Below are 59,894 nucleotides of genomic sequence, written 5' to 3'. Positions count from 1 at the left end.
CTGCTGATCTAACAGCTTCAGAGCTGGGCAGTCCAAACACCAAGGTGGATATAGATCTTCTGGCTCAGGCAATCCAGCAGTACGTGTATGGAGCCAGGAGGCAGAAAGCCAGCCTGGGAGGTCTTTCTTCCTCACAACCCAGTAGCAAAGGAGTCTAGGGTCTGACTGTCTAACAGTCCTCCAGGCAAGATGAGAACGGGGCAGGTTTCCAACAAAATTTTGTCTTAATTGACACATGTCTTCAGAACATTTGATTCACTTTGATTAAGGTTTTCCTCATTTTCCCAGAAAAATTTCAGCAACTCCAATAACAGCAAATTTATCTTACTGCACACTAAGAGAAAATCATTATAAACTTGTCAGCCCAAGTTGTATTTGTCTTAATTTGAAGTTAATAATTGCAGCGGATCTGACTCTTGGTGCTAAGGCTGGTAGCTGTAGCTAAATTCAGTGGGACAATAGAAACAGTACATTCCTTTAATAAGTTAGTATGAGACTGAAAAACATTTTGGGTTGGGATTGGGACCAAGAAAGAAACACCGCTTTGTTGTACACATTAACCAAAGCTTCTAACAGAGGCTGATGACAATTTACACTCTATAGTAAATGAGAATGAAAAGATACTTTTAGCATACAAATATGTAGACTGAAGCTGTAAATTTATCCTCTGTCAGAAGGAGGCAAATAGCTGCAGAAATCATCCTTTGTGAAGACATGTGTTAACTATGGTCTTGAGTACAGATTCAGAAATACAGTGGAAGCAGTCAAGAAAGCTTAAATTCTGAGAATGAAGCTGGGTAAAAGCCTAAATACAAGACTGGCAAGGACAAAATCTTCATTTGTTTCTTAGTCTCACATTCTTCTCTAAATCTTAGGACATATCTTTAAATAATCTTTAAAGAATCAGGAAATTGTTTATATCTGTAAGTTCATCCATCTGTGTATAAACATGGAGTCACGCGTCTATACCCCTGATCATTAGACCAGTGGGATAAATCTCTCTGTCATCTCTCCTCTCTTCTGCATCAATGACAATATTCAGCAGCCTCACAGACTTGTAGCGAAGAGGAAACAATGAGTGCAGATCATCCTGTGCATCCTATCAAGGCTGTCAGCTGCTCTGGATTCTGCTTCTGCTTCAGGAAAGTGAATTTTAATGCAAGCTGTAGCTGTGGCTGCTCTGCAAAACTGAAATTAAAAGGAAGAAAGGAAAAAGTGCCTTTGTAACCATGGGCAAGGCAAACACCGGCCTTCTGTCACTGCTCTGCTTTTTGTCAACAGCATCCCATTTTAGCACGAGCACAGCTCTCCTGCTATGCCCGGGCAGTCTCCAGGTCACAGATTTTGCAGTTCGGCTTCCCAGTGGAGGAGCAATCAGTCAGCACTGGTTCAAGACGGAACAGTCTGTTTCAAATGGATAGTTATGATGAAACCAGTTTGAAATTTCCTTGTCTTTACCCACCAGCTTATTACATAGGAGGGGGAGGACGAATGGCACATGCACCACTGTCATTAGTAAAGACCAGGTGATCCCCGTTTCACTTCTGCAAAAAAGACCCCAGTTGCCAACATGCAGGGGAGCAGTCTGGGCTGCAGAGCCCAGAGCCTGCGGAGTCCAAATCATCTCCTCACTTCCTTTCCCTGCTGATGTCAACACGGGTCCCAAGATCCCCACTCCAAGGCTCTGCTTGTAGAGATTTATATCATGCTACTCAGTGCTAAAGCATCTCCTTTCCATTTTGGCTCTGCACTGAACCACATCCACCAAAACTGCTTTCCTGTGAACCACCTCTGACTTATTCACTGGAGAGTGACTGACTATTTGCATTAGTTCATCTAGAAAAACTGCAATCTTTAAAGCAAGTCTTCTCACCTGCTGGGAGGCAGGTCTTTCAAACAGAAGCCCACTACTTTTTCGGTGTAACTGACTGGCATTTTCTTACTTATAAAATGAGGAAAGAAAATCACTATTTAATCAGAAAAGCTCAAAAGTTATCATATCTATAACGTGACATTTATAATGAGGCATATATGATGATGACGTGTGCTCAGAAAGATAAGGGCAGAGCATGAGATACAAAATTAACCTCAAATGAATCATCGAGGGAGTAATATTGAGAATAAAAGTGGGCTAATACAATTATTTGCCCAAATGCCAGACTGTAAATCACCTTATCTCACAGCTTCAAGGCTTCTGTCACAATATGGAAGAAAAATAACTAATAATAAAAATATGCATTTCATTCACACCCTCTGCAAAAAAACTCACAGAACTCAATAGAAGCAATCAAAGCAGTTGCTACAGAACAAAAAAAAAAAAAAAAAAAACCTTCAAAACATCTATTTAAAGACCTATAAGGAATGATGAACCATTTGCTGCTTTCTTTGCCACTATTACAACTAGCTGCTTTTGTTATGGGCCCCACTGGTGCACAAGTTCTCAAAAGGATGATCCAGTGGGAATCAGAAAGGAAACAGAAGAGCATCAGCAATTAGTGAAATGTTAAAAGAGTAAAAACTGCAGAATCAGCTGATGACAGCATGAGGCCATCAAGGTACCAGCAGTACTGAAGTTTGGTCTACATGCCAATGGCATAAATTGTGTATGACATGAATATTTATAAGGTAGGAAGGAAGCCCTTTGAAGCACCAGGGTTTCATCAGAAAGCACACAAAAAGGTCAGTGGACACCTCTACCTAAATATTTCCAAAGTTGTCAACAGTTTGACAGGTGGGAAAGCTATATTGTCAGTACTTTCTACACGTCCCCAGACATTTTCCACATCAGCAGCATAATGAAATTCTGTGTAGCAAATTCTTTGCATTGGTGGTCTGCTCATACATTTGTCAGATCTGCTGCCGTGTACATTTGAAGTTTTCAAATATTCTGAGATATGCACTTTCTCCCCCACTATAGCAAGTCTTATTTGTCTTAATTTTCTAGTTATCTAGAATTAGGATTTAGTGGAAGGGGGTAAAATAGTGTTTTAGTCAGCAAGCTATTTCAAGCCATAACCTTCTTTTTTCTTGCTGTTCAAGTCCAGCTGTTCCAGTTCAGCTCACCAACAGCACATCCTCAAGAAAAGGCACATGAGGAACCTGCTCCATCCCCGCTTTCTGCCTGCCCACATCGCACTCTGCCCACAGGCAACCTGTGACAGTGTGTGAGCAGTTTGTTCATACAGTATTGTCAGGGGTGCTAGTTATTGCAGGACTGGACTTGTTGATATCAGAAGAAAAGCCGCCTGTGTCAATTTGCTGCTTGCTTTGTCCCTCTATTTCTGTGTGCAGTGGTTCCTTTCTCTACCTCAGGAGTCATGAGATACAGCACAAATATACTGAGTTTTAAAAATAAAATATATGAGCTCCCTGCAAAGGCAAGTCTCCTTCTGTCACCTTTATGCAGGAAAGGGAGAAATCTCCAATGCCATTAAAGAGAAGGAATATTACATTGATATAATTCAAAGTAAATAGATCTCAAGTGCAATACTGATTAGTGACTTCCAATTGCATGCATAGCATCCTTGTGAATTATGTGGGCAGCACTCATGTCTCTGTTCTAACAATCCATATTTGAAACAATAAGATAACCCAAAGTTGCTGAGAACTGTTCATGTCCTCAGTAGTGGAATCCTATATTAAAGAGTCAGGATTTCCCAGTTCCTATCAGTGGGCACACTCTGCCAAAAGAGCTCAGCTCTAAAGTCAAATGAAATAAAATGCAGTTCAGTGTCCTGGTGTGTATCATTTGATTATGTAAAATACTCACTCAGTGACTGTAATTGCCTTTCTCTCTAATGGATGGTTTTAATTAGGGACCAGCTCATTAGTATGTCATAGGTGCAGTTCTTCCTTAAATACTCTGGTAGAAAATTAGGATATTGATATTTCAGGTGATTCAAAAGAAAAGGGGGAAATATTCATGATCAAAACCTCAGATTTTACTACTTATTGCAGAAAGACTTTCTCAACCTCTACTGTAATGCCATGGTCCTTTAATGTGCATATTACGGCAAATTTCTGAAAGACTGATGAGATGTAAGAGTCAGGACATTTGGAATTCACCGATGAAAGAAGTGATAAGGGAGAAAAATTAGTTTGAAAGTTCAACAGAGATTTGTTCGACTTAATAATGAAAACAATCTGCTGCTGCTTTAGCTGAATTACCAAATGTTTAATCAGTACAACTGACAATTGTCAGCTACTGCTCATATGAATGTGAGTGCTGTTCTGACATCTGCAAATACAATTCTCTACTGGTGTTGGGATGTTCATTTTGAATCACGAGTGGTTAACTAAGATCGGCACACGCCTTTAGTTGAACACTTTGTGTTACTTCTCACCACTCAACTCATGTGTAAGTGATTTCACAGCACAGAAAACAGTGTTGTCAAAAAAGAGAAGCTTACTCAGGAAAATTATCCCAAGCCGGTACAAACAGGCAATTAAGATGAGTACTTGGCAAAATGACAGCATATACATCGTGTTTCACATAATTTAGAGAGAGTATCTGAAAGTTTTACAAAATGTAAAACTTTTGGGTGAGGAGTGTGAGTCCATGTCTGTGAAAGAAAAAAACCGTCAGTTCACCTGCAGACCACTAACTAAAAGAACAAATATTTCAAGTGACCTAAACCACCCTTTTTATACACAAACGCCTGATCTCTTCAGCCCCCGCAAAGGCAAAAATAGGTATTTTGCATACTTTTGGAATGGAGAAGATCAAGATAAATTAATTAGCTGAACTTTCCTGTGGTAGAAATTATTGCAAGATCCCATTTTCACATTTAGGAAGGAATAATTAACGGTGCCATATTCACTCCTTACTCTCTTTTTATCTCTCTCAGAATAAACCTGCTTGAAACTGCTCAAAGAACTTAATTTTTGGAATAAAATTTATTAAAAAAACTTTCAAGGTTCATTTTATTCATTAATCAACAGCATTTTTCTCCACTAAACCCACAGGGGATACAGTAGGGTTTGGGCAGTAGGGAATACTGTCAATATTGATAAACCAGAGACACTAATGTGCTCCTGAGCCATGATATTTGAATAAAAATATTATGATTTTAAAAAATAAACAAACATTTTCAAGTTTTGCTTTTTCTTCTGTTTTTTTTAAACATTCAGTTCATATATTTGAGCTCTTTGCACATACATGATAGTCACACACCAAGTGACATGCTTCAGATGTGAGTTGGTTTTCAACAGTTCTTCAGCTCCAGGAACTTTAAAAAAATAATTTAAACAACACATAGAAAAAATAAATACTATATTTCAGATTTTCTCAAATACTTCCACAGGTTTATGTTTTCCTTGTTCCACAGTATTTCATTTTCTCTCCTATGAACACTCTGATCATTTGGAATTGCTTCTGAAAGATTCATGCTGCTCAACTATTTATTCCCCTTGGTGAAAAAAATGTTTTGTCCAAAACACACTTTAGCCAATAAATGTCTCTGGGCACTATGGTTTTACTTAAAGAGCATCAGAAATGTTCCTGAACTATATTTTATTGAAGTGGTTGCTGAATTTATGGTTGCAGTTTTTGCAGTCAAGATGTCAGATCGGCTAGCCAGTGATTCCTGAAACTCAGGTTCCACTAAACATGGAAAATGTATGAAGTACTGCATATTCTGAGACTTATCTGAACATCTAAACCCTTAATTTGGAGGAAATATACACATGAATCAAAGAAAGGATATACTCCAGATTTTCATACTTAATTTCAGAGTAGCAAGGTTACAGTTGCACTATTATTTCTAAACTTTTCTACTTGACTATGTACTTAATGGAATGAAAGAGAATTATAGCAGGAGGTAGAATGTGATTCAAACCCAACTATTGAATTATGGATGGCTGTGTTATCATTGGCGTGAAGAGAAAGACAAAGTAGCAGCAAATAATCTGCAACAGAATCAAAGTACACAAGAATGTGAAGTTAGTTTACAAGCTTTTCAATTTTTATGGAAGACTGGAAAACAAAACCTAGCAAGCAAGATTACTTTAATTTATATGTTAGAAGAGTACTTCAAAGAGAAAAACAACACATGAAAATACATAAAGGGAGAGCAATGAGGGAGAACATCTCAGCACGGAATTCTTCAGTTATTTGTCAAAACTAGTCAGATAGTGCCACACAAAGCAAGTCAACTACTTCCTAACAATTGGAAGACATTCCCAGACAAAGAATGAAGCACAAGGAGAATGTTTTGGGGGGAACAATACCACAAGCTTGTTGAACCAGCCATTTTCTATCTGTTTAAATGAACTTCAAATATCTCAGTTTATAAATAAGACACAAAACAGCTTGAGAAGCCTCTGTCAGACACAGAGCACATTTGAGCTGATCTTCAGCAAACTGCTTACATCCCACATCTCAAGCAGTGAGGCTGGGGCTCTCACAGTGCAAGTACACACTAATATTTCCTCCTCAACTCAGAAAAATTGCTTCTGTTCTCTTCTTTACTGCTTTTAGACATGCTCAATATACCAAAATTCTTACAGATTCTCTTGAAGAGGACAGATGAAGAAGATTCTCCTCTTGAAAAATTTGTCCTCTTAGAAGGCTGCCTAGTGCTTAGAAGAGGAAGATGACATTTATGAGACTTTTGAGGTTTACTCAAGGCCTGCTCTGAACCTTTTGATGTTTTAAGTAGGTCCAGAACAACCTGGTCAACATGGAGCCACAGATGGAGAATTTTAAACAGGATTTTTTTTCCTGAAAATGGGAGTAAAAGAGAAAAGCTCAAAAATCCCTATGTCTAAAAACAAAGAAACAACAACAACAAAAAAAAAACAACCCAAACCACCCCCACCCCCACAAAACCAAACATAATCTAAAGAAAAAAAAAAACAAAACACAAAAGAAAACAACCCAAAAAAGCCCCACCAGGCCCTGTCTGCTTGTGGTATTATTCTGCTATTTGACCTTCCTATGAGAGCTGACATACAAAGGACAAGATACAAGGTTCTGGTCCATTGAGTACAAGGAGCACTTGAAAACGCAGGCATCTGTGTACAGCTTGTGGCCAGCAGCTGTTTTACATTAATGGTTAAGAGAGCAGGTGCTGACTCTTCCTGGAGAAGAGAAATAAGCTCACACTACAGTACCACGCTGAAAGGCCTCTTCTGTACTGGTGACTTATACAGTCATAAACTTCATCCACATTCCAGCCATGCACAAATGACTTTCCATCAATCCCCCTGGCATGCAGGATCATCCTGCTAGATCCTCCATGCTGAGACATTCTTCTGAATCTAGTCAATACTTTTTAAATGTGACCCTGGGACTGTAACATCACTGATGCCCCATGCTTGAAGCACAATTCAAGCCATACTCATCTAGACTTGAGATAATATTTAGTAGAAATTAAAAACCTTTTCTTACAAGTTCCTCAAACTAATAAGGAAGCCATTAAATTCTATAAGAGTCATCTCCGCACACGTGGATGCAAAAGAGCCCAGAGGACCAACAGGACAAGGGAGAACCAAACTGTTCCTTCACCTGGCTGCTTCCAGAACTGTATCACAGGAAATAACACATCAACCTCATGGTTGGGCATAGTTCCCATCACGATGAGTCAATGGGAGATGCTCTCCAGCTGACTTTTCAGACTAAACGGGGGAGCTAATGCCCAGAGGATGCAGTGAAGGGGAGCAAGATAAGCAACTTGTGAGCTGGCTATTGAAGGGGCCATAAGTCTCTGCTGGACATGCACATCTCTCTAAGTGAGATAAAAAGAGGATGTGGCTGCTGGAGGGACCAGGAGTTCCCAGACAACTGCCAGAGAGACTGTGGGATCTGTGGAATAACCGAGAGCGGTGTTTGCATACATGTGTGTCCTTGCACTCAAGGCAGCTGGAGACAAGAGGGCCCAGCTACTACGTTGTCTAAGGGCACTTCCTGGAGGGATCCACAGTGTGCGTGTGCGTGTACATGCACTGCTGTGTGCAAGGGTGGGGGTCAGTATCAGTAACCAGAATGGGGCTGTGGCCTCGGGTTCAGGTGTCCAGGTGCCAGCAGAGGTGAAATAGGGATGCAGGGGCAATTACTAGATAGACTATTCAAGTCTAAGTCCAGCTTTGAAAGGGATCCACACTGTGTATGTATACATATGGGTATTTCCCAGTAATAGACCTTCATCCTGGATAAGGCCATTGGTGGTGTTTGTGAGTGCTGGGTCTTCTGTCTGTGTCAATCTTTGAGGCTGGCCACATATATATGTACATGTTGTAGAGTGAGTTTGTGTGTGTGCCTGCTGGGAATACGTGTTCAGCCTTACTACTGGTGAGACCTGGGGGCGTGGAGCTCTATTGGACTACCAGATCTGGCAACCCATAACAGAAACAGTGATATTTCACCTTCACAGCAGAGAAACTACACCAGGGACAGTGTGATCTTGTGACAGCCTTATTTTAAAATTATGTAATGAAGTTCTAAAACCCTTTCCATTTTACAGATCTGTGTTTTCCAAAATGAATAGCAAAATATGGATAAAAAAAGACAACTTGTCATTTAACTGTTACTTTCCAGACTTTAGTACATATTAATATGCTTACAGGTGTTCTGCTAACAGGGATGGTGTCGTGTGAGTAACCCATTTTATTCATTTTGTCCTTTGGATTTCAGTAAATAATTTGTGAATATGTTTTGCCCTTGTTCATTGCATTTTTTCACTGTTGATTGGATGAATTGTTACATTTTCAGAGTAATTGGTGAACACTGCTAGTGATCACTAAAGAGGATTCTTCTTTAGCACACCAGTAGATGCTGGAACAAAAGATCCAACTCTGAGACCAGGTTCTGACACCCTTCTTGCTCAGTGTGCACATGGCCTCCATAAGGAGGGAGCAGAATTTGTGCCCAAGCACACCTTGCAGGAGGGAGAGCTCTCCTTTGGGGCTAAGGTTGCTCCTTTCTCCTCCATTCCCTGCTTCCAGCAAATCTACTTCTGATAGTATTTAGCTGGTAAAGATGTGCTCTCATGAGAGTTACCTTTAATCAAAGGCATTCAGAATAAAAACCATAAAAGCTTGTGCAAAGTTGATTTAGAGGATTAGACCCCACAAAACTCTTTTGCTCAGACTCAGAAAAGAAGAGAACCTGGTCCAACAGGCATGTAAAACACACTACAACTAGAAATAAAAAATACTGGTTTCTTTCATCATGAATACCTTACTAGGTTGCATCTCAGGAAAGCCTGTAACAGACCTCATCACTGAGTCAATGAACTGAACTTGAGGAAGTGGGACTGCATTAATCAACAGATGGCTGCAGTGATTTTGCTTCCCCTTGTCTTTTTTCGTTGTTTTTAAATACCTCCTCTCTCCTCTTTGCTCTTTTGTCACTCTCATGGAAAATCTCTGAGGCTAAATTAACTGCTAAGGAGGACCAATGAGAAACTATAAACAAGACAGCCACAAACAGATACCGAGATAGAATTTCATATAATCCTAGTTATAAACTTGTTATAAGAAAGAAATTCATTTTGTGAAAACAAAGAAACATTGTCACCACCAGATGAAAACTGGCAGCTTATATAGTTGGAACTGGTGTGAGCAATATTCACATTGTATTAATACAAAAGTGAAATACTGGGTGGTGATCTTACAAATGCATTGACAACACTCTGGATTCTTGGGGCAGATCAAGGACAACGAGGGATGGAAATTGAGCTGTCAACTTGAGATATCAAATACTTGATGGGGTATTTGAAAACTTGGTTTTATTTCTGCATCAGAAGATGTGATACAACTGGCAAAACATTGCTCTTCTCTTGGCCTCCAGGTGAAGAGACTCTTTTGTTTTACCTGTTTGATGCACAGACCGTGCTTTATTATATGGGTGAGCTGTACATAAGATCTCAGCTTGGTTTGTAGCTAGGTGGGGTCATTAGTAGGGCGTAGATAAAAAACAGTTTTCTGTTCATGACCAGACTTGCCATTTGCACATTTTATTTCAATCTTAATCACGTAAAACCATATACTTACTCAACTTCTCCCAAGTCAGAAGTTGTGCTGAAACCAGCCATTGTGATTTCCCTGAACGGATGGTCAGCACCTCCAGGAAGCCCCAGCCCTGAGTCTCCAACAGGAGAAAAGCCAACACCAGTTCAACCAGCTGCCTCTCCAATGATAGATTCACTGGCCCTTACCCTGAGGGCTTCCATTTCTCTGAAAAGACCCAAAGACACAGACCTGACACAACCAGAGCTAGCAGCAATTTACCAGAAAGTCCTAAGTTCATAATGTACCAGTGAGGAAAATCCAGGGCTTCCTGAATGAAAAGCCTAGATGACCTGAAACTTCCTTATTAGCAGAAGGTATGTCCTGCATCTACAGCCAGCTCTGACCTTATCTTGTACCCACAACTGCTCAAGGAACAGACAAAGTCGCTACTTTGCTATTGCTGGTCCCGTCTGTAACATACATGCATATCAAACAAGGCAGAGTCAGTAGTGATTGCTTTCTATTGCTGTGCTGTGATCTGCATTTAAAGCAGGATTGAAATTCTACTTTTTCACATTTAGAGGCCAGATTCAATCAGGAGAACACAACACAATAACTCTTTGTGGTACTCCTGCATGCTGCATAATGTTTGTGAGCATATTTTTTTAATTTTGTGGGCAAGACATTAAGGCATTTCCATTTGTCTTCAAGACAAGATGTTTCCCTCCATCCTAAAGCCCCCAGTCAAGAAAAATGGTCAGGCTTCCTATACAAACCCATTCTCACCATGTCTTGGGGATTAAATCTCAGAATTCAATTAATTCTGACCGTGAGCAATCACTTTTCAGATTCATTGTAATTTAAAGAGCTGTGCAAGAAGAAAACAGACCATCCTAGATGGCCAGCTGCTTACTTTCTCCAACAGTGTTACCATAGTTCATTATGTACGCCCTATTTTCTTTTTGGACTATGCATATATCTCAGATTTTTACTGTACAACACAATTCAGAAGAATTTTATTCAGGTTTTCATATATTGAGCCTAATAATCAGTACTTAACTATAAAAACTAGTTTGCAGGCATTTTTAAAAAATTAGGCTCACATATTAGACAGTATTAATGAAAGAATGCAGAAAGTTGTCCAGTGTGTACAAAAAAGCTTAAGATAATTAAAATGGAAGCTCTTGCAAGAAGTTTCTTTAAAGAACCCCTCTCTTAGAATTCAGAATTGAGTGGTATTGAATCTCTGCTACAGGATGTGAAAACTGAGCACAATGGAGTTCTTCTGCCCTGAAAATGTTCATACCATTTTTGACAAAAATCAGACTTATTACATATAACAAAAACCTAATTAAGATAAAGCAAAAAAGACCAAACCAATGTTTATTCTTGCATTCTTGTTGGCATAAAGAAACAAAATGAGATAATTTTTAATACATTATTCTGTATTGACCTGAGATTTGTAGATTTCAAGACCTCAGAAAAAACCTCATGCTCAATATGGAATGAAATCATAGTTTATATTATGTGATACTTTGAGATCAACATATGTTTTATAAAGAGAAGATAACAAGCAAAGATCATTTCAGCCAAAGTGGTCTTTCCTGAAGTTGAGCACGTGCAGCAAACAACATCAATAGAGGGTTATTCTGACTGAAGTTAAATTTTCTCTCCAAATCCACAACTGAAAATGATTTTCATCATGAAAATTTAGAACAATATGATGAAAGCTGAGTTTTGAAATCAGATATCCTAAATCTATAACTGATCAACTAACAAGCAACATCCAGACACCCACTGACTTTCACTGCAGTAAAAAGTGCATGCATCAGACTGCATCGCATCAATGTAACTATACAGTTTTCATATGCCAAAGGACCAAGTTGAGACTGTATTATCAGTCCCTCAACTTCTGAAGCCTGAACAGACATTGATGGAGTTATCTGCAAGGTTTCACTTTTCTCTTCCTCCTGCTGCTCCAAAGGACACAAATTTTGAGAAAATAAAAATTAATTTGACAAAACTGAAATGACAGTAACAGTAGGAGTTAGTAACACTGCCCAACTAGTTTTTAAACCCAACATCAGGGTAAAATCTGTCAACTCTTACCAAAGTAGCTGTTAAGCAAAGGAAATATCAGTGGTAGACAACGATATCTTTCAAATCACAAATGGCTCCCAAGGGAGACTGGTGGTCTGTGGGGCACATATGTCCCAATGAAAATATGACATTCTCGCTCTTTCTTAGAAAAGCTTAACTGTGACACCCTTGCACCCTGCAAAGAAATAACACAGTTCCAGACAAATATTGCCTGAGGAGAGATGTCACAAAATACTAATTAAGAGGCTGCTTAGTTACGACTCTTTCCATTGAAAGCCAAATACACACACATTTTTCACAGAAGCCTTGACAGCAAATATTACATTTAGGAGACTAATAAACATCCACTTCAACAAGACATTCCATGATTAAACAATCATCTCCATTTCTGATTTGTTTTATAAGAAAACACATCTGAAGTGAATAAAACCATTTAATTTATTAATTATATGGGTCATTAGCTTTTCATTTCTATAAAGCAAACCTGTCACAGTATTTAGCTAGAATTATAATTAAAATACATATAAAAAGACTTTCACTCCCCTGTCCTTTATTTTTGTATTTGAATGACTAGCAAAGGAACAAGCTCCTAGCAGAGGCTGTGATTAAATTACCCTTTGAGTTTGCTTCAGGACCATGTCTTGCATCAGAACCGTCTTGGACACAAGCTGGGGATTTATTTTTTTTTTTTGGACGAAACCAAATTTTAAAATGAATGGTGCCAGGATACAATTTGAATAATAGAAGAAATAAGCATGGTCTGAGGAAAAACTGAGCAGTTAAAAAATGGGCTTTGTGTCAAATATATAATCTTAAGATGTTAAAGTCTGTTCTTATTTGAGAATTTGAAGATAAAGTTGCCATCTCTAAACTCTGTGAAATGCTTTGAGAAGCAATGAATCATTTTGACTGGTAGTACAACACTTTAAAATTGTTGAAGTTCTTCATAACCTGTATATATTATAAAATAGCAATAATCCGATGAAACATCTGCATTTCATTTTAATTATTTCTCATGGATTTTTTTTCTTTACAAGTACAATGAAGTATATCTAACTTCAAGGAATATACTTAAGTTTTCCAGCAAAAGATTGAAGAAAATGACAAAATTCTGACTTTGTCCAGTAAAAAGAACTTATATTTTTATAAAAAATGGCAACCATGAACATTATTAACGCACTACATTCTTTTCCACCACATTTTGTCATTCATATCATACCCTATACTTTTTTTTCACGGTGAAGTACCAGGGGAGTGGGTGTTGGAGAATATTTTGCATTGTACTGTTGTGTTATGGGATTTTTTGGATGAAGGCTTAACTAATAGTTTCTAACGACAGTTAATCCCCTTTTCAAGATCCAAAATTACAGGCAAAATAAATTCATATCAGTATTTTTTTTTCATGGAGAGACGCAAGTACTGTTCTTTTACCATTACTAAAAAAAAAAAAAAAAAAAAAAAAAAAGAAAGAAAAAAAAAAAGATCTGTTTCACTAGAAAAAGGACATTTTATTTATGTTTTCTTAAAGTTAAAAGATGTCTGCAGAATAGTGACCCTTTCCTGAGAGGAAACAGAAAATGAGCTAACCTGAAGAATGACTGCCTCTCTAAGATCAAGGAACCACACACCATGTGACCAATACTTGACGACTGAATACCAAAGAGATTCCAGCTCACAGACAAATCACATAACCATAATACCATGAATGCAACCAACTCCATCCCAAAAATTCTCTTGAACAGTTACTCCAGAACATTAATTTGGAAAGGATTAACACATTTGACTGTTGTGACTTTGACAGTGCTATGGATATCCATCTGCAGCACAAAACCTTTCAGGGCAGACTTTACTAGAACAGCACTAGCAATTACGACAAAAGCTTTCCTGTGGGATTCCTGAAACAAGCACCATACTCAGGTGGTGTAACGAAAACGGTATAGCCCCGTTCCTCTTATTATTGTCCTTATATAGGGTCATTCAGAAATTAGCCTCATCCAGTTCTACCCAAGTATTTATTCTTATAGTATACATTAAATAAATTTTCAATATAGAAACATCTTCTTCATTGAATATATAATATTTCAGAATACTATATATGCTGTTATATAGAATTGTATTATGTAGAATTGTATGATATATAATACTATATATTGTATTATTATATATGCTATTGTAGAATACTAAGAAAATTGATAACAATTTTTAAAGTGATATTGTTTCCCAACTTCTGATGGAGTTCAGGGGACCTACATAAATAATTACTAAATAAACACTAGATTTACTGAAAAGTACAAAATAACCCAAAACAGCAGCATAACAAAGAAGTCTTCAAAATCAGGGATTTAAGCATAAGAGAAAAAATTACAGTGTTCCAAAACAGGCATGGAAAATGAAGAGTAACAGAAAGAGGAAACAGAAATTTAATGTCACAGGAGAGCACCATTGACACTTTGGATACAACTCAGTACTATTAGGCTGTTTTAATTCAGCACTGTGTTCTCTGTGAAGCGTGAAAGTAAAAAAAAGAATGACATCTCTATGTGCAAAATTCAAATTAACTTTGACCTAACACTTTATTATTGGAAGGTTTGTCAATGAATTCTTCTCATAAAATGATTAGCTAAACCTTCACTACCAGATAGTCACTGATCTGAAGATTTTAGAGGACATCCCACTGTAGAATGAAACATACATACTGACAAAGATGTATCTGTTTTAGCATCCAAGTCTGTGTAGTGTCTGCTAGAGGCAAAACATTTAGACATCTGGACAACTTGCATGCATTTATCATTATCTGTGTTACAGACAGCATAACCCAAAGGGCCAAATTTTGTTCCTAGAAACATTTGTACAACCTTAAAGCCTTCGTGCATATAGTGTAATGTGAGTAAATTTCAAACCTGAGAAAATTCATTTGGTCAGTTTATTGGTTATTTTACTCAACCAGGTCTTTCAGATGTTGTTTTCTATTTAAATAGCAAAGAATCCTTATATTTTTCTCTTACAGGCCACAATTCCTCTCACATTCATGACAGGATAAACTGTTTCCCCTCCTGTTTATAGCTATTATGATAGATACTTAAGTGTTGTTTTCCATCTGTTATGATAGATACATTTAAGTGTTCCTGAGGCAGTCACAGCACTGACCTACATGAAAAAAAACTTCTGAAACTTTTAGCCTTAATAAAGCCTGACCTTTGCTTTAGTCCTGATTGTTTCTATGGATAAGGGCTCTGAAGCTGTAAATCATGGACAAATGGACAATCAAATGGACAAAAACTCTACAGAGACATGTAGCTGTCAGAGACTATGTGTTGACTACAAGGCAAGGACAGCCAGAAGCAATGGTCCACACATGTGCACAATACCTTGGAGTCAACCGTAAGAACATTAGGTTGAAACAACTAGTAGGACAGAAGAATAGTGATGGATCCTTAAAAATACATATAACTATGTCTCAGATATTTAAGTGACTTTCCTTGTACCTACATTCAATAGATTCTTTGCTAGTGATAGAACTGATTATTGACCACATACAACATTTTTAGTCAGATAGCCATATTCAGGAAACATGCACTACAAGTTGATACGTGGGTAGCAAGACATTTGCTGCATTGGGAAAGGGAGGTCATATTTCCAGTATTCTAGAAAATATTTCATTAATAATTATGAATAGATGCAAGAATGGAGTGTATTATAGGTGCTGCTTTCATTTACAATGAGAGGCCGGTTGACCAGATGATATCAACGTGTAGAAAAAAATGTTTTCCTAAAGAGGAAGAGTAATATGAGCAAACAGCTGAAAGAGAAAAAATAAAGATCAGGAAAGAAATGCAGAGGAAGGAGTAGGCAGGGAGAGGACAGAAAAGGGATGATATAAAGTAAGGCAGAAAGCTGTCAGTCTGAGAGCATAAACTAGTTACATTTGGATGACCTGAGGCTCCTCTGAAGACTGCTCCAGGTAATGGCATACAAGAGAGAGCTTTGTACTTTTCATGACTTTCAACTTTATAAATTCCTAGCCAAAACCAGAGAAGGACTGGGTGGTGACAGCTACCAATGTCATTCTGAGACAAACTTTAGCCTCCGCAGCAAGAGGTTTTAATTGCTCTGTAATCAACACCCAGGAGACCAAAAGTAAAAGGAGGAAAAAAACAAGTATAAGGAAAGAGCAGGCTTTTAAACACATAGAAAACCTGTCTCAGAGAGAAGTTATACTTTCAGATTTTGATCTTAAGGAAAGAGAGATTAGAAAGATTATTCTGAGCTAAGAGCAAAATTAGAGTAGCCTTATTAACTCAGGAAATTACGCTGATATAAATCTGGTGACACAACTCAGACAATGAAAAACTTCTCATCCATACAACTAGAACACAAAACAAAACCCAAAATATATAGTAGTTATGTCTGGTACTTCCCTGCCTTTAACCTGTTATAATCCTTTCCTTCAGTGCAAAGAAGGCATGAACATTGCTAATTGCTAAGCATTGTCATAACTGAATGAAAACATTTCACGCCAGTTCTCTGTGGAAATTTATATAGAACTTAAAGCAGCAGAGACTTCAGCCAAAAAAAGTCTGTCATATTTAAATTCTGTGCTGCTCACAACTTGAAGTGCAAGTCAAAAATTACAGTTGCTAAACTGCTAGTAGTAAATCCACTGGATCTCAAGAAACTCCCCCTGAAGTGGAAGAAATTTTCATCTTCATTGCATATATATGTAACTTTTGGTGTTGTGGAAACTGAAGCTAAATAACCCTTAGGGTATGTTTTCCTTCCAATACTCTTCAGAAGGTTGGAGGAAGATATGATGTTCCCTGCAAAGAGCATACACCTAGAGGAAGAGCAAATGCCACTTATGCACTGACAATGGATGTGAGAGCACTCGCCTATGGACTCCAGAAACTCAAGAAATTCAAGGGTAGGGGAAAGTATACATGAAGGGTAAGTAATAATTCTCTCTACAGCCAGCTTCTGATCTTTTATCTACACCAGGGATAAATAATTTTGGCATTACATATATATCCCTCTCTTTTCTTATACGGTTAAGAACTTCAGCTGAAATGAAAGTATAGCCACCTTCATCCAACAGACACATGCTTCAATGAAGGAAGGACAGGTATCTGTTCCTTCTGCAGCTGGCTATTTATTTCTCTGAAAGATAAAAATTGTTGTGATAACCTGGCTGCTTCCTGTTTAAGCAGAAACAGACCTGGCTGCTGAAAGAGCCACACAGATGCATCTTTCATTTCCTCTCTTTCAGCTGCTGTTTATGACTCACCATTACCAATTTTAATTATAAAAGCTTCCAGTGATGATTTTTGTATTCCACCGTTATTACTTATTACTAAGTACCTAACTCTAATTGCTATGAGGTAATTACTGTTGTTGAATGATGACAGTCCTCTATCTTTGATTTAAACTATTAGAATCAATGGTTCTGCCTCTAAAGAAGCCACCACCATAAAATATTGATCAAATAATTTTACCCACAGTAGGTGGAAGCAGCATAATGCAGATATTTAAGACTAGCAATTAGCAGGAGACTTTCTGAACACAATGGCATTTAAATCAGTAGTAGATGTCTGAAAGGACAAAGATACAGCTATCTACGGTATGAACTGTAGGGTGCTTACCACTTACTGAGGGTTAGAGCTTTTCACTGCTCTGAACCAGGTCCTTAAAGACCGATTCCAAAATAATATTTGTTGCATGGTGTCCTAGGTGCTTTAACTACTGTAGTACTGAGGAAGGACCTTTCATTTCCAGTTATGCTGCCCACCCTTCAGTTGTAACCTTTCACTTGCAGACCCCGAAAACACTGTGGCAGTGCATTCACCCCAGGGGAAAGTATCCCAAGTGTCTTTGAGTTCATTGAGCTGCATTGCCAGATTCTTCAGCATTGTGTCTGTGGGTTTGCCTGACAGCTTTTTGTCTGTAAGACCATACTTTTCACATTCCCCCTGCAGCTTCTCGTTTGCAACTTCACAGCCACATAGATAACGTAGTACATAACCATTTACATACCCCAAAATAATAACAATAAGGATGCACAGAGCTTAGCAGCCAGTCGGCATACAACACATGCCTGAACAAGTGTGCTCCAATGGGTGCTCATGTCATCACAAGTAAGAACAACTGACCAGGAGTTGAAGGGAGTCCTGATGCAACCTATAAAACTCCCGCAGAATAGTGTTGGGAAACCTCTGCACCGGTAAAGGTGCTCATTTGGGGCTCTACCACTTCTCCCAGCTGGCCACTACTGAGTTTTTTACCCTATTTTTATCTTTCCTCTCATTTTCCTTCCCACTCTCCCACCCCCCCATGACCCACTCTCTCCAATAACTTTAAGCATGACATCAGTTACGGACACTGTTAGTAAAGCTTTGTATTTACAAGTCTGTATCAACTTTTTGTACAACATACTGGTCTTCCTTTGGACACCAGAGCATTCTCTGGAAGAGCTTTGCTATACCCATTTGTTATGATAGGCTCTTGATTTCAGGGCCTAAGGAAGGTGTTACAGTTGCACTTTTGAACACCCCCTAAGTGGCATAAGCCTGAAGCTTAATACTTAGATTTACAACTACTGACATTCAGGAAATATCACAAAATGTGTCTAAATTATCTCTTTGGTTTAGACAAGGAGCATACTTTTGAAGTTATTTTCCCCACAGCCCCAGTCACTGTGGTTAGACACAATTTCCAGAGCAGTCTTGGAGTTGATTCATTTTGGAAGGAACTGGAAGATGCACTTTAGAGATGTACCTAGTGCACACCACCAGGGACTAAGTCCACTGGCCCAAACTGGATTTAGGCTGAAGCAAAGCACCCTGAAACGAACATAGCATGGATCTTAGAACCTCAGCAACAATTGCTAATATAGACGCAGTTTTGGAAACTTAATAAAATGCAGTCAGATGTTTTAGTTACCTCTCTGCTATTGACTTCGTTTCAAAAATTTTACCTCTTTCTCCATAAAGGACTGGCATTCACTTCTGCATTATGGATAAATTCATTTACCTCTTTATGATCACCTTAAATTTCTGTAATAAAGTCCAATACATTCCAGTTTGGGTCATTTCAGTTCATTCTCCATCAAAATTGATCTGAACTAATGAACCTTTGGGTTCTGAAAGTTCTGGAAGACTAACTGAGCTGTACTAAACCAAAACATTGAATCCTTGGTCTCTGTACTAAAAATATGGCATTCCAGCAGTTTCATATATTGAAACTTTATTTCCCCTCACATTTTTCTAGGGAAGAGATAGCTAGCTTCAGTTAAATTCTCAGTTCAAAAAAAGCTCATCTGCAAAACAACCCACTGCAACTCAGATGAGAGGGGAACTTCAAACTCAGAAGAGAAGAAAGAATGCTAGCTAGCTAAGTTTTCTCAATATCATGAAGGAAAGTTTATGATTACTTCAGTACAGAAGGATATTTGCATTGCCAGTCTGGATAGAAAACTTTGTCTTCCACAGTGAAGAATTTAGCACATGTATTAGCCTAAGATTTCAGAAGAGTAGAGTTATCCTTACAGTATCTTCTGCCTTGCTATACTTAAAAAAAAACCAAACAAACAAACCCAAAACAAACAACAAAAACACAGCAACACCCTCCTCCCCCCAAAAAAACCCCCACACACCAAACTAAATCCTTGTCCTACCCAAAAAAATACCTAAGGTTGGAGTCCTCCTTGTATTTTACCCAAACTGAAGCCTAGCCCAGTTGTCTAAGGTGGTTTTTCCTGTGAGTTAGTGAGGTGCTTAGATAGGTAGGTCTCATGTGGGAAATATGAGTTGGAAGGGTACCTAAAAGCCCCTTAAAAAAAAAAAAAAAAAAAAAAAAAAAAAAAAAAGACAAAAAGGACTACTTCAGCCTGTAGCCGTTTTTTGGCACAGAATCCTTAGATTTCCAACAAGAGTTAGACTTCAGCTGCGCTCTGCTCCCTCCATCATACAATTTTTTTCCCCCACCAAAGTCAAGAAGTTTTCTTCCAGTAGAGATCTTCTCTCAGCCCTCCGACCTGCCTGCCCACTGCAGAGGCAGCTGAAGGGGAGATTAGAGAAACCCTCCTTGCCAGAAGTCTCTGCAATGTTTAGGAGCTATTGAAGTTACAGGCATGGGTACGCTTCACATAGCATTTTATGCTGTCCTATTTTCTCTCTTTTTTTTGGAAAACAAGAAGGGAGTCAAGACAAAATAGTCTTTCAGAGATATTTATGCTAGTTTATGTCAGAGGCCAAAACAGCATTACTGCAGGGGAAGGTACCACTTAGTGGAATTGTGATTCTTCCTATTCTCAAGCTAGCATAAAACTTTGTCTGTTTCAGGAGTGAAGGGCTTCTTCTACAGAATACTTAGGTATCTGCTGCTTCACAGCTATTTGAGCAGACTTCTTTCCTTCCATACCATATTTACTCTTCATAGTAAATATGTTCCTGCCTTATATACAAGGCACTCCCATTTCCCTGAGCCCCTGTAACACTGGTCTCTGCTATACCTTGTCTGAATTGAAAGTTGCTAGAATTGTGTTTACTTCTTTACAAAAGCTTCTGCCCCACTCCAAACTTTTTTCTCCCCTCTCCAATTTTTGGAAGATTAGTGGTTGGACTAGAGGGGCTTGTGCTCTCTGTGGTAGTTTCATAGATGCACCAACTTCCCATCCTTTAGATCCTCGATGCATACTCACTGTCAGATCAGCCTCTTGGATCCAGCAGAACAGGTTTCCAGATACTCTTTCTGCATCCCTTTACAGGCAAAAAGTTAATCCATATTTCATCTCCAAGACTTATTTATTTCCAGAAAGCCCCATTACAATTCCCACTGTCATTATCTCTGCTTTCAGTTTGTCTTGTACTCAGATTATGTCAACAGTACATAGAGGGAGAGGCAGAATTACTCTAAAATAAACTGAGGCAAAGGGGAAGGTTTTGAGTATCCCCACAAATAATGAACCAGTCTCTAACACTCTCCTGTAATTCCTTCTCTTTGAATTCAGGCTGTCACCACTGTAATCAGACTCCTATTCAACCCAACCATTTTTGTAATGACCTAATTCTCTGCTACATCCTGTATCAGGAGGCTCAGTTTGGGCTTTCATTCATGATTCTTTTCACTCTCATCATATCTTTACACATCAAACGCACTTTCAGAGTTTTGTTTTTCATATAGCTACCTCATCCATCCATCCAACCTGAGGCTTTACATGTGCCTTGTTTTCTTCAGCAGGCAATGCTTTGCTTTCCTAAAATATTAACAGAAGTATTAGGTTTGCCAACGCAAACCTTTCTTGTACAAAGTGGACCTTTAAATTGTCAAAGGCAGAATTTAAATAAATCAATTTTTGCCTGGTATTTTCCCTTAAAGGCAGGTAATAACAGCAACCACTTACTACAGTCCACTGTTACTTATTCAAATGGAAGTTTATAATGTGCAACCCAATTAAACCTTTCAGCAAGACCATTTGTCTCAAGAGTCTGGACTTGAGCTTGTCTTCTCTTCCATTGCAGTTGTTTCTAGTGTTTGGTTTCCTTAAAAACCCCTAAGGAGCAAAATCATTCTTCCTTCTGCCACTCAAACCTCCTCCAGAGTATACATCCTTGTGATGTTTAGTGATTTTGGTTTTTAAGCCCTACAGAGTCTTCTACCATTTACAATGTAATCTCTTCTGTATGCAGAAAGAGGTATAAGGTACAAAGTCCCAACATGCTGAATAGTTGAACTGAGCACTTCCATCCAGTTTTTCAGAAAAAACGACAACTGCCCTGAAGATGTCTGACCGCAACTTTTGTGTTTTGAACGTTCTGCTGCTTCAGTTCTCTTAGAAAAAACAGCAAATTCTCTGGCTTGTGCCAATGAGACACAGATGCAACACCTCATGTTTAATTACTTTTGGAGCTATTTTAGGACATATGGTCACAGACTCTGATGCTCCAGAAAGGCAGCTGAAAATAGGAAGAGATATTCTGGATGTCTATTTCAACAAAATATGTCACTGCTCTCCATCACACAAAACAGAAATAGCATTTCAAAGTGGGAGACACTGTTCAAAGTCAACTGATCATTTTGGAGATGGCTGCCATTTTTTGTAGACATAAATAAGATCCGTTTGGTGGCGAGAGAGTATTCAAGCCAAATTTTTCCTCTGCTAGCATTTAGGAAAACTTACAATGACTTCGTATATCTCCTCTTTACTGTTCTACTTGGGGAAGCCTACACCTATCTTAAATATATGTGCTACAGGCTAGCATTAATGATTAAGAACAGTAATAAAAATCACATGTTTAAAGAAGATTTTTCCTAAAAACTTCTTACAGCAAGAAACAAGATTTCTCTAAATAAATTTATGTAAATGTATGTAAATGAGATAGGTGGATGTGCCTAAACTCCTCTCATCTTTTTCTCTTGAATGAAACAGGGAGCATCAGACCACAATTTGCAGGAGAATTGGAGCCAACATTAAGGAATCAACGTATTTCTGGATATTCTGACTTTTTCTAGTAGATTTAAGATATTTAGAAGACAGAAAAAAAATAGATTTTAGTCAATACTCCATTCTCTGTTAAATTTTTGGTTAAAACTGCTTTCAGCCATCTTTATATACAACTTTCATATAAATATGTAGTTAGGCTATAGCATAACAGCTCCCACCCTGCTTTTATTAGTATTATTACTGCATTAGTTAGGATAAAAGCCCTTATTGGATTTTAACAGACTACTCTGTAAGTAGCGGAGCCAGAACTGCAGATCAGCATCCCACAATAGTTTATATTTTTACAGAAGACTGCCATAAATGAAGAGTAGTAATATAGCGTGTGACCAAACACTCAGACAATCTAATTATTTAAATGTACACCACATTTTTAAAGCTAGTGACCAGAATGCAAATTGTCTGGTTTAACTACTGGCTTTGACTGATTTGTCTCTCTTTGCTGTCATGGAAACCTACATTACATTAAAGCCAAAGAAACAATGGAACCTAATTAACGTCCCGTGCATCTTCTGTACAGCAGAAGTATTGGGCAGTTATTTGTAACATTATGGCAGCAACTGCCACATGTTTTTCAAATACATAGCTAAAAGACTGCATTTCCAAAAAAAAAAAAAATTATTCATATGAAAATATAAATACACATAAAGAGAAAGAAGAAGTCAGAAGCATAAGACGGATAGAAGAGACACCCTCTCTCCTCCCTTCCCCCCAGGTCAGGTATTTTGAGGGGTAGATTTAAAGGAGAAAAGGCCATTTTGAACCACCCTTTTATTTAGTCCCTGCAACCTGGCAGTTTCTCCATAAGAGCAAGAACCAACCTAAGTTAAAAACAACAGCCTGTCAGGATACCTTGAGAGGAGACATCAGGGTGTGGGCACTGATAGAGGGGAAAAACATCAAGATGGTGATTAGAGAAGGTTCAAGAAATAGAAAAAAGGATCCCTCCTCGTCTTTGTCACCTGCCTTCCTTCATTCATCTGTACTGTGATATCTCTGTACTGTACAGATCCCACTTCTTCTCAAAGACTGAGTGTTCGAAGAGGTAGGAACCACCACATCTTACTTTTCTAGACTGGTCCTTTGAAGAAGGCTCTGCAGGTGCAGTGGTACACATGATGCTTTTTTGCTCTTGCTGCAGCTTCAGGTTAAAAATTCAGTGTTCCTGCAGAATGTGGAAGAGGATAGAGGATAGCATGGGTGAAAGTCCTGCAAGCTTAATTTGGACTTTTATTTTTATTTTTTAATCAAGCTCTCCAAGTAAGAAAGACAGGAGATCAAAAGTAACACTTTTTTCCCTGTGTTAATCAATGGATAGTTACAGAATTTTGTCTTTACCACTGATTCTAGACTGAGACAAAAACCATGTCTCAGTGATGGAGATGCTTGTTGGACACTATCATTTAATTTCACTATAACTGTAAATGCTCCGCTTCTGGGAGTTACGAATTAGTAAAACAAAGTGTCTTCCTAAAGGTTAAACTGAAACGCTTCACACATGACTGATTAAACAGGGGAAAAAAGCTGTTTAAGCAGGGAGTGTAGAGATTTCTGCTGACGCACCACAGAACTGGCTGGCCACCGCAGCGCCGGGACCCCGGTGCCAGCTGCCCTGCCCTGTCAGCCCGGTCGGGAGCCTCGGCGGTGACTCCTGCCCTTTCTGTGCACAGAACTGGAAAACACTCTGCACAGCCCTGCTCCCCAACCCGATTGCATTTGACAGCTCCATTATTCTGAACTAATGACAGCACCTTTAGTTTCTTGTGTCCTGTAGCTCAAAAGCACGTTGTGCCTGTGAGCTTGCAGAACATGTTGTTCAGCCAGGGTTCTTCGCCTGAGCAGAGGCTGGACAACAATTTGAAGGGCCCCATTTGTCTCTTGTCACTGGGAAAGAACACAGACAGAGAGCACAAAAACTTTGGTTTGCTTTCAGTTGTCTCCTGAGTAAGAGAGATAAAAGCAAACAAAAATTACTTCCTAGAGTGTGAAATGAAACTGTTCATTAGAACAGTTACAGAATAGTGAATATAGGATGTCATTAAAGCAGGCTATACTTGTCAAAGGTTGTGATAACACTAATTAAAGATATTTTTTCATCTGAATTGCAGTATCAGCCACTGCCACTAATTATGCAGTTAATGTGCATGTGGCATCAGTTGTACTAAGTAGGAAAAAAAAAAAAAGAAGGAACCATAGGCTACTCAATATTTATTGATTTGACATCCTGAAGCTGGCGATCAAAACACTATTAAAAAGGTCATAAGATACTCTTGAATTATTTGCAGAAAGGAAAAAAGAAAATAAAAAAGAAAGAGAGAGACATTAAAAAATACATAGTTTATCCAGCCATGTTTCAGGAAATAAAATAATCCATGTTAAAGTGTTCACCAGACATCAACAGCCTTCACTCAACAAAACGGACTGCTGGCCAGACTATTCCAGAGAAGAGGGGACTGAGAGGAATGAGAGAGGAAACCCAGGAGACTGCAGCTGAGCAAGCATGTATCTGTGTGTCACAAGCGAGAGACAGAGCTTGGTGAGCAGAAAAAGGCCTAACATGATCGATTAGGAACAGATACAGGTGCAGTAGGGAGTTGTTTTAGGGCTCAAAGGAAAATGAAATACAAGATCACCGCCAGAGCAGTGCCAACAGAAAAGTTCAATTTCTTCTTCGGCATTGAACAGGGTTAAAGAATCATAAGAGTAGTATTTATTCCCTGTTAGTCTGAGTGAATCATGTTGTGCTGTTCAGCTGTCCCAGGCTGCTGAGGTGGCTGCTGGGCACAGAGCTTCTCTGGCAAATTGCTCATCTTAGAACCTTTTATTGGGATGTGGAGGAGGAGCTGTTCATTTCTCAATAGCACATGTGCACGAGGCAGCCACCTCACAGGTAGTCCCAAAGGCACGCTCCTCTCTGTTACTCTAGATGCTCACAATGTCATTTTCAATGTTTTACTCCTTTTTAAAAGCCTGCCTTATCAATGTTTTGATATCTTTATATCCTAATGACTAGTGCCAGTTTTTCAGTAAAGATAAAATTCTTGTTGCCACTTGAACAAATGCTAGAAAACCCTATGCTTCATTGGTATAATTCTATAATTTAGTGATCCCAAGTATCAATCAAAATTAGGCTTTTGTCATTATTTCACAGAAGACTTGTTAGACACCAGATGCCACAAGGCTTTTAGAATAGTGGTAGTACAACCGTACGTAGTTTGTCTAAGCCCATACTTCACTAGAGAATATTTAAAAGCAGGCAGCTAGACCATGGCTGAAGACAAATAAAAGATGTTAAACCAGGCTTCCCAAATCTGGTAAAAATATGCAGGTGTTCATATAGAAACACTGGATCATCCAGTAAAGCTGTTTCAAGAAGTGAAAATTTTACTACCTGTTGCTTATATAGGGCTGGTTGTACTAACTGGAAAGAAGCAATGCTTACCCTTCTCTAAGGAATGAAGTACTGTCCTATCAAAGCTACAGATGTCACCATTTACTAAGTGATGAACAATAATAATAATGATAATGCTTGAGACCAGCATAACTTACTTTATCCCTCTCAGGTGTTAATAACTTAACTTGTAAATTACATCTCTACATTTTTCTACTGCCTTACAAGTTTAAGTACTAAAATTCCTTTTAAATGTATATAGCTTAGAGTATGCTGTTCCATTCTTATCACATAATTTGATCATTTATCATTTACCAAATTATTTTCTCTATGAAGGAATATTTTGGTTTTGAGTATTATCTTCAAATAAAGGATATTTTCCTCAAGGGAGTATTTCAAGTGTTCTAGTTCAAGGTGAGCAAAATATTTTGGTTATTTTTTTTTTAATTGTTGCAGAGTTTTCAGCTTCCACAGAAAGAACAGCATGCGCAGAGGTCCATAGCTCTCCTCTTTGGAGAGACCTGAGAAATAAAACCTGACTTCCTCTTCCGCTTTCTTTATTTTCAAGTATCAGTAAAAGAAGTTCAGACCTTGAAGAATCTGATTTATGCACCAGTATTGGGTACATTTTCTGATTAGGTTAGATTTTGTACCCATTGAAGGTGAAAAATGCCTTCTCTTTCCATCCCACAGTTCACATCTCTCACCAGGCTCATTATCACTTCTGTTTATATTCTTGTTTTCTCCCACCCTTCTCCCAGCCCACCTGCTGGTGAGCCTAGGAAAGCTATGGTCAAGAAGAAGAGTTGTTTACGTTAGTTCCACTTTTCTTATTGGTTTGCCATCAAGGCTCAATTCCATCACCCAGGCTTTTTGCAAGAAAGAATTTGCCCCCTATAACCTGGGTAAATTCTACTTTAGACAGTTAGAATTTGACAGGCAGAAGTCATTTTCCTCCTGGCCACAAGTGTTTTGCAGAGGAATTTAGTCATCTTCGTAGACCATGACCTTACCTTGGTCAGGACATAGTTTGTAAAAAGTACATCAGTAGAAAAAGAACCTTAAATCCTCCTTTATGTGGCATGTATTTATGAAACACGAGAGATAGTCTCTTCTAATGAGAACTACACTGCAAAAATGTCATTAATTTAGAAACAAGATAGAATTAATCATTTTCTAAAATCTTATTTTCAGCTTCTCACTGCACTTTACAAGTCTGATAAAATGGAATTATGTGCAGATTTATGCTGTAAAAATCCATAGTCAAGTTTTAAAATAATAAAAGCTTTGATAAATTTTAATGAACCAAGGCAAAAGGTCCCTTAAGCAGGCAATATTAAAACAATAATGCATTACAGACCTTCCTGCTTTGGCTCAATCACACTGTTTGCCATTTTAAATCCACTCTATTTGATACAGTTCTTACAATACAAAATTTAAATTACCTTACACTCAAGATTTTTATTCTTAGTTATTTATTTATACCTCTTATATCTATATAGTTAGATTTTTTTTTTCTTCTGTTATGTCTTTTGGGTCAAAACTGTCCCTAACTTCTAATGTTTGGCAACATTAAAAACAGTCTTGGCATTCCAGCAGAAGTAAAAAGGAAAGATCCGACTTGAAGAGTTAACACATTACCTGAAGCACACAGACATTACTTCAGTTATCACTATTCTGATATACCTTGCTTGTTCCATGGTGAATTTTTTATTTGTTTTGTTTTTAATACTGGTGCTCTGACTTTTACATCAACCTGTTATAAATAAAAAGGAATTCACCTATGTGTTTCATCTCTGTTTTGAAATAGAAATATCATGGCTAAACCTCAAATATATTCTAAAGTAAACCATTAGGAAAAATTTCCAAACCATATTACACCACCAATAGTCTGCAACAATAACATTAACATTTTTTGGACTAGGGATAGATTATAGGATCTGTTCAGTATCAAAGTTTTGTAGTGAAAGTGTTAAGCACTTATTTTTATTCTATAAGCATCACCTACTTTGCATTCACTCTCTGGATGTCTGTGGATGATTTTACAAATACATCCAAGACAGTTCTGCAGTCTGATGGCTGTCCCACAGTTGCACAGCTTTGTTATTGCAGTGCTGAGCTGCATTGTATATAGTCTACCTTTAGCAGAGCTTTTAGTACGGGCTAATTGCAGTCCCAGTTTCCCTAGCACAGGTAAGAATCATTCATGCCTGCCTGAAAACAGTAGATTTGCATGATGAACTCATTGCCCTGGCACTGATTATGAGAACCACTTTACCTACAGGACCTTGGTTATGAGTTTACACAATTTAGCTATCATGTTTGGTATTCATAACCTTTAAAGCAGAGAATAAATAAAAAAATTTAAAAAAGGGGGGGGGAGAAAAAGCACTGCTAGCCTAAATTGGCAACTGAGGAGTCTGAAGAAATGTCTGAGCACTTTCCTTCTTTCTTTCCCATGTCACTAGGCTGAGAGCACTAAAACCCTGCTCCCTTGCAAGCTCTTGAGAGTACCCCTGTCACAGCACTGGGGCTCTGCTTCTGGACAAAAAGGAACAATACTCCTCTCTGCCACAAATGTACAGCCAATTATTGTGACTACACCACAGACCTGAGACATGGCCAAAGCTAACCTCAAGCTCATGACAGTCTGCTTTGGACAGCGGCTATCCCCCTGTGAAGGCAGAATGAGGCAATAATCACAAATCCATAAGAGGAACCTGACTGAAACTGAACATTCTTAAAACAAAAGAGGTTCTTTTTCCCAGCAGTTTGGTGTTTATTGGTGTTTATAAAAAAATTCCTCTTACAGTAAAAGCTTTGTGGGAGAAAAGTTTATTATGGGTCAGCAAATATAGTCTCTGTCTTAGTAAGAATGATGTAGAAGAGAGGTTCCTAAGAAAGATCTCAATATGCAAAGAGACATAAATGAGATGAAATATCTATTAGAGCAGTTTTTAATGCAAAAAAAGATCAAAACTAAAACTATTCCAAAGGGCAATTCCTGCTTTTATGAGGAACATATTAAAGTTAAGTACAAAAATATATATTTCAAGGTGACAGCGATTTCTCACAGGAAACAATTAGTCACCAGAACAAAATTCAGTATAGGTAGACTCAAGACAGTGTTTCAGTACTGGCAAATAGTATCTTAGGGTATCAAAATCAGCACAAAAATAACTGTTGGATAATTCGTTCATCAGTCAGTGAAGATGTTACAGCTAACACCCATTTAGGACAAGTATCCAGAGGTTACCAACTGGCAGTCTTGAGTCCAATGTAATTTCCAGAGCCAGAAATAGTATGCTGAATATTTACAACTCAAGACAAATCTTTCTTATATTCTCTTCTTCCAATTATCTTACCCTTCCTGCTGCCTCATCACCTTTTCCTGCCCTTTTTCCTCCATCATTATCTCTTCTAAGGCTCTGGAGAACAGACTTTTTTTCAATCTTAGACATAAAACTTCTATATCTTTACCTATTCCAGATTTACATTAATGCAGTGGTGAATTGATCTAGCTATTTGAGGAAAGTACTCACCCTTTACTCCCTCTATAGAAAAGAGTTCATCCATCTAAGCTCTGTACAAGACACTAAATATATCTTTCTCCCTTGATTTACAAACTCTTCTTGTCTGGAAAGGAATCTCAGAGCCCATCAGATATCTTGAATGGCCCAAGATTACATGGCCTTAGGTTCATGACCTCAGCTAAATTCACAAAAGTAAGAAACGTATATTGTATCAATAAACATGTCAGTGGCTGTTCTCCAGCACCAAGATCAAATGGCACGGAAAAGTCTGTGCCTGGACTATTAAACTGTCAGCCTCAAAAAAACAGGGTGATGGCATGCAAGCTGCCTACTGGGAGCAATCTGGCTGTGCCTGGGGATTCTCTGGGATAGTGCTCATGCCCCAGCCCACACCTAAGCTAGGAATAAGTCTAAAATATTTAGCAGCATGAAAGATTGAGTTCAAGAGTCCAGGAAAAATACCCAGATTTAAATTACTAGCATAGATGTATCCAAAGAGGGCAACATCATAGCCTTTCTTGCCATTAACCAGGCTTAGAGCAGCTGGTAGAAGCAAAGGGATCTAAGAGCATTGAGCACCTTTGTTACTCTCCAGGAACACAGATTGTTTGTCAGGATCTGTTGCTTTGTGACCTTTTGGGCATCCACCACATACTATTAAGATGGACATCATTACAGCTTTTTTAGGACTCCTTACTGCTGAAGAGCAGCCAGGCTAGTTGCAAACACCCAACCTGTGTCCCAGCAAGAAACACCACAAGTCCCCTGCTCCCTTACAAAAACATAATGTAATTCTTCTGTTAGATCATAGACTTTACTCACAGCCTTTAGTATGGAGTCTCATGAAGATGGTCATACTAGATATCAGAAAATAAATTTTCCATCCCTTAGAAAACATTTTCACTCTAAATTAGGTCTACTATATGAAGGCAAATTACACAACACTGCAGCCACTAAGCAAACTCACCTAAGGCCAACCTGAACCACCTCTTCTTGGTGGTTGGGGTCTCTGATAAGTAATTGATGCTCCTTGATTGGTTCTTTTCAGCTCCACTCAGTAGTAAAACACTTGGCCAGGTGTTCTTTCTTCCCTGAGTTTGTAGGTTTATGCACATTTCTGATACCAATCTGAGGAGCAGAACCATGCTATGGGACAGTCCAAGGTGACATTTCTCCAAGCCTATTCTAGAAATGGCATCTTCACAGAGAAGTGACAATTTCCAGCTATGCGTGTGTGCATGTGTGTGAATTAAGCAAACCATCCAACACTTGAGACTGAACAAATAATTAATTCTCTCCAGCATTCATTTTTTTCTCTTTTTTACCTCCCCTTTTTTTTGAAGACAGATTGGGGAATTGGGTGAATTCAGAAACGTGTGAACATTTTTGCTACAATGTGTGTTCTTCACTTGTTCCACTTTAAACTGAATTTAAAGCTTAGTCTTACTCTAGCTGGTAGCGGTAATGTACTTTTGTAGATCTGTCTTATGAAATACATACAGTTTCCAGAGACTGATGAGTAGAAAGAAAAATACATCAAAATACAGAGCCTTTCTGAGAATGCAGCTAACACTTCTTTATGGGTTGTTAAATATATCAAACATATTGTTCTGTCTATAGGAAAATGACCTATAAGCTGACAAAAGTAAATCTTCACCCTTCTCCCTCTGCTGCCTTTGAAATTGTTCTGACAATTTTAAAAGTATATAAGAGCTTTAAGCAAAGCTATTAAAAATAAGATCACTTCAATGCTCCAAAAGTTTTTAGGAATGGTCCAAACCTTTTTTCAAATTTTTCTGTTCCACATCAGCAGAGAAACTATTTTGATACATTATTTTTTTTGCAAATAACTTCTGTCTTTTGTGGCAAGCTGTATTATTTTCAGAGCAGTCAGTGGATGTACTCATGTTTGAAGATAAGTCATTTAATGTCAAGTCTAACTGTATTGGTACATAGGGAGCAACCTGGCTCTTGGCTCAGCCCTAATGCATGTTGTGAGAAAGATATTTAAAATACAGATTCTTTCAGGAATGCTATTCATCTTGCCCAGGGGACACCCAGATATTTGGGGAAGGATAAACATGGATGAAATGCTGGATCTTAGAAGGGTACATTGTAGTCTCAAGGTGGGACCATGCTAGGAGCTGACATTTCTGCAGCTCATTCATCTATGCTTGAAATACATGACATACAAAAGGCCTGATAAAAAAACAGGACTGGTTTTCATTTTAAGAAGGAATCTCCATTATCAGAAATGCCTCTAACGGTGATAAAACTGGCTACAAGGCTCACATATCTTTAAGCATTTATTCAATTTCATTTTTAAAATGAAGGTTATAAATCAACCCCAAGCCCTTCTTGAAAAATGCTATTATGACCGTTTACAGAAGAATGATTCTTTTCTGTGTCAGATGTTATGAAAGACAGTTCATACTTCAAATAATATGATTTATAAGTTGAGATTGTGAAGTCAAACTTAATAAAGCTCTGAGAAGATGCATGAGCCTCAAAAAGCTTTTTAATATAGATCTTTTGGAGTTGAGATGCTACCCTTGTTTTGTATTAGCTGTTCTTTATTCTTGTGTATTCTGGGGTTACTGATGGATGCCAGCAGAGTTACCCACTACAGAAGGTTTACCTTCTTTCCTCTTCTCTTTCTCTACACAAGAATTTAACTGATGACAGATTGCTTACACATATCTCATTACTTCTTTGTGCAGTTATCATGCACAACTAAAGGGCTTTCCAGTATTCATGTTTGTTTCTTGAGTTGCCAACTTTTCTTTTTGATGATGTAATTCCTCAAAAAAAGATTAATGTGCTTGGTTAGTATTCCTTTTGGTTCAAGGAATTGTCGGGAGATTTACCACTATATTAACTTTATTTTTAAAGTCTTGATGATTAACTCTTGAAAATCAGCTGTTCCGGTCAGGGACAGCCCCACAAACTCATGAAAAGGTTGTCATGAGCAGAATATCCTCCAAATACGCTTTTCAATCTGTCTTTGTGATTTGACATTTTGAATTAAGAGAAATAAGACTTCATTTCAATTCAAAAGCAAAAAAAAAAAAATTATGACAGTGAAGTTATTCTTACAGAAAATGATACTTTGGGGGAAAAAAAAAAAAAAAAAAAAAAGCAAGTATTTTACTTCCAGACAAAAGAGCAGATCAGATCTAGACTACCTACCTAAGCTTAAATTTTGCTTCATATACCTGTGGATTAGGGGAGACATATATATATATATACACAGACATATATATGATTAGGTCCTTTTTGAACAAATTTTATGATCAAACCCTTTGCTGGTATAAGTGAGTGCAATTATCATAAAGGTGTGTTCACTCAAGCAACAACATAATTTGGCTTTTAATTCATTAAATGTGTTAAGCTAGCAACAAGAAATTTTTCACCTGTACAGGTCAAGAGTGAGCTAAAGGGCAAAAGATCGTAGGTTAGGCATTGACGTTTAGCAAGACAGATAAAATTCACAAAACAAAAGGTCTGTTTGCACTGTGACCATCTGCAGCCAATCAAGCTATTCACAAACTGAAAAATGTTGATATCATAATGGTTTATGTTCCCCTTTTTTTGAACGATATAGGTCATTTTTAGATGAGAGGAAAAGTCTGCAACCCATTACCACTATCACTACATGAAAGCCAGCAAATAAGTCAAGCTGGTGCTGTAGTTGAAGCTAGTCATTACCTGACCAACATTTTCTCACACTCATATGTGACGACCAAGGCATGCAGTGGCAGAGAAGAGAAGAGAAGAGAAATTCCGTGTGACAGAAAGATGATTTTCTGTTGTTCCATGTCAGTCATTCTTTATGAGTAATTGAATTTTGAATTTTCTCTGAATCAACTAAAAAATATTTAACTGAATTGTTGGGAGCCTTATAACAGATGTTTAGTCCAGGTATCGTCAAAATGAAATCATGAAGCTGGACAGAACACTTTTCCACACTCTGCTGTAACAATATGGAGAGAAACCAAACCAGAAATGAAAAGGTGAATGTGATGTTTAAATATTCCAAAACAAAGGGTCACCTTTAAACTGTTCATGAAAAATAAAACCCTCTGCAAAATATAAATACTTTAAAAAAAGAGGTCACCAAACACTTTTCAGCTTTCCAGCCTTCCATGGCCTGAACTGATTCAGCAATAAGTAGAAAACAAGAGATCCTTGATAGATTTTTAAAGGTTTGCTTACCACAGATTGACTAGGAAGGGATGCTCCAGGCCTTGCATTATCTGTAGCTCCCGAAAAACATTTCTAACTTCATCTCTCTCAATGCACTTCTGTTTATTCATATATTTCATGGCATACATTTTCTTGGTGTCTCTCTTCTGTACAATGCACACCTAAATGACAGCAAAGTAAAAGACAAAGTTTGACACCTCCAGAAAGGAAACAGTTGTGACTTTGAAAAAAAGGAGCCTTTTTAAGATATTTCAGTAGTCCAGATCTGAATAGTACAACCTAGGAACACCTTCAAAAAGCCCATATTACATCTATGCAAGATTCTTTGTGATAGATTGTAATTAATACATTAACAAAAGAACCCCCCATCCCTGTATAGGAAGAAACAGGGACTAAGAGAAGTAGCATAACTTTCAGAAGTTACACGGTAAAGCTGGGAGGAATACACTCCAACTGCTCAAACTGTAGGATAATTCATTAATCACAGAAATTACTGCCTCCTGCTTAGGAAAATGCACAATCATTGTCCTCATTCCCACAAGTGAATACACACATCTTGATTACTGCATCATAAATGTAGCCTACTTTCACCAGGCTCAATATTTCATCTAAATATCAGAATTATGCTCCCTTAATTATTGTTGAAAAGAAAATGAATTTTTGTACAGAGATTCATCATAATGTTTTTGAAGTCACAAGAGACCATTGCAATCATTTAGTCTCTGGAAGTAAATTTCTTTGCTTTAACTTTATTTTCTTTTTTTGACAAAAGTCAAATAATTTTGTAAATGCAGGAAGAAAATCTTAGTCAAAAGAACTCCCATGTAAAGGTTCGATTGTTTTTCATCATGGTAGTTTGCCTTATGAATGAAGCTGGCAAGTGTCATCAGTACCACAACTGAGAGATATAATTTTAAATATAATTTATGGCAATACAGAAATATAAGATTGTTTTGGATCACATCCCCAAAGCTGGTGTAAATCTCATCTTCATAACAGCCCTACCTACACACATAGAGCAAAATCATATCTCCAGCAGACTTCTGTTCTGAAGGGTTTTTCCTGCTAATTGAGCAGGACTTTTTAAAGTGACAATTTTAGTGTCTTCACAGCCAAGAGAATATCAGCTGAAAATATTTTGGTGCAACATTTTTATTGCTGATACAGCCATAGACTCCAATCAGAATTTTTAATCATCGGGATGTATACAGACCATGTACTGGAAACATCTGGTTTAGATATCACAACTCTGTAGTGCCTAAATTCAAAGATATTCTGTAGGATTCACTTGGTGTGGACACTATCACTGTATATGCACAGTCATGTACACACACACATACACACATGAGCGTGCACACACACACTCCCACATTATAAGAGACATATATAAAACTGGTGCTCAGACATCTGATTACAACATGGGGCCAAGCAAAAAGAAATCCTTTGTTTTTGAATTGGATTTTAAGGAACTTGCATGCTTTAAATGCTGTAATGGTCTGGAGAAACTAAGACAACTTCCCACAGAGGAAACTTTTGATTTTATAAAGGTCTCATCTGGATTCTGGACCTGGTGACGAATGACCTGCACCAGGGTGAGGATCCTAGAGAGACCTACTGTATGGTAACTTATTTCTCAAACACAGAGGAAAGGCTCCAGGAGCATAATACCAGCATATTTTACTTCCCCTGCCTTTTTCCAGTCCCTCCAAGAGGAACTGAGCCAGTGAAACCAAACCACATTCATTTCTCTGCAACCCTGTTTTCATGAAGTGTGTCCTGGAGCTCAAATCTACTTCAAAGGTAGGAGTTAATAGAGTACTTTTAACCTATAATGACAAGGTGTAATTAAGCAGAGTTTCTAATTACCTTTCCTACTGTCAGGAGATGTTCTGTTAATTAAGTAAAATATGGATAGCGATGTTCTGTCTTGAGCCCATCAATGTTGAACAATGGTGAGTACAGAAGTTTTACTTCATTTTCCTCCTTGTGTTGTTATGGAAAATCTGAATGTTGGTGATGTCCTTAAGATAACTAAATGTTCAAATTTTTATGGAATGAACCCAGGCTATGGAACAATGGGGAACTGGAGTTGGCCTTTTGCGGGAAGAGGAGGTAGCAAGTGGGGCTGAACTGAAATGGAGCGATGGAAGTGAATCGTTCAAGCTTCCACAAGTTCTTCAAAAGTATAAGCAGAGTTTGCAGGGGCAATTCCTGACATCCTGTCTGAGATTATGTGGACACTCCAATTTAGTGAATCACATTATAAAGTACAATGTTTATGGATTTTGGCTCAGAACCTAAGTCCAGAAGTTCATTCACTTACATGAATTTGCAGCATGACTGTCATATGAAACTTGGCCAAGCCTGAGGTGTTTGCAGAAGTTTCCTATTCCATTACACAAAAAGCCTTCCTGTTGAACCGTTGACTAGTGAGACTGCTGAGAAAATCTCGTTTTACTCAGCTGAGAGTTACAGGTTTGACCAATGGGTCAAACTAGAATCATATACACCACTTAACTATGTAATGTAAACAGGTTATCAAACACTGTTGTGTCTCCAGAAGGCACTCAGTTCTCCAACCCGCCAGGTGGAGGTAAAAACAAAGCTGTTCAGCACAGCTGAAACAGACCTTCTGTTGCTAGTGAAAGCTTGCCTAGCGTACACCTTTAAAACAGAATGAGAGAAAATATTTTCTAGCAATGTGTACCTGTGCATGTCTTTTAATATGGTTTCAAAATCAACAGGATTTTAATTAATATACTAAAGCTACTTCCTACTAAAAATCAGGAAATCCAAGCTGCATTCACATTGATGTTATTGTGAATAACACCTGGCATTTCTATGACAGTGCTGGATAGTAGTGGAGATCCTCCCTGGTATTTTTACCTGCTGGCTCTAAGCACTTCTTCAGAGCAAGACACCCATAGGCTGAAGCTTTTGTGCTAGTGCAGGGAAGAAAGGAAAAGCCCTTGAACTCTCCTCACATGTGAAGTCTTAACGGGAAATATTTAAATTGGGTTTTTTTTGTTTATGGTTTAAATTCTTTCCAAATTAGTCTTTTTAAAGTAGGGACAAACAGGTGCTCTGGAACCTCAACAAACAAATTGTGTGATGACTCATTATTGTGGAAGTCTGTGCAGAATTGTCTTGTTTACACATATCAGTATGGAAGCCTGTCATGCTCACATTACTAACAAAACTTTTCTGTGAATACAGTTTACCAAAGCCTAGACAGTGCCCTGCTCAAACTGATATCATTGCTTCAGCAGTCTCATAGGTAATGCTTCAAACCAAATATATAAATGTCATGAACTCAACAGCTATCCAGCTTCATAGTCAGCTGATAGAGACAGGCACATCCATCTCCACCTAAGATATGGGCCTAAATAGGTCCAGAAGGCCATCTCTAGAGGGATGGTTTCTCTTCTAAAGTCCCTCTAAAGAGACTGTAGATGTCTAGCTTGAATGGAGGCATCTGTGTTGTACATGTTTAAAGGTAGACAGCATGAATCCCCATTCATTTTATTTGGAGTTATATGGTGCTTATTTTTAAAAGTCTCTTGTGAAAATATTTACCTTCTAACGAGGGTTTTTCTACATGTCTTACTGTTATCACAGGGTTGGATCTTTTTTCATATCTGGGAGAAGGTAACAAAGAATTGCCTTCAAAACTATCAGGTAAAAAGAAATTTACCAAAGTGTGACTTGGAGCCACTTTCCCTCAGATCCAGGGGGAAAAAAACTAATAATGACTGCAGGGCTAAACATTTTTCAGGAGCAACACAGGCTATGGTCCACTTCTAAGCTACCTTCTCAAATTTCTTCTGACTTCACATGTGAAAAATAGAGCACCTACAGATCGAGTTTGATCTGCAGATTAATAGGTCACACAGCCACCAAGACTGCTCTGGGTGACAAAGTGCCCTATGGTCTATTGGAGAGCTAAGTTAAGTGCGAGAGTCATGCTGAGTAAAATTGGGGCAGAATTTGATAATGGTTTGCTGCAGAAAGCTGCATAATGTTGTGTTGGCTGAGCAGCCACAGGTAGCTTCAGAGAAGCTCTTCCCAGACCAAAAAGATGGAGCTGGTTTAAAAATTTTACTTGCTGCAAAACACAGATTTCTCCTGTTTCCTGCTAACTTTAAAAGACTTCTAGCTGTCATATGCTCGGTCCAGAGAGAACAGCAGGGAGTGGGAGCACTTAATCTCAATAAAGCCATTTTGGTCTGAGTTTGGTACACGAGTACTTAGACTACTCAACTACCTCACAATACGGTTTCATGACAGGTCGTAAAAAATGAGAGATGCAAAACTGAAATCAGAGAAAGCTCCTCTGTGCAAGATCCCTGATAGTAGAGAGCTGGCAGCTGGAGTGCACACCTCAGCCTTGCTCCTGTGTCATAATCTTCTACATCAAGTATGTCAGGTCAGTAGATCAGATGGGGCACTTATAGCTACCATGAGTGATCACAGCCCAGCAGAGGGGCAGTGGCACCGCATGGGCAGAAGACACTCACCTAGACATAGGGAACAACATGACAGAAATCAAGTACATTTCACACGCAGTATGGGAATTGACAAATCTGCTATGAAGAGTGTGCCTGAAATACTGCTACCTTGTCTGTTCTCACCCACATAACCTGAAAAATTAATGCTTATAGTCTCAGCCTACAAGCAGACTTGGAAAGATTTACACAAAGAGGCTGGAGACTGGATATCATAAGTTTGCCTTTACGCTGCCAGGGAATTTCCTTGATATAGGGGTATTCGTTCCCAGACTCCCATTGGAAAACCATAACAGCTGGAGCTGCGACCAAGCATCTGCTTAGTCTCCTTTCATATTTACTCAAGCTAAAAAAAAAAATCTGTGGTTATCCTGTCAAACAGTGTTAGTATTCTGCAGTTGTGTGTTATGTTGCTTTTAGGGTAGCAGCATATTTTTTCTGAAATGCATATTATTTAGTAAAGTACCCTTGATCAGTGCAGATGTGATTCTGGGCTCCCATCTGTTTTACACCAGGGTAATTTCAATTACTTCAGCAAAGGAAGTCACTGTTTCATACATCCAAATTAATCAGAACTAAGTCCTGTGTTTCAGCATCTTAGACAAATAGGAGAAAGAGTTTGCACATTGAAATAATAATTTGAATTTCATTTAAGGAGGTCAGATTGTTCAATGTACCTGCTTCCATGAACAGAGAACTTGAAGAAAATTGGTACTATAATATCCCTGAAAAGTAGTTGTTGCACCTGAATACAAATTATTTTGCGGCAGTAAGCCTGCAATTGTATGGTTACTGTTGCAGTAAAGAACAATGACAATTCTTGTATTTCACTCTTAGTTGGCTTTGTACTTATTGGATGATCTTAAAATCCACAATTTTTTGCAGTATTCTGTTTTATAAGAATGATGGCTTTATATATAACAAAATGGAAAAATTCAGACAGATTAAACATGAGAGAGCACTTTTAAGGTATCACGTGGCATAAAGAAATAGCTACTTAAACCAGTGTTCAGCATTTTTAGGTTGAATATTTTTAGTTGTCTATTTCTGAATTGACTTAAAAGAGAAATATTTAATATATTAAGAAAACCTCTTTGGACAAATCTTCTGATGTGGCCCACTTCAAATGTATTTGGAAATACTAACAATGGGAACATGCCAAGCATATCTAGCTTAAAGGTCTTAAAAAAAAATAAAAATCAATGTTTCCTGTTACATACGAGGACACCAATGCATAAGAAAAGAGCTACCTTCATCCACCTAGCAAAACCAGGTCACTGAAGCCAGCAAGGCTCCTTTCAGAGGAATGCCACATACCTCACTTGGGCACCATTTGGGCACACCTTGCAGCAGCTCACAGGTCTGTGCCAGTGTCTGTATGTACCGATGGACACATACATACGCTGCATGTGTATACATGTGCCCATGGGGGAGGGGGGACAAATATTCAGTGAGTGGTCACACATAGCTTGCATGTCACTTGGCTTGAACAGAAGAACTGCTGACTTACACAGGAGCTGTGGCTGTAATGGTTCTATGCAGGTTCAGAGCTCAACTTCTTCATCTGTCCCTTACCAGGGTGCAACCCGAGCTCTGGAAGGACACCTGTCTACGCTGAGAGAAGCGATCTTGGTTGGTTCTGGAAACAAGAGCATACTTCCTGTTTCTCTTCTCTCCATACCCATTTCCTACACTTCTCACAACTGCTGTGATGTATCTTCTCTTTTTCTGGGGAAGATGCTACAGTGCATACAAGACTGCATCTGCTCTTAACATGTCCCTAAGAAACAGCGTGTACCGAGGCAGCGGCTTTAAACAGGCGGCCACTTCTCAGAAAAGACAAGCTCTTGAGATACAAAGCATTTGATACCAAACGGCCTAGGAATTATTGTAGCAGCAAATGTTGCTACTGTGAATGGAAAATGCCAAAGGAAAAGGCAGGGAGCTGCTTTCTAAAGCCAGCTGGGAGGGACAGAGCGTTGCTGCTGAAGCAGCCAGCCCCCATGGAGGAAGCGGGGTGCTGAGGATCCCCCTGAGCTCTGTGCACAAGAGCGAGCTGAGCTGCACGGAGTCCCTGCCGTATCAGATACCTCCAGCAGCAGTACCCTGCAGAGGCCTCAGGTTGCTGTAGCAACCACAGTAATTTAAGAAATATTGAGAGAGAGAGTGATTGCACCAACAGCAATAAAATAAAAAAGTAGAGCATGTCTTAAAACATCCTACTGCTCTCAAAAACCAGAAGTGGCCACAGAGCAGCCATAAAGGAAGAAGGCAGTTTAGGGAAGGCGTGATACCGAACACGGCGTTACATGTTGCAGGATGTGAGAGCACAATAGACCCCAAACAGTAAACAGCAAGTCAATAGACCTTAGAGATCTTGCATCATTTGTTGACATTTTCTGCTGCCAGAAGGACAGTAATAGGAAAAGTTGCCAGCAATGAGGCTTTTAAATGGACGATAAAGGCACAACTGACTCACAGAGGAAGACACTTGAAACAGTGATTTACCATGTTGTGCTTTTGGCTATGGTATAATAGGTCATTTTAAAATGGGCTTCTTTCTTTCCCTGTCCTTGGAAGGAAAAACAAGGTGATTGGTCAGAAGCTTGGATTCATTTGGGAAAAGTAAGCCTGTTATGCCAAGGACTATTCTGTCCCATTTGACAGCTGCAAAATAAGGATTCAAGTTTAGAGAGGACTTGAGCAGGAGTTCTTTCTTGCATTAAACATGTTGTCTCAGGGATGTGTCACTCTATTCTCACACATACATGTCCCCAGAGTAGGTTCACAAGACCACTGAAGCCATATAAACCTGAGAAAATTAGATATTTCTAGAAATATAGAAACTTTCACCAGTTTCCTAAATGCCATGGAGAAGAGTGGATTAAGCATCAACAACAAGCCTTCAAAAAGCACATAGGCTTGTTTTGGTTTCCTATGTGATGTGGAAGAGTGAGGGCCCCTTTGAAAGGGCAGAGACAGTAGAGGTGTGAATGGGGAAGCTTTGAAGAAAGAGGGGTGTAGGTCATCTTTGTGATGGCCAGCATGAGTTGGACATATATTTAACTGCTTATCCTGGATCTAACTCACACTCCTGTACCTCTGTTTAGTTTGACATGATATTCCATCAGTGTATTGTGATAACAAACAATCATAGATCTCCAGCTGCCCTGATTTTTAGGCGATTCTTGAATAGCATTTTGCACTAGCAGCATATTCTCCTATTGACCTCAAAGAGGGTTTTTATTGGAATGTACTGATCCGAATAAGAACCATGCCTTGAAGGACCATGCTGTTCTGCGAGAAGTATTTCAGGCCTCTGTAAAATGACAGTAATTTTTTCTGCATGGAAAGCCAAGAGCCAACAAAATCCTGTGTATGTGCTTAATGCATAACTACAGAAGTAGCTCCCTGGCACTCAGCTGGCGTACACTCAAAAATAATTTAAATCAAGATCTAGGTAGCTATTGCTTGATCAGTTACTGAAGTTATATTTCACCTTCAAATGTATTCCTGTGAGTAACAGTTTCTAATATTTTTATAATATGATTTTCTTTGACTGCATAGCCTTGTATTTACCCATATTAAAATTTAAAACCTTGTTATAGTCTTTATTATAGGAAAGAAAGGTCATCTACTCATGTGTAAACAAACCATTAATCTTCTGTGTTTCAGCAAAAGCCTTTTGAATTGAACAAACATTTACTCAATGATCATAATTACAGTGTATGTCAGTTTATATAATCCCAAGTGTATTGAATCTATGTAAAGTGCCTTTAAAATACTGCAATTATTTTAAAGACACAAATAAGTCCAGAGAGTCTAGAGCAAGATCGCTCTAGCAGACTGTGTGAAAAAGCAGTCTGCTCATGTTTCTTTTTGTTTTGGGGACTGATTTCTAAATTCTGCTAATCCCCAATGAGGAAACTTAATTATTATGATTATTTTTACTCAATTAACGTCAGTGAATGTATTGTAATAGAAATAATTTAACAAATAGTCAGAATCAGTTCATGCCGATGATCAGATATCTTTAAGAAGTAAAAAGCTACAAAGCCTTTACTCTTTTACCCTAGTCTAATCAGGTTGGACCACAAATGCACAAATGAATTCTCTATTAGATTTTTAACTGCTAGAAATAAATTGATTCTTACCTTTCCAAAACTCCCTTTCCCAATAGCCCGCAATATTTGAAAGTGGTCAAAGTTAACTGCAAAATAAAGGAGAGAAGAAAAGGAAAATACTTTGTAGAGTGCTAAGTCAGAATCAGAAATCAGATAAGAAAAGAAATGACAGTGTTTCCAAGTAATGTCATTTTATGATGCGGTATTTCCTTTTTCTCTTAAACCACAAAACATATTTAATACCTAGCAAAGCAGAAGTTTGCTTTAAAATATGGTCCTTTAATTTTATTCATCAGCCCATCTTAATCCAATGCCTCCAGTGCCCAGTATCTCCAAAAAGAAACATATCTCTGCCCTAACCAAGTAAGAAGACAATAAGTTAACATAATGCAGACATTACCAAAAGCTGCTGAGCATTTTCCATAAAGATTAAAATCTATTAAAAGGGTACTGAATAATTCAGGTAAGTTATAATGTCTGCTTGCAGATACATAGTAATATAAGGATAGTATTATTACAGTAATCACTCTGCAGGATAGTTCCCATATTCTGTTACAGTGAAAGCTTGACCCATGACGTGCTAGCAGAATCAGCCCCTCTAAACTTTGCCACCTTATTATAACACATAATGCTCACATTGTAAGACTATTTCACAGATGTAGCACAAGTTTGTTTGGGGAAATTTCATTCCAGCTTGGCAGTAGAATAGATTTACTCCTACTTCATGAAAATCTGACAAAACAGTCTTCCCTAGACACTGAAGTGGTTTGTTGTGAAGGCGACTGAGAGATTTCATTTCTCAGAAATGTCATTATTGTTGGTGTTGCATGAGACTGAACACAGCATGACCTTCAAATCTCTGGTTCATTGGTAGGTCTGGCGGTTTAAAAAAAATCCAACAACCTCCTGAACAAAATTGATACGGAGCCACTAAATCACAAACATGACAATGTGTGATGCAGTTTTTACAGTCACTTGTCAGAAAAGACTCATACTTAAAGCTAAGTTCAGTGAACCAGAGTTGACAAAGTTCAGTGCAACTTAACAGGATTTTTTTTTAAATTAAAACTTGGTTATGTTCCTGGCTTTGGTCACATACCTTCATCTATGCTTTTAGGAATCAGCACAATTATGTAGACAGACTGTCACTGGAAAAATGTGATAACATGAACAAATACAACAAAAAATGTGACTCACATCATGATGAGGAAGAAAATCCTATAAAACTAATAATACTTTAAATATCTGTCCAAAAAAATGTTGTATGAGCTCAAGCTAAGCACTGAGTAAGAAGTTGCAAGTTGAATATATATCAAGCCACTGAAAAGGACTAAAATCTTATATTCCTTGTTCCAGTAATATCTCATTTACACTGTTAATACCACTTACAATACGTTTAAGCATTTGTTTATTTATGTTTGCTTACATTGTCTTCAAGGCAACATGGTTGCTCCTTTCATTAGTGCAGCTATAGCAACCACCTTCCTGTTAATTGCTGGAGATCAAATCAAATCCAGAGCTGACAGAACTGAAAGCAGCAGACTCTAGTCTTTAACAAAGATGGTAGTTCTGAATATAGCAGCTTTAGGATTCGGATACTAAAATGAAAACGCATAAACTTGCAAAAGATTAATAAACTGCTTGGAATTAGAAAACAAATTTTGTGCTGAATCATGTAAAAGTTAGGGTTACTCAGATGTTTGAGAAGCAAGATTGCCTGTCAACGACCTGCAGCTGGGGGCTCTGCCCAAGGATTTTACCAGTGGGGCATTGTCTTGTAGCTCCTGCTGGTCAATACTGGTGTGGTAGACAAGATGGTCAGTTTTAGCAAAACCACCTTCCACACAGACTTAAGTCAACTTAAATCTTGTTCCCACAGGTTTTGGCTCCCAAGCACATGCCCCTGAACAGAGGACATGAGAGGTTAATGACTGGGATCTTTTAGCTAGTCCTTAAGTTCAAGTAGCAATTTAATAATGCATTGAAAAAGTTCAAAAATATGTGTTAAATTAATTCATTTCTTTGGTAGGGAAAATTTAGCTATTTTTTCGTTCCAGCATGCTGGTGTTGTCTGTGTCACTCCCCTGCTTTCAAACTTTCTGATGTTTCTGGTTTATTTTACTAACTTTCATAGAATCATAGAACCACAGAATCATAGAATGATTTGGGTTGGAAAGGACCTTAAAGATCATCAAGTTCCAACCCCCCTGCCATGGGCAGGAACACCTTCCACTAGACCAGGTTGCTCAAAGCCTCATCCAGCCTGGCCTTGAACACCTCCAGGGATGGGACACCCACAGCTTCTCTGGGCAACCTGTTCCAGTGCCTCACCACCCTCACAGTGAAAAATTTCTTCCTAATGTCTAGTCTAAATCTACCCCCTCTCAGCTTATAACCATTACCCCTTGTCCTATCACTACACTCCCTGACGAAGAGTGCCTCCCCATCTCTCCTGTAGGCCCCCTTCAGGTACTGGTAGGTTGCTATTAGAAATTTTAGTTTGTGTTTGTTCTTTACCTTGCAGTCATTCAGCTGAGGCCAGTTCCCAAAAACGACTGGGAAACTGTTGAAACCATCTGTAATTATCTAAGTTTAGGTCTAGCCACATTTAGAATCATAGAATCATAGAATACCAGGTTGGAAGCAACCTCAAGAATCATCTGGTCCAATCTTTCTTGGCACAAGCAGTCTAGAAAAGATGGTCCATCACCCTATCTAGCCAAATCTTAAAATTGTCAAATGTTGGGAAATCCACCACCTCCCTGAGATTATTCCGTTGGTTGACTATTCTCATTGTGAAACATTTCAGTAGGACTTGACTACATTATTGTCCTGAAGTCTGTCTGGTTTTCAAATGCATCAGTTTGAAGAATTATTTTGGTGTTTTAAAACTAAGATTAAGCATTCATTTTAGCTATGAGAAGGACATTTTTTATTGTCCATATAATTTCTATTCTACTTCTCTGTACTCCCTTCTTCAGCGGTGTTTATTGTCCTGAATGACTAGAACAACTTTTTTTTTTTAAATGGGATTTAATTGCAATTTGGACTTTCGTAAGAAAGAAATTATTAAATGAGGCATTAGACAATGGAATTCAAGATGGATTAATAGCAAATCCAACAAGTGGTTAAAAAACAGAGCCACAACAATTGATCAAATTTTCTCAATTTTTTTGTTTAACATGGAGAGAAAGTGGGATGTTACACTTTAATATCTTCATTAAGAAAAAAGGGTATGTTCTTTCTATAGTTCACTGTCCCATAAGCCTTATCTTGAATCAAGGTACAATGATTGCAACATGTTTTGTGCAAGAGAAAATAAAGATAATTTTAAGTCACTATGGAATTATGTGAGCACACCTGAGCCTGCATTTGAAATGAGCTAGGCTTGCAGCCACTATGGTTTTCTGGAAAGGGTTAGTTCACTAAGCTGAGACAACTTGGTCTCTTTTGATCATTCAAACATATTCACAACGTTGTGGATTAAAAATTGGGGAAGTTTCTCCCTTGGGATGTTAGGAAAGGATAATAAAAGGGATACCTCTGCAGCTGAAAACAATACCAAATTCAGCTGAGTAAAACATGTCTTAAGCAAGAGTCCTGTCAACAACAGACCAGCTATGCAGAAGTCACATTAGCATCACAGCTGTGACAAACAGTGAACAGTCAAGCTAAATTCATTGACACTTTGTTACTACACTAGTCATTCTCCTCAGGTGTTTTTAATCTCACACTCAGACTTTTTGTCTTTGTTCATCACACTTTTTTTCTCAGGTTTTGTATATGCTTTTTCTCCCTTTTGGTGATCATTCAACAGCCCAGGGTCACCACCTATTCTGAGAATTACAGCTCATCATGACCTCTGGCATTTCCAGTGTTTAAAACATCATCAAGGTTAGACACTGCCATTTCCTCTGTGCAACAAGGATATCACAAGTATTGTATTCTTGTCCTCTACAACATTACATGTCTAACTTGTAGAGCCTGGTGTTGTAGCTAATGACATTTTTCTAGCACAAAGCCCTGCTGAGATAATGGTGTGGCTGGCAGAAGGACACCTTCTTCAGTAACAGTAATATGACTATTACTCTTTTGAAAATAGTTTTCTTGGCATCCTTTACTCAAGATGAAAAAAAGTATTTTCCAACTTTTTGAGCATTTCTTTCATTTTACTGCCACACCATGTTTTGGAGATGGTAGACATGAGCTCTGAATTTGAGTCTTAGAATATGGATATTTTTCATAAAACAAAATTAGTTTATATTGTCTTCAGATAAATTTTCATACAGGCAAATCCACAGAATGAAACTGTGAGCATTAAAAACAGTATGATGGAGTTTCCTTTCAGCTCCATTGAGTTTCATCAATTAGGAAAAATCAAGAAATATTATAATTTCCCATCTCTCACCTTCATCCCTAAAAAAGTCTCCATTAATTCCAAACTAGAAGGATTACAGAGTAAAACAGATATCTGGCTAACCAAAGGAGAAAATAAATCAGCATTTATGGCATCTGTTGCATGATATGGTATTAGAGTGATGGATGCCTGTTAATTTCGGCAATGAGCTATATACACAAATAAATTATTTTGTTTCTTTCCATTTAGTTATGCTCAAACCTTAAATGGATTCCATTGTGCAGCTTCAACTCTCTATTAATAACTTTAAGTGCAAGAATGCCTTACTTCAATTATTTTCATAGTTTTGAAGTAGCCCCATGTAGAGCATTTTCCAGTAGTTTGATCTTGACCTAATAAAAGCTTGGATGGTGGTAATGGGATTCACAAGCTGAATCAAAGTTTGCACACTGCTTGACAGGAAAAGTAAAAAACCATAGTCCTAGACATTGCAGATACTTGATCAAATATATTAGCATACTCAAAAACTAACAGGAATATCTAGAAGGAAAGTCCAGTGGTTTGTGACAACCTTGCACACAGGAGTCCCTCTACCGCCCCAGCCTTCTCATGTGACCTTAGGCAAGTGCTTCAATATATTCTGCCTCTGTCTGTAGACACATGAATCATTACAGCTCTATGCAGCTGTAAAATTAGGCACAGGAAGCAGTTTAGGGCTCAGATACCAAGTAATCAGGAGAGTAGCATGAGCCAGTTGAGGTAATAGGGCCTTATAAAGCACTATAAAGGTTGAAAGGCATTTTCAAAGTGTGAAACATGTACACCACTGTGGAAGTGGAGGTACAGAAATCAGCAGGTGTTTGACTCAAACCCCACACATCAAGTTGCCGCAGAGCTGACAACAGAACCTGGCTCCCACTTCAGACAACAGCATTTCTCAGGCATATCTTTCCAAATGCAAGAGCACTGATGGAGCAGATATTTGATACAGAACTTCCTAGGTAAAGACAAAATAAATATTTGTTGCTCCACTGCTCTCCAAGGATAAAGTATACTTTGGGGAAAATATTCACGTCACAGACTATTAGGTTTTTAAAACTGTACTGTAAAAACACTTGATAGTTCTAGTGGAAATGTATGGATAGGTGTAGTGGAAATGCTTATTATTATTTTTTTTAATCAGCTTTATATACATAATTATATAAGTTACAACAATGGAGTATTTTGTATACATTCACCTCTTCTGCATTATTCATGAGTAGTAGAGTGATTTGAACAAAAAAAATCCAACTTGTTACATCAATGCATATCAATATGTGTTTGATTATGACACCACACAAGAACACAAAATTCTACCCTTTTTTTTGTAGTTTTGTTAATCTAAAATATTCTAATTTTACCCATCATTTGTTCAAGTGTAAATTACATTTAGCTCAAGAGGCAGTATGTATATCGGGTGCATTCTACACAGAGCTGACATCTGTTGTTCTTATTGCAGATGAGGAATATTTATAGCATGTAGATGTGATTAGTCCAAATACATTCAATAACCGTTACCTGAAAGAACTTTGTATCTCCAAGAACAAATATCCAATCCAACGTGGTCAAAGCACAGGCATGCTTTGCATCATAGAAATGAAATTAGGGGCCTTTCAATTCAAGAAAAATTGGAAGAACTTGATAAGCATCCAGAGCTAAATCCAGACATTCTCCTTCTCCAGATGAGTCCCACTGATTTGTTCAGACTGTCTGGCAGTAGCCAAATCCAGAACATGACTACTGAAGCACTAGGAGGTGTACAGCAAAGCCACATTTGGAACACAATGAGCATTTCAGGACATCTACCTTCATTCTCACTGATCTCAACAGGAAACAGAAACAGGAAAATGTGATGTGGCCACCAGCCAAGAAAATAGATTTTTATTTAAGTCTGAGCACTGTCTTAGATGTCGCAGGTTTGTTTCAGGTTGTTTTAGTGCTTCCTGCTTCTTTGTGAATCAGAAAAACAGAGTAATTACTAAATCAGATTTTCCTTCTAGATTTGGCCTGTATGGTTTGACCTGAGGCCCACCAGACAGCACTGCTACTAGGATTTCAAACTAGTTCTGCAGTCTTCTTTATATATCTGTCTGCTTTTCAGATTCTGCAACCTTTCTAGAGAGAGACACAAGGCTGTGCTGGCAGAACCTCAGTAGGTCTCAGCAGCCATCAAAGCTTCTCAAAATTGCTACTGTACTTCCACACAAAAACACATAAGATAAGAATAACCAAGTAGACACGGTCATTATATTCAGTACTCATGATGGAGTCACCAGCTCAAACGGATATGACAGGACAAACATGAACAGTGCTTAAAAATTAGATTAAGGGGCATAAAATGGTTAGGGTAGTCATAAGGAGTCTCACTCCATCATGTTCTAGTTATGCCAAGTGCACTAGTGAAGAAAGATACTGTTTAAATTAAGTATGAAATGAATTTTCATTGACAGAATTATAAAGCCAGACATATCTTTGAGGTGAGCAAAAAATACAAAATCTGTATAGCTTCATTGGTTTTCTGAGTGGAATGGGCCATTCCAATAGATTAATTGACTGGGGAATCTACTAATTAGAAAGAGTTAAATAACTGAAGGACAAGGAAAGAGCAGTTGCAGAGCTGGTTTTACGTCATTAATGATGGAGTGTGGTGTTTTCTGTCATTGTGTTTAGGAGCTTTTTATTTAAATTGCATGTTAATGTCTCAATTCTTCAGGCTTAATGAATGTTTTAGTCTCAATATAAACTATTTCTAACTATTATGTTATTTTTTTATAAATATCCAGAGTTTATTTGCAATTAGAAAGAATTGAAGATCTTTGTCTGTCAAACAAATTTTATTCAAAATTCAGCAAATTTTGCTTTTTAACTTTGAAATGCATTTCAGTCTGATCATGTTTGCAAACAATGTATCAAAAATGTAATTCCTCTCTCTTGGGAAGTTCTGATACTTGAACATTAGTTTGCAGTAAAAAAAAAAATATACGGTTCTTAATGGAGCAAAATAATTATGACTAATTATCTGAAAATGCAATTTTCCTAAGTATTTCATTTTGAATGGATACCGGTGTTTACCATTTTAAAACCTCACAAGCAGATTACAAGAATAAGCAGCTTCAGCCCTGCTACAACTCCAGAAGACGTTCAGAATAATGTCCGTAATACAGAAAGAAATATATACTTGAGTTTCCTCAAAGTGAAACATTTCTCTATTATCAAAAGATTTCATTTCAGACTTCTTGATTGATCCAAAGTGGTTTCTTTCACTGTAGTTCAGTACTATGCTGTGCTTTCTTGTGATGATGACTACAACCGTCTACAAGATGAAGTCCTTGGCTGGACCATATCTCCCGATATGTAGGTATACCTGTAGTATTTGCATGTTGCACATTTTTTTAACTCAGAGCTTGTGGTGTGTTGAACTATGGGAGATGTAAGCAGGTACAAGATTTGGATCTACAGAAGAGAATGGGAGTATCAAATTCCAACACCTTTGAAGAAGTGTCATATCACAGAAATGTAGCCTAGCTTTGAATTGACCCACAATTAAATCAGTTTGAAAAGGTAAACTTGAATTCCATTCAGACTTTCAAAACCAGTTTAGTTTTCCCAGAATAAGGCTTAATTTTTGTAAAGGAGAATAATGATATTTTGATTTTGCAAAAAGTTTAATCATCCATTAAAAAGTTATTCAGAGGAAAAATCAGTTCCAAAAATCAACCAAATTTAACTGAAAATAACACTTTTCTGAAAAAAAAAAAAAAAAAAAAAAAAAAAAGAGCCCAACAGATTGTCAAAGTTCCTTGTTATCTCTCATCTATGTTGCCTTTCAGACATGATGAAGGGGAAGTAACCTCTTCTCTAGATGGCCAGAAATGGGGAGAAAACCTCAGTACTCTGGTGTTGAAAAAGTATCATTTTATACCACTCTTATTTCTATATTCTAGCAATAAATAACTGACACCATAGATAAAAGAGTGGGCTAAATAACATTTGCCATGATGCATTACAGGAATTCTTATTTCCTTATGTTAATCCTCCTACGAGGTGGTACTTCACATGCAATTTAGCAACACGTCAGATTCGCAGAATGTTCAGATGACGCACAGTTTGCTCATCAAAGGCAGTACGAACATTTCGGGATTCTACACTGTATTCAGTGAAATCCACCTCACATTGTATCATTAAAAGTGTGGTTTTTTCCTAAATGGATGGTGAATTTTCTGATTACACTAGTTAAAATGGATACCAGAAAGAACTACAACAGTATACCATTTTCCAAAATCCTATAAAAACAGACTAAAATAATTTGATGAATCGGCTAATGATTTATGGTGTTAGAGAAACAGGCATGTGTAGTCACAGCCAGAAATAAATTTGAAATCCCATATAAATAAATTTGAAAACAAGTAATCTGTTAAAGAAAAAGATGTTAGGACTGATCCTCAAGACCTCGATTCCCTTTTAATTCCGTAAAAGAACATAATTCCTTTTCTAATGTTATTCTGTAAAAGAAATGAAGATACAATTTTGCATTCACAAGAAGACTGCGGTAAACAACAATCTGTTTGAACACAAGATTTAAATGAAAATTTCTCTCCAGAGCTGTTTACACCTCTAACAAGGCAAAATGAAATCATACTGCCATTAAATACATCAAGTCTGTAAAACATATCAAGCAGCTACCTGAAACCTGTAAATCAAAGTTTGCTCCTTGGGCAAGGAGTACAAGCTACAAATAATTACAGCTTTTCTTTGAGAGAAGTTTAAACTGAAACTACCAAGTGCCATCCTACAATCTCAAGACCTCTTCTGAGAAATTAGAGATACATCACCAAAACAAAACTGAGAAAAGTCATCCTGACGCTTTGAGGGATGTCATCTTCTGTGAGTCACTGGGAGGGATTTACAGGCAGCAGAGACTTGTCAACAAGCCATTGAAGTCAGCACTAAAAGTTCTATAGCTGCAAATTGCAGTAGGATTTTGATCTAAGAACACTGTAATAAATTTTTGCCAAAAGTCTACTGAAAGGTTGCCCTGTGCTAGCCTTAGTAGGGCTTCACCAGAAGCTCCAGGGACTGCAAGGTTTATTCTGATTGTTATCCCGGGGGGAAAAAAATAGTTTATTCCTCTATGGAAGGTGATGGCATGTTCAGCTGTTGCTTTGCTCCACAAGAATTTCAGCACTGGTTTGATGAAATTAGCTATTCCTTTCTGAAGGACTGAGCACCAATAGGTATTTACTGGCACACATCAGTTGTACTGATCAGAAGAGCTCTTGCAACTGTTGTCTCTCCCATTGTTCTTCTTGGGAGCATTAGATTAAAAAATAAAGCAATTTTTTTTTGTTTTATGACTCTTTAAAACTATTCCAAAATTTAACCATAGTAATTCATAATCTGAGAGTTTGGTGTGCTGCCTCTGTGATCTTCAGACAGGTTACTTTGTTTCAGAGGCATGAACAGAGAGTCTGAGGTGGCTGGAAAAAAGAGAGTAGTTGAAAACCAAGTTTTTGCCTCACATGGTTTGCTTGAGCAAATGTAGGAAAAGATGAGAGAAAAAAATATTCTTTTAAATAAATAATGTCAATCTGAAGGATACAAAAGCAATAGGAAAGTCCTGATCTTTCCATTAAGAACTTGATTTCAACTCCAATGAAAGCAAACAGAAAATTATCCAGATTTGGGGTCTTTCTCATCTCTCATCTTTTTCTTTGTTCTGGCTTTCCATATTACCTCTTTTCCACCAGAGAAGGAAGTGGAAGAATTACAAAAACAAAAGCTTTTCAGTGATCTCCACTGAAATAAAAAATTCCTCACTATTGATTCATGACTATTTTTGCTTTGCTATTATTGTTGTCTATCTGTCTATGCCAAGTGTATGTGCATTTCTGCCTTTTTTTTTTTTCTGAAATCAGAACATTTCAAGAAATATCACTTTTCATTTTGCTTTTGGCTTTTCGCAGGAAAGATTTTTATTTTCAGACAGTCTAACAATGAAAGGAAGTAGAAAACATTTATATTTCCCAACATCAGAAGCATAACTTATACACTTTAGAGCTTACACACACAGCAAACTTCTCTCTAAGACCACCTCATCAACACCATGTTTTAGCCCTTCTTTATGATCCTTGTCTTGTGATGCAGTGACAGGAGCACATGATCATCCAAGTAAAAGAGTTGCTCTTTGAAAACTTGAAAAGAAAATCACATGGCAATCACATGGACACCATCTCTGGCACATTGCAGACAGCAGGAACAGGGAGGAAAGCAGGAGCATCCCTTTTGATGGCAGTATGGACATTTAGATTGGATTAAGCTTATCATGACACTTTATGGTAACCTACAAGGCTAGTTTTGTTAGAAGGCTAGTTTCAAGGGCAGTAGAATGAGACAGTCAACTTCAAAGGGGAGTTACAGTACTTTTTAGTACAGAGTTTATGTATTATAATTTTACAGAAATTGTTTTATATCAATGTAGAGATCAAACTCTGATCCTGACCCATTAAAATATATGAACACTAATATTTGCATTTTCTCCTCAGGCAAAAGTGAGCACAAGTGATAAAGACAAATTTAAAATGATCTGCTAAGCAGATCTGTTGACTTAGATGGCAGTACCAGGAAGGCAACCAGTTAGCCTTCTGAAAATAAGTAGGAATAATAATAAACATCCTATGCCAGAAAGATGTAAGCTAATAAAATCTAAAGTACAAAAGCTATTATGAGAAGGTAAAGTTACTCATTTAAACTAGTGAATTTTAAAATTTTTCTTATTAATGAAACAAAAAAAGGTCAAATAGAGTTGTCAGAGCTAGTCAGAAAATACAAGGAACATGAAATATGTATTATCATTGCAAAATCGGCTGGACAATCCAGTAAGGATCAAACCCAAGTTGATCGCATGTTCTCATGGGCAGTGTAGAATAAAACAGGAAAGAATGACTATCATTTTAACATCACCACTGATAATGTGAGCTGCAAAAATCAGCACAGAGAATGACATGTTTTACTTGTCTTTTTTGGGGGATAATTCAAGGTCTTCAGAAATCCCAGTGATGACAAATGGTACAAGCAATAACCAAGGTGAAGCTCCCTTGACAGGTACCTAAGATTTAAAATGGCAGCAGCTGAGACAGCTTACAAGGAAAAATAGACAAAATACAATAATGGCAAGCATGAATGGAGGGTAATACTGTGAAAAGGTAATTCAGTTTATAATAATTCCTGCTCCAGGTTGTCGTCTAAACCAATAGGCATAAACAAGTTCAGAAAGGGGTAGAACTGCAGCATAGTGCAAACTCAAAGTGGGGAAGAGACTCAGACTGTGATTGAGAGATCTGTGCAGAGCTGACCCCTTGCAGGGGAACCACAGACAAGATGCTACTTCCATGCCCATGGAGGTGGAGGACCACTGATCTGATCAGTCTGAAGATAGTAATGTGGTACCATAAACTGAGCAAGAACTTGAGTGCTGATAATGGGCCATTGGTCCTGATTGTGTGGGTCAGTTTAGTGTAATCCTTCAGTAGCATTATTTTAAAGCAGCCCTTCTCAACACCTCATTAGTCTTCTGTTATGAAGACTGGTAAATCATCCATACATTAAGCTAAAAAGATAATTGGACTTCACATACAGGGACTTTCACTTTTGGGTGTAATAGAAAAGTGAAAGGAATTTGCACTGCTAAATCTACTGCTATTTCTCAACAACTAGCAAATAGCCACAGATTGTTGTGAAAAGCCTGTAATGACTGATCAAGGATTTTACATATTGGTGTATAACTCAATGCTATGAAAAATATCATCAGAAGTGAGATGTTCCTCTGGATACACTGAAGTGTTCTAAAAATTCTCACCTTTGCTAAATACCTATCGTTGGTGTCTGTCAATGCCCAGAGCCTAGGTAACCACACAAGCCTAAAGGACAGAAAAGATTTGGTGGTAGTTGGAAAAAGTTACATGTTAGTGTTGTAGAGATGTTCACGTCTTTTGCACAGGATTCGTTGTGACTGGCCACGTGGAAACACATGGTTCTCCCTCCAGTTAGGCTGGCGCTGAAGCTACGTGACATGAAGAACAGATACTGTTAGGTTATTATTATATTTGGTGCATTGAATAATAATACAACTGACTTAAGACCATAGCCCTGACCTCATTGCCACAGAGAAATTATTAGGTTTTAGTTAAGCAGTGTCAAATCTTCAGGATAGCTATAGGTTACTTTACAATAACAGAAGGTCTTTGCAACTGATTTAGCTGCATCTACATTCTGTTAGCATATAGCATTCAGGAAACCTATTTTCTAGTTAGGTTTCTTTTGCATAGACTAGCTTGTTTTAGTGGAAAGTAATTGGAACTTCTGATATCTTATTAATCATTCATCCATGTATCCTATTAGAAAGCAGTAATTTATAAAATTTTGTTATTACAAACTCACAAGTCAGCAATTTTTTTTAAATCAGTGAAACTTTTAATTAAAGATCACTTTTTGTTTTTATGAAAACAGTTTTATTTTGCAACAGGACAGAGATTTGATTCAGAAAAGCTAACTTAGTAGCAACACTGGAAACATGTCAAGGAACAATTGAATTATGTACTAGACCTTATCACAGCCAGTGAATAGCAGGGAAGCCTTTGTGAGTCTCCATGCTGTTCGTAGCTCTTTTGAAGGGTAAACTTGACATTGAAACTAAGGAGAAAAGTTTCAGGACCTGCTCAAATGTAAAATGTCTTTAAGACCTTCTGTAAGTGATAAAACATAGCTCCCTTTTGTTGAGAAAAGAGAGTTTCTCATTGACCATGTTGCTTACTTACGAATGAGCTGACAAAAAGAATCTCTGAAATTTATTGCAAGGAGAAACAGGTTGACAGGTATCTCTAACAGAAAAGATACTCCTTGGGAAAATGTATTGCTAAAATACAGAAAATCTAAATCCCACTTTAACTGTAATAGACTTCCCTGTGAGATCAGAAAACATATAATAGACTATGAAGCATCTTTCTCAGAGAGAAAATGGGAATATTCACCTCCCTCAGAGTTACTGTGAGAATAACGTCATTAATAACTGAACTGGAAGGTTCTCTGATGGAAGCTGCTCTGTGAATAAAAAGTCAGATTTCAGTGGACCGAACTATTTTCTCCAACAATAAAATTTACCAGAGTGATCTCCAAGTGAAGGAAAATTCTTTAAATGAAGTTACCAACAAAATCTTCAGGTAGGCATCAGTCAATCTTATCCACTTGGAGGCCTCTATAATGCCAAACATGCCAGAGGGAAGCTAAGAAACCTCTTTGCTCTAGGCTCCTTTCAGCAGTGCCTCCTAGAACACTGTTCTTGCAGAGCAGGATTTCAGAAAATGAGTCTTGGTGGTACGTTAATGGGGGGTTAGGGAGCCATGTGAATAGAATTTTACCCAAACATCTAGACAAAGTTGTTCTCTTTTTCTTCTAAATTCAGATCCCAAGAGATGAGGAGTCTGTCTCCAAAATTGGATCTGGAAGAATTATCTCTTTTATTTTTAACCACAACTGCAAATTAAATACTGGGGGCAAACAAGGACCCTAAAGGGTCAGAAAGGGTCACACTTCAATTGGGATTGCCTCCCATTTAGTGTTTTTAAACCTGACCAGGCCCACGGGCTTCAAACGAACGATGCCAGTTCTAACTTGCAGCAGAGGTGTGCCTGAAGCGCAGAGCTGTAGGCTTGTTTTTCATTTGTCATTGCAAGATTAAAGCTCATCAGTTTGATAGCAGTGATGTTCCCCCAGGAAAAACCTTTCAAAAGAAGAAAGCAAACCTGTGGGTTATAAATGTGGCTTTCCAGGTCTGGTTTATCTTTTGGGATTTGAAAATAGTATCTAAATCACAAGAATTTCAAAAGCATTTGAAGATCATTTCTGAAGATGTCCAGGCTTTTGTGTCTTGTGTCTCCTTTTCATCAAAAAAGTCACAAATATCAACAGGAAAAACAACTCTCAGGGCTCTGAGGACAACAACGGGCCTTGCTGGCCATGACCAGCTTCCCCTGTGCCACCACCACCATGCTGCCCATGCCAAGGAGCCCCACTGCAGCACAGGAGCCCCCCTGCAGCTCAGGCCTGGGTCAGGCTGCTATGAAACAAGAAAGAGCCATGAAGTGCAGCTCAGCAAAGCCGTGGCAGGTCCCCACAAGCTTCCTCATGGCTCTTCTGAGCTGCACATCGGCTCAGTCCTCACCTGAGCTAGATTTTAGGTACATCTGTGCCTGGCCACACACCTCAACTACCCTCTGGACTCTTGTCTGACCACACTTATGTCACTGACCAGCTCTGCTTGCCTGGCTTGGGGACAAGGCAGCTGCACCATGCCTGCTCCTGTTGCACAGTGGCATTGCCAGAGCTACAGCCTGGGCCATGGTTTTACAACAGTGGGATCCAACTGCAGGTAGCAAGGTTGCACACCAGTAGCTGAAGGTAGTATGAGGACTGTAAACAGGAAAAGCTGCCTCCCATTGTGAAAAAAGGCAGTGCTTAGTTATATTAGCAGCACATAAAGTGAGTACATTTAAGTCCTAGCACTCCAGTACAGAGAGTTAAAGAAAAATGCAAGTATTCTATTACTGCCTGGCCACAAAGAAGTACCTCAGAGTCCAGCAGAAACTAGATGCCTCTCATACTAGCCATATTTCCATCAATTGCTTAAATAAAAGAAATAACTTCTTTTTAAGAAGGCTGACCTCCTCCGTTAGCCCCATCCTTTAGCCCACCCATAGTTATCCATCCTCCGCAATTACTCAAGTTGCATCTTACTCATAAGTCTCGTAAATTTTTTAAACTAAGTTATATTTTTAAAAAAAAGGCATTTTAGGAATGGAAGCTCAAATCCAAACCTCTGAGGTTCCAGAGGAAATTACCTGAATAGCTTTACAGTTCCAGTTTTTTTTAGTTTTCTGGAGCCAAAAAGGGGCTGCTGTTTGATTCTAGCTAGCATTCTTACTATTCTTCACTATTTCACATGAGCATCACTTTGCTTTATCTGCCATTTTGGAGTAAAAGCGGGTCTCACAAAGGTTTTCTTAGCTAGATGTTGAAAATCAAACCTTTGTTGGTCCAACGTGACTGATTTTTCCCAACTTCCATTGAAGCAATAGCCTGAGTTATTAGTTAACATTAAAACACTTTTCTATTTTGATACTTCATTTTTTTGTTACTGTTTTCCTTCAAGATGTGTAGAAACAGTAGAAAAAAGACCTGGTAGCAACAGCTGTGGTTAACTCATCAATGCCTTGCAGAATGGGTTGACTGCTGTACCACCTAATGGCCACCTAACTGCAGAAGTTTTTTTTACTTGGAGCTGATGACTTATTCTCTGATCATTGCACTATTTACCTCTGGGAAGTCCTTCCAGTGATGAAGTAAAGATAGTTCCAGCCTGATAAAAGTATGCTTATGTACACACCACAAGCGATTACACCAAAGCTGATAGGACCATGCATTGTTAAATAGAGTCGATGTGAACAAGGAAATCAGGGTCTTTGACTTATCTATCCACTGCTAAGATTAGGAGTGAAATATGAAAGATTTAAACATGGATAGATACACTCACAAAACAAACCCAATCCACCTCATCTGCATTCCTAGGCTTTCACATCAGCTGGCACAGAGGAAGCTGAGGGGAGGAGGAAGACTTCAGACCTGCCACTGTTCCCAGGTTATGGCTGGAGATTGGCAGTAACAGCAGAAGGTCAGTAGACTATCTAAGCCACAACTTCACTTATAAAGATTTACCACCACACAACAAGAATAAATAAAAAGATTCATTTGATGTAGAGGGTGGGTAGCTGACAGATATTAATAGAAAGAACATAAATTCTAATTTTAACAACAGAAGTTATTAGCTACAAAACACAAACAAACAGTGAACTGCAGAGGATGAAATTGCTCAATGTAGCAGATGGTTTTTTAGTCGTAATGTCTGAAACATTCAGTGGTATTAAATGTGCTTATACCAATTCTGTATGATCACATAAATAGAATCTCAAGTAAGTTTAATTATAGATGTTAGATGAAGATAATGCATACTGGTGACTCAGTTCTAGAGTTCCCTACCACATACACTGGGTTTGTTTTGATGAGAGTAATGTACATACAGAAATACCTATGTATATTTAGAGAGAAAGAGAAAGACTGTATTCTCTAAAAATATATGTGTCTGTATTATATTTTCTTAACTAGGATAAAATGGTAAATCAGTAGATCAGAGCTTCCTCTGGTTGTTTATGAAAAGAACGTTAAACAGCCTTGGTGCCTTCAGAGTACAAAATGGAAAGCTTTAAAAATAGCAAAAAAAATTATTTCCCAGAACCAGGTCTATCTTATTTTCTTTTTTTTGTTTGTTTGGTTTTTGGTTTTTTGTTATCTTGATCAACAAATAGAGGTAGAAAAAGGACTGGAAATCAGCTTAATGTCACTAAAGACTAGAAGAAACATATTGCATATGACAGTAGTCAGCAGTCTTTCCCGGCTGTTCTTCTGGGCTGTATTTTTCTTTTACAAATTAGAATGTAGCACTGCAGGAGGTTCTTTGCAACATCCAGGATATTCTGTCACTCAACACATCAGAATGTCATTGATCCACCATGTCTGTGGACCAAAAGATATATATGATCTACCCAGCAGAGGAAGGTTAGGAGGCTGAGAGCTGATCTTGTAGTTACTCATTAGCATTTGCATGCCCAGAAAAGCATTCAAAATTCTCTGCATCTCACTAGACACGGTGAGAAAATTGAATGCCACAAGCATCTTTTCTCAGAAAGGGACAGAAACTACACTGAAAGGGTAGCTTTCTATTAATGCATTTAAAATCCGTGCCTGTGCTCTGTCTGACACCTGTGAGATAGACCGATAGCTCCTGGCTTAGGAGAACCAAAGGTCTGAAGTTAGGGCAGCACTCGGGCAAAGTGCTTGAAACCACTGAAAACACGGCATTTCTTCGCTGCCTCATATTATTTAATCTTTTCTAAACAGCAGACATAACCTCTCCTCGCTCTCAGAAAAGCCTTGTGAAAAGCCATTCAGAGACAAGATGCTATCCTAGCAACAGCTAGAATTCGCCTCGCCTCCAGACAAGCTCCACTTGTGCGTCCTGCCTCCCAGAGCCAACATTTACAACTGCCCAGGCAGCCGTTCTCTAGCTGCTCTCTTCTCCTGTTCATCAG

General features: G+C 38.1%; 1 protein-coding gene across 1 annotated transcript; it reads right to left on the bottom strand.

The window, feature by feature from the left end:
- Positions 1–33,682: 33,682 nt before the first annotated feature.
- On the bottom strand, positions 33,683–42,388 carry LOC104471383 (serine/threonine-protein kinase 32B-like; the record flags this gene model as incomplete). The annotated part of the gene is made up of 2 exons (XM_010086710.1): positions 33,683–33,834; positions 42,333–42,388. Coding segments are annotated over 2 exons (208 nt in total), but the record flags the coding sequence as incomplete, so codon positions are not given.
- Positions 42,389–59,894: the final 17,506 nt, after the last annotated feature.

The sequence above is a fragment of the Pterocles gutturalis genome, unplaced genomic scaffold (genome assembly GCF_000699245.1).
Source record: "Pterocles gutturalis isolate BGI_N339 unplaced genomic scaffold, ASM69924v1 scaffold16591, whole genome shotgun sequence".
NCBI lineage: Eukaryota > Metazoa > Chordata > Aves > Pterocliformes > Pteroclidae > Pterocles > Pterocles gutturalis.
Note: the sequence above shows the minus strand (reverse complement) of the source record. Positions and strands in the feature narration are given on the sequence as shown.